Source organism: Psittacula echo (genome assembly GCF_963264785.1).
Source record: "Psittacula echo genome assembly, chromosome: 5".
NCBI classification, from domain to species: domain Eukaryota; kingdom Metazoa; phylum Chordata; class Aves; order Psittaciformes; family Psittacidae; genus Psittacula; species Psittacula echo.
This window is the reverse complement of record NC_137739.1, coordinates 72,217,259-72,289,347: the sequence shown is the minus strand read 5'-3', so window position 1 is coordinate 72,289,347 and position 72,089 is coordinate 72,217,259. Positions and strand designations below refer to the sequence as shown.

Sequence of the window (72,089 nt, the reverse complement as noted above, 5' to 3'; positions counted from 1 at the left end):
AGGTTTTCCCCAGCTTCAAAAAAGTGGCAAGATTGTGGTTGCGTAAATAACTGGTTCTCAAAATGAAATACTGATACTTGTATTTAAAGTGGTTTCAACATCCGCTTTCACCATCAAGCTGATATCACTGAGATGCAGTGAAAGTGCGCAGAAAAGCATCGTTTATGAATAAAATTAACGAAAAATAACACCAAACTTACATGAATTCTAAACAATCCCTGGAATTCTCAGTAATTAAAATGCTGCCTCCTCCAAAGCATGTGCACTGTTCTGCCATAGCCACATACTGAAAGATCTCGGGTTTACAGAAACACCTTGAGTTTCCCCTCAGTGGAAATCAAATCAGTGCTTTGTAGTAGGTGTGAACAGAGATTGATTTATTCCACCCAGCTTCGAAATTCAAGTGAAATTGCAAATCCTATAGTCACCACTGCTCTTTCAAATATACATTTCCTATGTAATTGGAATATATTGTAGCCTTTTCATTAAACTCCAGTGATTAAAAAGCCTCCTTTCGCAGTAGCTGAGATTAGAGTTGGCTGGGTTTCTATCATAAGATTCTTTTTATTTATGTTTTTGTAATTAAGTCTGTCTCTTTTTTGAAGCTGAAATCGATTTTGGAGTATCCTTGTGTGTAATGTTGGTACTAAAGCAAAGACAAGCAGTGCAGACAGGTTCCTATTAATAGCAGCTCATCCGCAGCATCCCGGTGAAGCTGGGGTAGCTTAATCTAAAGGGATTTCTAACGGGATTGTTGCAAGCTTCAAAACTCAACACAAGAGGGCTCCAGTTCCTTTTGTCAGGGAAAACATGCTAGCTGATGGAAAGAGCACAGCAAGGCTGGGAGGAGCAGCTCCCTCATGGTATGGTGTTGGAGCTCGGCGACAAAGAGCAGCACATAACTGTAACGAGCTGGCAGAAGATGACTTGTCTGTGCATGGCTCGCCATTCCCCAAAGGATGGAAAAGAAAACCTGGAATAATCGCATCATGATACATCTGTGAAAATTAATGAAAACGTGTGAATGAAAACGTTTCGTGCTCAAACACTGACAGCTTAGGAAAAGATCAAGATGAGTTCACCCTGATTGCTCCAGGTCTTGCAACCTGCAGCCGGACTCAGTCTTTACCTCCTCTTCAGACACCTTTGAAACAGGCAGGCCACAGCATGCACTGCCATTGGCCCTTGTCTGCAGCTTTGAGGGTCCCCAGCACCAAACTCTCAGTTCCAGAAGGCACAGCATCCCACCTGGTCTGAGGAAGGCTGTCTCCACAAGTTGTACATCAGTGTTTTCCTTAAACAATGCTGCAGCTGTGTACCTGCTGCCTCCTGTGTTTCACAAGCCAGCTTCTGCCTTGTAGGATGCGCTTCACAAGGCAAAGGAGAAGATCAGTCAGAAAAACTTAAATCAGGGGCATTCCAAATCTGAATATCAAGGTTGCTATGATACAGGCTTGACTTTCTATTAGCAAACAGTATAAAACTGGCTTTAGCACCCTCCCTAATTCTTGCTGGGGAGAAGGAGTAATGTGATCTAAGGGCTAGAGACATGGCTGGGGAACTCTTGTGTCTTTTCTTCTGTTCTGGGTTGTATGATGACTCCTAAATTACCAGGGGACTGATAATTTCTGCCTATGAAAAGAAGATAGCAGTGCTGCCATTTTAAGGTGCTTTGAGATCTGCTGGTGAGAAGAATGCTATAATTGAGCAGTGTTTTACTGTTGTTAGCACACATGGAAATTGCTGATGGAGCATCTTCTGGGAAGACCTGACCATGCTGGAGCCTGCTTTGCCCCAGCAGACTGTCTGAGGCTGTGCGTGCCTGATCCTTTTTCTCAGGCTGCTTTGGGAAGGATTTTTGGTGTAAAAGAGTTGTACAAAATCACTGCCATCTTTGTACATACAGAAAGTAGCGGCTCTCCAGGGTCTGTGCACTTGCCAGTAGTGATAAAGGAGGAAGGAACTGCATATTTGCTAGAAAATAAGTGGACTTCAAGGAAGCAAGTATGAAAGACATTGTCAATCAGCTCTGAAAATAGCCCACAAGGGAAGGAAGGAAATGGATATCAGTCATTTCTGCCACTCATCTCACATTTCCTCTTGGAAAATTTTATTTCAAAACCATTACAAGGCAAATCTGCTTTCTGGGGAACAGGTTTAGAGCTGCCACTGCTTTTCTGAGCTATAAAGCATTTGAACTACATTTTTTAATTGATACTAGTAATTAAATTATTTCCCTTGTGGTGGGTTTATAGACCATATGGCATCCCAAGGAAGTACTGCCTTCCAGACAGGCACCAGGTAGGGTGGGGAGGTGAGGGGAGGCACTTCTCTCTCTGGTCACTGGCAGCTGGCAGGTTTCAGCAAAAGGGCTGGCTGGGCTGAAAGCTTTAGTGAGCCAGAATGAAACCATGCAGCACTCTTTGTATTGACCGTGAGAGCATGACCAGGCAGGATGTGAATAATTAGGATAATAATAACAGTAATATCTAAGAGAACAATGTATTGATTATTAATTTGAAGCACTGCATTGAAGTATGGCCATGTACTTAAAAGGACTCAGCTGGACCCTGCCAAAGCTCACAGTGCATTCATAGCAACGCCGATTTAAATACTTTCTGAATGTTCTCTACACTGGACCAGTAGCACGAGGAGGAAAGCCCCATTTCCAATTGTACTTGAAGGAGCTCTCTAAGTTATCTTCATTGTCATGCAGCCCTGGTCAGTGATTTGCCTCATTAAGGTCTGTCTTCTGCACATCCCCGGCACCAGCTTCTGAAAGGTGAATGCTCTGCCACCTTCTGCTGTCTCTGCTGCAGAAATCACCTTTCTGCATTTAAAGGAGCTTTTCAGACCTCTTAAACTTCTTCCTGCTGCTCTGACCCTTTAGTACACTAACAAACAAGTGGTGGAGAGGGCTCTTGCTGAAGTACAGGTATCTCAACCAAGATGTATCCTCTCCTTATATGATTCGATGTATGAATGAATGAGTGTTGGCACAAAGCAGTGTGTATGCTCAGGATTTTAACATGCCTTTTACAAAGAGGCAACTCTTGCATCTCTGATGGGAGGGATTATATGCACTTAGCAAGTTGCTGGTATTACGACATGGACATGTGCACATGAAGCTTGCACTGCTGAGTGTGTTATGTCACAGGCCATATCTTCAACTGTGTAAGCAACTGCAGAGCCATTTCACTGTCAGACCCGTTAGCACTTCATTCCTTAAGAGCTGAATCTTGCAATCCTTCCTACTGCTAGTAGCTCTTACTCATGCGAGTAAGCAGATCTTCCACTCAGCCCTTGTAGCCCCTAAGCTGCTCCCCGTTCCTAGAAAATTCTCAGTGCCAATACCATCATTGGTGTTGTTGCTGTCGTGTTCTTTGCAACTGTAATATTTATTCACTGAAAGCTACCTCATTCTCTCTGACCCGTCTCTTGAATGAAGATGGTGGCAAACAACCTGCTGGCTTTGGTTCTGCATTGTCTAAGGACCTGCATCCTGTAAAGCGCTGAGCACTGTCATCGGGTCCAGTCAAAGGCTAAACCATTGACCAAAAGGTTAATCACACACACTGACTGCACTGCTGCTCTCCAAAAATCGCTCCTATGCTCAATTCCTGCACACAGCTTGGCACTGTCCAGGGTTTAGCTCTGGTAGTCAGTAATGTGCAGGGTTTCGTGGCACTAGTTATTAACCTTTGCAATTCTGTTCTGTGCAGCCTGGTCCCTTAAATATCACCCCTGTCTAAACTACCTGCTCTGGCCCTCAGAAAATCCAGATTCTTGAAGAAATTCAGCTTTAGGAAATGCAGGTGTTGCAAGACCTGCTTTTACTTGGACAGCATGTTAATGCAGTTGGCTTACCAAAGCTTTACTGTATGGGAAGAAATGCACATGAGAGCTCAAGGCATTGCTGTAAGCAACAAGTATCTTTTTTCTTTCTGACATTAGAATTAGGAGACAAAAAGTTTCATGGGTGGTCCCCAGTGGAGAGAAATCCTTTCCTTTCCTTTTCTTTTCCCTCTTCCACAAACAAGCAGTAAAGAATCCATTGCTTTCAGTAGGCAGAATGTCCCTATCACTTTTAATTGCACCTTTCAGTGAATTTACTAGCTGCTCCTTTGCCATTTATTAGCCAGGGGCCAGAGTGTGAAAGGTGGTTATCTGGAGTGTGCTCTGGGAGGCTGAACTTGCTGTGAGGTTGGCGATATCCAAACCTGAGGCTTGTTTGACTACGCTTGTGCCCAGTCGAAGAGGTATAATTTTGCTTTGCAATAAAAATAAAGCCAGGAAGTTATATGAGATTTAATTTTCTTGTTTCTTAGAGAAAGTGGCTGCCCACATTTGGTTGGATTTGAAGAGAATTGCATGTTTTGTATTGCCTGTATTGCATGGTAACACGTTTCACAGATCTTTATGTTTCCTTAATGCCTGCCCATGCGCATGCCGTACCTCCAGGCAGGTATCAGCAACATTATCCAAGTCACAACAGTTTACTTTCCAGTGCAGTCTCTTTAGCTGTCCCCTAAAGCTGGATCCCATTCAATCACACTGCTTTATAACCTGGTGACCGTGGGAAAAGACTTCTTTAGCGCTCTGGTGTTTCACAATGTTCCCATGAACAGTAAAAGTCTGTGCCCAAGCCCAGGCAGATTTTTGTTCTACGTGAGGAACAGAGCAGCTGGCCCAGTGGTCAACCAGCAAGGCTGTATGGTTGGCACAGATGTGGTTTGCGAACAGAGATGGAGTTTCAGGAAGCTGGCTCACTCCTTGGCTTTGCTACAGGCTCCCTTTGGGGTTTTGCCCATGGCACACAGATACCTCCACTGTCTCTGAGCGCCAGGTACTCTGGGCTTTCTCTGGGACGTTTTGTCTGACCAAGTCTTACAGAATTAGATGTTGGCAGATGGAAAAGGTTCCTGCTTCCCCTTCTTGACCTACTTCAATGTTCATCCCATCACAGCAGTCACAGAGTGGAACTGGCTTCATCTCACTATACACTACTGCACAAGCAGCTCCAAAGCCCACGGCTTGTCCTGGGTTGGGGAAGTATAACATTCTGGATTGCCATCATGCTTACCCTGCTCATAGCCTTCACAGGAAGAAACCTCTGCCATACTCACAGCTGGCCGTGCATACTATTTGACCCTGTAAATTCAGCCCCATGGAATTAGAATGTGCTCACCCAGGGCTGAAGTCTTTCTACACTTGAAGCAAATTACCATTAACTTCATAACAATTTTGAAGGGTAATTTCCTGTTTGCTATAGTATTTAATTAGCAACATACATAGCACCTGCACTCACAGTTTGAATATGACTTGGACAACACCTCAAAAGAGTTATATAAGAAAGCAGAAAAAGACTGACAGGTTAAACTGACTTCTACAGCCAGAACAGATGTTATTTGTATTGAAAATGTTTTCAGATGTGTATTTCTTCCTGATAGAGTGAAGCATGTACGAGTGTGACTTTAGCATAATTGATCAAAGACCCAAGATGGGTTTAGTGCCAGGCAATGGCTTCAAGGGGGCTACAAAGCCCATACCAATATTATAGCACTAGGACATTTCTGATAGACACCAGCCTGTGACACATGACAGGCAAAGCCAAGGGGTACTCTGGCAATCTGCAGTCTTTACAGAGCATCACTGCCCTTTACCTGAGAAAGAATGGAGAGAGCTGCTTAAAAATGTTTTCCTGTCTTCTTTTCACATTCTTCCAATGTTACAAAATACAGCTTCCCTGACAAGATTTCTGTATGTGCTGCAGTAATATTTAAAAAATTGAAACTTTATAGTATTTATAAAAATACAATTATATTTTATACATAGCTACTTTTCAGTATTTTAGTGCATTCTTTTTCAATTTCATCTGTCCTGGATGTGTGTTCAATTGTGCTTTTTCCTCATGAGGATTGTAATTTTTGCACTGTGAGGAAAGAAGCCTCAAAAGAATAAGGTTTTTCAGGCAAAATAGCCAGAGGACAATATCTGCTTTCATAAAACTCTGGACATGTTGTTTGCCATTTCCTAATCTTATTCCTGTTTTTTATGCTGCTAAAGACTAACTTCTGGTGGCAAAGTCCTTGTACAGAAAAAAGTGAATATTTTGACCAATAGCCTGAAATCACACATTCTTTCATTGAAAACAGTTAATTAGGAATTGAGCTCCGAAGTTAATTTCACCAAGGTCATTCACTGTTCTATTGGGTCCAGTGACCCTGTCTTAAGTAATCACGGCATTAACATACAAGGTTATAGCTTTCTTTTCAGTTGATGACATAATCTCTTTAATTGGTGTCAGGAGGCCTGCTTATGAAAGAGCCATGGAAAACACCTATAGACTATAATTTTACTTTCCCCATTCACAGAGCAAATGAAACAAGCCTTAAGAATGTACTAGAGGCTCATTACATCTCCTAGCCTGTCAACACAAAGCCCCTCCATTTCAGCCAAAGCATTAGGAATGATCAATTCTGTTTACTTCTAACTTCAGCCTGTGAACTATTAACCTTTTCAGCAAAACTGGTGAATAGTAAATGTCAGATAATCCTCTCTGAGAAAGTTAAGAGGGTAGATAATGTATTTTAATTGATTAAAACTTGAATGACCAAAAGTTGAAAATATCAACAGGAGCATCCCCCACAATTCCTTTTTTCGGTGGGACGTGATCCAACTATTCCACACTGACTCCAGTGTCCAATTTAACTTTATCTTTACTGAGATAAAACTTTTCTAAAATTGATACCTGAAAATTAAAATCCTTGGTAGATTTGGCTTGGCGGAAATTCTGCTTTTAGAAGACAAGGTCTCTTCACAGCTGGCTCAGCAGGAGAGGAGCTACACAGAGTTAAGCTAGGGCAGGATTTACACAGGTTGTTATAGTAGGTAGATTTAAACAAATATCCCTTTTGAGGATATTTACAAGGCTCCAGAAATGGGTGTAAATACTTTTATGTGTTCTTTTCATTCGATACTACTGGAAGTCACGTTTTTTGTTGGGTTTTTTTTTTTCTTTTTTTTTGGCAATTTGAACCCTTGCATATTTTATGATTGATCCAGCTCCTTCATGGGGAATTTTCTTAGTAACTCCTATGATAACTGTCGGCACTCTCTGAGTGACAGAGGGTCTTAAATTCTATAGTAAACAACACCACGCTGTTTCTGGAGATAGCAAGAGGTGCTTCACCAACACCACAGTTATTCACATCTGTTGCCTTGTCTTTTTTTCTATTGCATTCCCCTAAACCTTCTACTATTTCAGTTTTTTAGCATCTCTTTGGGGCATTCACATAACCCACTTTTTTACTGTTGCACATTACATTCCAAGAATCCCTAGCTTCATGAACCTCTCAGGTTCATATTTTTCAGCTGAAATGATCTTCACAAATTTTGTACAATTTTTATTTTATGATTGAAAATAATTTTTGGTTTTGTTTAAGAAGAAGAAAAAAAATTTTTAAAATCAGTTGACTATTTCCAAAGGGACAATTCCTTTTTTTAAGACAGAAACCTTTAACAATAAAAGTTTACGTTTTCTTGGTTGTGGGTGCACAATGTAATCATGGCAGCCCTTTCCAATCCTGTATTTTTTAACAGGCTGTGTTAGATCACATCGGAGTGAATACTGATTGCATTAACTCTCCTTATCTTCAGAGCCATGGTTATTAAAACAAAGGAAACAAAGAAGGCAACTTGTTATTTAATACACAAAGCAATGCAAAAGACTGGCAAAATCACAGATATGGGAGAGAAATTGTTAAACATTTCAAAAAGGCAGAGAATTAACTCTGCATTACCCAGCACTTATTAGCAAAGCATTATTCCGCTATTATCCTTATCCTGTGAGATGGTCCCAAAGGGAAGACCTCACCAATTGCCCGTGGCTCTGCCATGCTGAGCCCAGAATAAACAAGATCTGCGTGTAAGTTACCAGCTGAGATACGTCCATTGGCTATTCCCTCCCACCCCAATTTGCTATGGCTCAGAGCAGCCCTATAGGACAAGCTGGGCTCTAGGGATGAACTCAGCAGGGGAATGGATGGTTGAGTGAGCAGAGCAAAGTTGAGGACCAGGTGAGCTGTGGCCAAATCTCTCCCCTCTTGCAGGCAAGAGTGGTAGCAATACACTCACCGAGTGCCTGATGGTTCTCAGCCCCACAAAGGGAAGTGGGCATTTGAGCAGAAATGAGCAGCTGGGAGTTATAGGTACAAGCAGGGAATGTGTTTTATCACCTCTGGAAATACTCGCTGGGTAAGCAATGGCCCTTGCCTTTCATCTCTTCCCTCTCTAGGAGAGCAGACAGTGGAAACAACTGAGCTTGAGTGAAATCCAAATGTGTCTGGTTTGACGAGATGAAGTTTCGTATTTATCAGCCTTATCCTGGCCTGTTACAGCCTCCAAGTGACAGCATTTTGTGAGCATCAGATTATAAATTGTACTGTCACCTTTCCAACCTTCTCTTAGTTGGGAACCCAAGGTGGTTTTTCAGTTTTTTGAACAGCTTTTTGGGAGATAAATCTCATTGCTGCATTTCTTTGTGCATGGGCACATTACGGGTTTTTTTCTGTAATATACTGTAGAGGATGAAGAGAAGGCAGTTCTGATGTCCAGGGAGGAAAGTGCTGATCCACCCGCACCATCAGGGCTTTAGACAGAGAAGTGATGGATCTTCTGCCAATGCAGGCAGAAGCTGGATTTTCATGATGTTCCATACCTGTGCTGTGCTCTGTGACTCACTGGGACCAGTCCCCCTCCTTTACAATCTCAGTTTTGGATGTCACAATGTGCTCCACGCTGACGTGCCAGATTAGTTTTACTCCACAAAGAATTCCAGATAATTTTGGACTTTACCACTGCTTTATCTGGAGTTGCACAGTTGCAGAGTCACAGAGTTGATGTCAAGAGAAAACCTTGTCATGTGTTATTGCCATTATCTGCACTTGTGGAGCCATCAGGATTCTGATGCTCTACTGAATTGCCGTACGAACAGGAAAAATTCCATCCCAAAGATCTGAGCGTGTCAATTAGGCTTGAACCCCTCTTCAGAGCTTGCTGTGGGCATCCATGTGAGCTGGACAGACTATAGCTTCTCTCCCATTACCTTCTTCTCGTCTTCCACTAGCTTCTGGACCCAAGACAAGACCTACAAATAAGTCTTAGGAAACACCCCCCACTCCTGGTCCAGCACCCTCTGCTATCCTGGTGGTGGCAGCAGTAACACTGCTCTGTGAAGAGCGCTCACTCGAACTTCTGCCAGGGACCACATTAGAGTTCTCTGGGTCAACACTTGTCAACACTTGGGGCTTTTAGACTTACTTCCCTCTTTATTATTCATGATTAGATAATAATTATCTCAAAGCAGAGTTCTGACCTCAGTGCAGAAGTAGGGATGTGTGTGTCTGGGTGCACAGGTCATACATGGGTTTGCTTATAACTTATTGCATGGATTTAGTAACGAAATGACTGTTCCTGCCATACAGTGGTACTTCTTAGTTAGCCAAAACAATCATAAAATATATTCTGCCTTCCACACCCCAGCTTCCCTTCAGAAGGAAGGCAGCTCCTCCAGTGCATAAACACACCACAATTTTCTTATTTGTCTTCTCCTTTTTCAAACTTGTTTAAGGCTTTAGGTGCTGGTCTTGCCCATTTAGCCACAAAATGCATGCGTGTGTGTGTGTGCTTCCAGTGAAAAGAAAGGAAAAAACCCACAGGTTCGAGTTTGTACAATGTTTGCCCCTTTTCCCAGCAGGGATGGGTTTTGAGAGCCAGGAGACAAAAAGCATGGCCTCAACAAGCTGAATTTAAAAAAGAACATCATTTTCATTATGTAGTCAATCTCAATTACAAGCAAATGTTTTCTCTGTTGAGACTTTTCTCTTTTCAGAGCATTATGCAAGCCTCTTTTGTGGGTTGAGAGAAAGGATCAGTGGTCAATAGGGAGCAGAGTGTTGTGTACAGTGGATTTTTGTATCCTTTAGTCTACTACATAATGCGTTTTGTCAGGAGAACAGCCCAACATCCTGAGCAGATTTGCTGAATTAAAGAGCACAGCAGGGATAGGAAACTTGTTGCTAGGTGACTGACAACTGCTGCATGTCAGTATCTCTGTGCCGGAGGTTACTCTTCCCTTTTCTTCCACCACTAAGTCTTGCCTTTTAATCTGCATCTATAATTAACTCTCCTTATACCATGCAGCCATTTCTTTCCCTTTTGCTTCAGATGGCTGTCTTGTCATTATTTCATTTTGAACAGAGAGGAAAAAACTATTTAATTTTTGTGCTTCACTTGGCGGGGAGAAGTTGGAAGATTTGTGCAGCGCAATGTCTCATGTCTGCACTGGGATGAGATGGCTCTTAAAAGGCATTTCAGAAGATATATGTTCTTTGTTCATCTTAATGCTCAGTGAAACATTTCTGTGTTTACTGTTCTTTCTAAAGCCTGTTTGTTTCAATTCAACTGAATTAAAACACGATTGCTTTTAACTGTTTAGGTTTGGTGACCTTCCAAGCTCTTTCACTTGTGTATTTTGCAAAATAGATTTTCTTTATATGAGGCTCTTTCTTCAATGGCTGGAAATCCAGGGCCACATCTGGCCTGGATTTGTAGTGGCCGAAGTCAACTAAACAACAGTGTTTACCCTGCTTATTTTTACTCTTATTTTTCATGTGCAGATTTTCATTAGGCACATTTATGAAGCTCTCTTGTTCAGAGAGTGGATCTGCATTCAAGAATACATCCCTGGTTTACACCCATCAGTCACTCTGGAAATGTATTTATTTTCATTTTTGTTTTGATTCCAACAGATGATCCAAAATATATGGTATTTAGGGAATATCTTAATTGCAGGAATGCGATTAGTTGCTTAGTTTTTGTCAGAAAATGACAAGAAAATATATGTCAACCTTTTTTCTCAGTGCTCTTTAAAACAGCGTTTTTTTTCCTGCATTGCAAGTGCATGTGTTTTGGGGCAGCTGCATTCAGAAGTTCAAAGGAATTAAAACAACAATGAAAGCTCTTATTTTTCTTGCAGGTTTGTAATAAAGCTGCAGTCATGAAAAGCATGTACCTTAGACACTCTTTATCCTGACAATTAGAGAGCAATTTAAGAAGAATAACCAAGTAGATGTGAGAAGTGCTGCTGGGGAAAATAGATGGCAGTCACTGCTTCTGGGGGACTGTCCCCTCTTTGCTCAGCAGAGTGCTGAACTTGGGTAATTTAAAGACAAAAAAAATCTCAAAGGCTGTGAAGTAGCTGTTTCTAAGCAGGAGCTCTTTCCTCACCAGTGCAAAAGGCTTTACTGATACCAGCAGCTGTAAATTATATCAGCCTCTATCAGCTTCTGTGAAACAGGTCCACTGAGGGCAGATTCGGTCATGGAGAGCAGGGACCATAATGAGCGCTATCTTATTGATGTTCATGATCTTCAACTTCGAGTTTGTAGCTTGGGGATGTGAGTAGAGGGACTTTCACCCCTAACCATGATGGTGTTTCTCCCTTTCATTAGCCAAGGGCAAAATCATGCCTTGGGAAATCCAACTTTACCACAGAGGAGAGGAAAAATTCAGTGTAGAGAGGAGCAGCACGCGCAGTCATAGGGAGGCCAGGAGAGAAGACACCAGCATGGAACTGTGTCCAAGTCTTGAATACAGGGTATGAGAGAACCCACAAGGGCTGATCAAGAAGCACCAAGCACCCATAAATGATTAACCTATTCAGCTGTTTTCCAACCCGAACAAGGTACAAATCCAGCTGCACTCTTACTAGCTTCCTGGGAGATGGGAAAAGGAGATAAACACCTTATTACTCAAGGCAGAAATCTGGAACTGAGCTGCAGCAATTTCATCCTTTTTTATGCACAAGGAAGCTAGCACCAACATTGAATGCAGCAGTTTTGCCTTATGCTTTTCTGACTGCTCTGAAAGCCGAGTTTGCTCTTCAGTCTTCGTACAAGGTTCAAGTGTGCTGGGACAGGCATACAAATCTGGGGCAGGTTGGGGTGGGCCGCAAGGTCTGAAGAACAGGCTGTCATGTACAGTACATTGTGGTAACATGGTTTTGTTACAGTGGTGTTTGGCATGTCCTCATTTCTTCACAGTCGTATGTCCACACACATTTGTGCTGACACATTTTGCAGTGAATTTTGGCCAACTAGAGCAAACACTGATCCTTTTGTGTGATGTTGAGGATCAAGTCCTGCTTTCTTTACTCAGGTAAATAATGAAGGCATCTGGAGAAGGTGAGTTGATTTCATGCTGCAACTTGGCTAGGAATTCAGTAATGGTTGCAGTAGTTAGTCTGAATTGTAATCTTCATAATCATCGACTGAGATTGAAAACCTGATAATTAAATTATATGCTGTTAGTGACAGGGTCAAGTTCATGACAGTACCCCAGCCTTGGGCTCGTGCTCTAGGCACAGAAGCAAGTTCTTGCCTTTTCCTCCTTAACTCACAAGAGTGATGGACACACAAGTGTTATGGCAAAGTAGATGGAAGTGGGATCTTCCTGCTAAGTAACTAAAAGGCTGTAATTTTCCTGAGTGCAAGCTCTAACCCCAGAGAAAGCAACTGCAGCATCACACAACCCACCGATGTTTGCCTTTGCCACCTCCTGCAGAAGAGCATTACTGCAGGAAAACAGGCTCCCCAGCAAGAAAGGGTAGGACAGACCACCTCCATTCCCATCTGACACCTTTCCTCCCCCACATCCTTGGCTTCCAAGCTCCCTCTTAGCTTTTTTCAGTTTTTAATATACTCCTTGTTGTAGATGCGGCTGTTGCCAGAATCTGCCACTGCAAAGCTGAATGAGCCCTTTGCAGACACTGATCCCCAGGCATGAACAGGAGAAAAGAAAGGAGCTGGCGGGAGAGGAGGAGACAGCCTGGACAGCAGGAGAAGATGACAGACAGAGGTAGCTCTAAGCAAATGTCTTGGTCTGTCACCCAACATTGACCAGTTTCTGGACGCAAGGTCTACTTCACATGGGGCTGTTTTCTCAAGTGTTAACTTAAAACTATGATAAAATCTATGACCGTCCTGCTGTACCTGTTGCTCTTACAGAATAAATGCATTGTATAGAGCAGGAAGATCATGAAAAAAATGGGTGACGTGCCTCTCAAGGCCAGGTCTAGTACCTAGCACCTGGAAAAGCTTCAAGGCTTCTTCAGGAGAGAAGTTCTTGCCATGCCATGACATGCCTGTGAAGTATAAGAATATGAAGAAGGGCATTAAGACAGACTGTGTCATTAACTACTCTGAGGTGACAACTGCTTGCCTGCTCTCCTCCCCAGGGATGATGAGATTTAGACCCTTCCTCCACTGAAAGGAACCAATGCCTGATTCATATCTCACCTCTTTCTTTTCCTACCTTGCCATGAAATGGATTTCCTACTTAGCTGTATCCTCCCGCGGCACTGGAGACACATCACTTTTTCTTGATTTTCTGGATTTGTTTTGTTACCTGTAAAAAATGTGTGAAATACCCGGCCCCCATGCAAAGCCTGAGATAACAGATTTGGTACAGTGTGAGGAATACAGCTGAGCATCAGTTGTCACACCTGCTTTGTGAAAAGTATGCAGGAGCCAGCTAGGGCTTCAAATAAACTCTCAGGAACTCCTTTGCCGAGTAACACATAGGAAATGCTACTTATAAAAGAGCGTGTTACCCATTCACTGCTGAAAAAGCCAGGAATCCCAAGGGTGGAGGAAAAAGTGTAGAGTCACTGGGCTGGAACTAGAAGCCCCTTGGCATGGGGAAGTCCTGCTCAGGGCTGTCCCACACCAGTTGCTCTTCCTCAGTGCAGGCTTTTTCATAGTTAAGAGAATAAACCTAGACTTAGACACGTAAACTGGATACAGTCTGTGTTGCATATCCCAAAACTATCCTTGACCCACTAAAAGGAGAAAGAGCTCTGCATCTCAGGGATTTTTTCCTGACTCGTCTTGATCTCACTTATTAATAAATTTATAGACTCTTGAGATGACTTGGCCAGACTGTATTCTTGTCTAAACTTAGCAGTCAATTTGGTTTATTGCTTCAGGGCTGCACTGAAGAAGAATCAACAAAAAAGCATCCTTTTTTTTTATCACTGGAGTTGAAAGTGCATTTGTGTGAAAATGGATCTGAGCCTGGAAGTAACAGCAATTAATAATTTATTAAGCACACACTGGGGACAGGCTTTAAAAAAAAAATCACATCACACCTCTTTTCCTCAGAGTCACTTGTTTCTCCTTTGTCTGCTTGTTGTCCATGTTTTGCACTGGGTCTGCCAACACATTCCCTGGACCCAAATGATGCTACAAGAGACCATGGGGAGGGAGTGGATTTCTCCAAGCTGACACAAGGGAAAAAGGTTCTCTCAGTGGCAGACTGATGTTGTAGCTTCTTTGAGGCAGGTTTCTTCCATTTCAGAAGCCTATAAAGCATCTCCCACATATTAAACTGCTCTGCTGAGAAATAAAATTAAATCCCTGCAGTGAAATCAATAGGACCAAGTAAAACTTAACTGGACCCATCTGCTGCCTAGTCAGAACACAAAGGGAGGCAGTTTCCCAGATTACTCTTTCAATGGAAAATTAGTAGCAGGTTTTATAACAGAATTTTGTCTTGAGGGAAACCAATCAGAAATGCTTTTGTATCTGAAATTGGTCACTGGCTGCATCTCTCATGTCTTACTGAGGCTCCAGCTCTGGCAACTGTGAAAGTGTCTGCTGATTTATATTGTTGAAGTGGGAATTAGGTTAAGATCTCTCTTTGCCCCAGTTCTCAGTCATGTAAAGAGTTGTTGGTTCAGTGTTTTACTTTACTTTAACTCATTTTCAAGGCTCAAGTGTGTTGGAGGATGAAAACCCTACCCGGTCTTCACTGCAGTCTCTGGTTCCTCTTCTCTTCCACATATTTACAACCACACTCACAGGCTGGAGACTGGGCAGAGCATGGTCTTACTGCCTTCTGCACCCCTTCTCCTGATTGTGGCACATGGGTGCCAGGGCAGAGCAGCGTGCTGGGTCACGCAGAGCAGGAGCATCGATGACGGTGAGCCATGGAGTGAGCACCAGCCACACACACACACAAGGATGTCCGGTGCTTAAGTCAGGACAGCATTGTCTGATTTCAACTTAGCACCCAAGCGACTGCCCCAAGGCACAAGTGCACACAGAAATAGGTTCACAAAGAGCAGCTCAGGCTGCTTTGACCCATTTTCTAGGGCTTTCTTAATATTTAATAAAGGAAAAAGGGCAAAAATAATTAAATTCTTCTAAATGGTCCCCAGAGTTCCATTGGTTTTGCTGATGAGATGTTGGTGAATATTCTGTTGAACCCATGTTTTTCTTACTCTTTATTTCAAAACACTCAAGAGTGAGAGAAAAGTAGAAAATTACCAAAACTGGAATTTCCATTCATCTTTTTCCTCTTTGAAAATTAAGACCTTTAGAAATGTAACCAAATTTGTGTTTGTTTATGGAGGAGGGAGCTCTGATGCCATTAAATTAGTTGTGACATTTTAATGTAATTAGACAACATTAGTGTCAGATAAGATTCATTAATGGACCTTGATCTTTGGTGATTGTTCAAAATTGATTTTTGCACTGGAAATCTATGTTGGATGGAGGAAAAAAAATAATCATAAGTTCACCTTTCTGCTAAAATGCTCAGCTAATTGACATAAGTACATTAATGAGAGCAACACACTAATAGGATTATATCAATATTCCCCTCACATCAGTTAGAGATCCAGCAGCAGTGGTCAGTAATTACTGCTTTACAGTAATTCTTGGCAGCTTTTGCAGGAGCTGGATTGTCCTTCTTTGAGAAGATTTTCCTTGATTTGTTTTTTTTCCCTAGTTAGGGGCTTTGCTGTTGTTTGTACCACTGTAATTTCATTGGTCAAAACTTCAAGCATGGGGTGCCAAGTATCAGTCTCCTAAACCTATACTTCGATATCTCTCCAAAATACAGTTGGATTTTCTTCTCTCAGAACAACTGCAATTCCAAGGCAGCAGGAGAGACATATTTAAAATACAGGATGCTTTTGGAGTCAGATCATAACTATGCATTTGAAGGGAATTTGCAAAAGCAGGAAAGATAAGGGTTCAATTCTCATTAAAAGTCAGATTTTCTTAAAAATAAAAAAAGAAAATCCTATTTTTCCAAGTTTAAGCTGAAAATGTTTAAAGATTTCAGCAAAATTATTCTTAATTTATATTAACTACTTTTTATCCTTTGCATCAACTGCATTACACCAAAATAAAATGTTAAAACTACTGAGTTTTAGATACAGGCTGAAAGTGATAAAATACTTGTTTTTTTGGAAATTACTTGGGTTTGTAATGTTAAAAACCACAGTGATATTTAACCTTTAAGCAACCTGGGTTTAGTGATCCCTCTTTATCTTTTACACCAGTTTTTGCTTATCATCTAATTCTACTTGATTTTTACCCCAAACAATGTAAAATAAAGCAGCTCAGTATCTGTTAGCACACAGGGCTGCACACAGTTCAGCATTTTAGCTACATTTTTTCCACTGGGTTTTTCTGAACAGAGTGTATCTACTTTCATATAAAACAGCAGAGATGATACAAATAATCCCACCGCTATGCACAAGAAACTGTACATTTATTACCAATATCACACATCTGCTCAGGGAAAGGCAATCTAAAAATAGAGAAGATTACTCTATTTAGAAACTGGTTCATCACATTTCAGTTTAACACACAGTGTTGGAAACCTTAGGGAAGAAAATAATGCCATTAACTCCAGGTAGCTTTGGACCAGGCTCTGTCTGAAGGGAAATGTTTCCACTTGCATGTACAGCGCTACCAGCAATTTTTCTTTCAGAGTCTGAATCTGATGCACAACCAAACTGTTCACTGCTGCAGTCGAGGAGCTCACACAGAAGTCTGACTCTCAACAGTGATATGAGAGGGTTGTTTCTCTGTAAGTATTTTGAAGGCAAGTATTCTAAAATACCATCTTATGAGCTCAGAACACTGGTGTCAATGAACGTAAATCCCTATAGTGGGCACAAGACACCTTTTTGCCATCAAACACAAGCAAGTGACTATCCAGAGAGAAGACATCTATGTGGCAAAATACAGTGATAACCCTCTCCAAGGAGACAGGACAAATAGATACCTCTGCCCCAACCAAAAAGAGACAGAAAATTAACTGAAATGTTCACAATTTGAGACTTACGCAGTGGGTTGCTCATGTAAAAGCAGAAGCCAATTAAACAAAGATGATGTAATGCAGAGTAATGAAGTAATGCTGCAATGTGAAGCAGTGATGCTGCAGTTACAGTATGTGCTCTTAGCCCCCCAGATTTCTCCCCACTGCCATGCCCCAGTTGTCTCCCTCTTTCCAGCATGACAGCTTCACCTTGGCTTGGTCATGATGCTGCCTGGTCAAACACTCATGTCCAAACACTGGACAACAGCTAAATCCTGCCTGTACTTCCTTTGGTGGGGGAATAACCCACCTCTCTTTTGCTCCTTCTTGGCAAAACTGTGAGGAAACTGTCAAACATGACTGAAAATCACCAGTGAGTCCAGAGGCTGGGAGAAACGCAGTGTGATTCCTCAAAAAAATTCAAAGGAAATGGTGGGATATTTTCCTTTAAATGATGGCAAGAGATTGGACATGCCTGAACACTGGCTTCACTGCTCCGTCTTACTTACCCAGTACTTTTTTTAGATAAATCGCTCAGGTATTTGTGATGCTGACCCTTGAATGTGACTTTGAGAAAGATGATGATGATGGTACGAATTCACACCAGTAGCATGCAGATCTGCTAAAAAGGAAACCAAATTAATGGAGAGGAGGAGTGTAAGCAGACTTTGCTACATTTCCAGTCTGCAAAAGACTCAGTATGCAACGGGCTGCCTGGGTGGGTTGGTAGGTACACAGATAGACAGGGAAGCCTAAGGGCTTTGGACCAGAAGGATGCAAATCTAGGCAGATAGTAGTTTAGTTTCCCTCTGTTTTGGGTGATGATTCTAGTTAGAGCGTCGTCTGCACAACATATATAATGGCCAGTGTGATTTTTCATTGTCTTGTAACTTACACAGTATCTTGCATACGTGCAGATGAGCACAAGAAGCAGCTGCCTGGTTTTATAACCACTTCAAACTCCACATGCAGAAGAGATCACTGCTCTTCACTACCTCCAGAGTGCATCCTCGCTGCTGCAAGAGGCCCTCAGCTAGTACAAACCTCTGCTCAGGTAGCTTTAATAGCTTGTCTGATCAGAGGAAGCTAACAAGTGACTGGTAAACTTTCCCATCAGTGGACTGAAAATCTTCAGGGATTTGTGTGTGATGCTTCAGAGACCCATAGAGGGCAAATAAGAAAAGTTGGCCTTTAAAAGACATAATAATATCAGTGCTTAATCCTGCTGGAAAAACATATTTATCAATCAGCACAAACTGAGAATCTTTTTTGCAGAGACAGCATAGCTTAGGAGTGCCTATTCTGTATGACTTTATGAGCTACATCCCAAAATCCTTTTGTGGAAAGGAGTCAGCAGACCCTGTCCCATGGAGGTCTGTGGGCAGGTAGAGCTGATAAGACATCAAGGGCTTCCCACTGTGAGCAGGGGACCAAAACCTGCACCAAACTGACCCAAGATCCCAGCTACTTCTCTCCCTTTCCTACCCTTATACCTCCCCCACACCATACCCCTGCTACAGGAGCCACAGCTCACATCAGAGGCACCTTCCTGCAGTTACTTTGAAGGTACCCAAATCTACATGCCATTCCTCACAGCACAGCTGGGACCCTGTTCCTGTCCCACAGAATTCACAAAACGCTTCACAACAGCCACCAAGATGGATGGGCTGGGGAAGCACGGGCAAATGCACCAGCACTGATGCTACGTATTCAGTGAGGCTAATGCAAAAGAGAAGCAACAATTCCTGCTGTCATGTGGTAGGTGGAGGGAGCCACTGGGAGTTGTGTTTATTTAAGGTCATGAAAGCAGGTGAGGGGGGATGACTTTGTGAAGCACCTTGGGAAGGCTGTGAATAGTGGCAGGAGGGGAAAACGCCAAGAGGTTTGCCAATAAGCAGACGCAAAGGATGCTGAAGTTGATACATAGGGCATGGAGGGTGAGTGGAGGGCAGCATGCGAAGTGGGGAAGAGATGGAATTATGGAGGGCACAGAGACAAGGACAAGCAGCTTGAACAAGATGCAGCAGAGAAAGGGAGAGTTAGTGAGTGATTGAAAAAGGCTGGGCTGATCTTGGCAAAGACAGAAGGGGATTTCAACAGCTATGTTCTCCCTGGGTGGCAAGAAGGATGGAGAAAAGGAAGTTGCATTTAATAACTAATAAGCAAATACTTATCCTGGATTTTTAGCAGTGCAATTTAAAAGACAGAATTTAGCCCTTTGCTTTCTCCCCACACACAGACTTTGTTTGATTCCTACTATTGCTGGAAAGAGCTCTGGCGTTTTATTCAGCCTTGCTTTCATTTGTCTTGAATTTTTTACACCTACAGGTTGGGCAGAGAAGAGATTCAGAGCAGCCCTGTGGAGAAGGACTTGGGGGTGTTGGTCGATGAAAAAATGAACATGAGCCGGCTTCAGTGTGTGCTCACAGCCCAGAAAGCCAACCGTATCCTGGGCTGCATCAAGAGGAGCGTGACCAGCAGGTCAAAGGAGGTGATCCTGCCCCTCTACTCTGCTCTCGTGAGACCTCACTTGGAATATTGTGTGCAGTTCTGGTGTCCTCAACATAAAAAGGACATGGAACTGTTGGAACAAGTCCAGAGGAGGGCCACGAGGATGATCAGGGGACTGGAGCACCTCCCATATGGAGACAGGCTGAGAAAGTTGGGGCTGTTCAGCCTGGAGAAGAGAAGGCTGCGTGGAGACCTCATAGCAGTCTTCCAGTATCTGAAGTGGGGGGTATAGGGATGCTGGGGAAGGACTCTTCATTAAGGACTATAGCGATAGGACAAGGGGTAGTGGGTTAAAACTGAAACAGGGGAAGTTAAGGTTAGATACAGGGAAGAAATTTTTTCTTCCTCAGCCACACACACAGTAAATGCTTTCATTTCATCCTGGCTCCAGAAGTGCTCAGGAGCCTCTCTGATCTCTCTTACTCCAGCGCTGCATCACCACATATCCATCAGTAACATTATAGTTGCCCCAAATTTTCTACAGATGTAAATGCAAGAAGCGTTAAGCCTTGTATTTGGATCAGGAGGGCTGACTGCCTTTTAATAGAAGCATAATGAAACCATCAAGAGTTTTCATTCAATTAGATTTTTTTTCCCTCTGGCAAATGATTATAACACATTTATAGTTTAATAGGCAATTACTTTATACTCCTTGTCTGTTGACATCTTATTAAGTCTACATTTTCTGTCCCTAACAAAGAGATTAGATACAATTGTTAGGAACTACAAGGAATACATAAAAACTACCAGAATACGTTTAAGCAGAATGAATATGTATCTGTTAGTGAGATGCATGATGTGTGGTGACAGATTCTCCACTCCTTTCTTCTCTGGGGAAATCTCAATTACATATTCTTTTATTTCTTCATACATTAACTTTTCTTCTGGTGTCAAGATGATCTTTGTGCTGAGTGGGTGTGGATTATACAGCGAATTCTGTGCTTGTGAATATGAGACTGGGAGATGCAATGAAGGCTGCAGAGGAAAGTTTTGCCCCTGGGAACTCTGAAGATACATGCATCACTGGGGTTTTTAAACCTGTAGCTGGGAGGCAGGGCAGGGGCAAGAACTGATGGAGTCAGTTCAGCTGTGAAGCACAGCAGATAGTTCTAAGGATGCTGATGTTTTCTTTAGCTCAGAAACACTTCTTATCCATCCTCTGAAGAATATGAACCTTCCTGCAGGGTTCTACCACTTTAGGATGTCCTGGTGTCAGGAAACAGGCAGATGCATTCAGCATGAATAAGGATTGACAGGAGCTGTGCGTGCATATCCCAGGGAGCAGAATATAGCCTTTGGACTGGGCTACTTGGCAAAGCTCTTACACAAGGATTTTAACAGTAGTAATCTGGTAGAACATAATTTTTAAGCAGCAGTCTGCAGAATCCACTCTGGTCACACACAAGCTGCCGCTGATCTGGGACCCACCTGCCTCAGCAACAGTCTGGAGATCTCATACACATGACATTAATTTCTTTTTGAGTAACCCCGCTCACAATGCTGCAGTGCTCAAAAGGTTTAGGGACATTGTTCGGTGGTGGGCCAGGAAGCATCTCACAGCTGCACTATCCTTGGTTGCTGTCACCACTGATGAATTACTCTGCTTGAAGATGTATTATATCGGTAAGACATGAGGCCAGTGGCTGTGGCAAACAGCGTGAACTTGTGTGGGACATGTTCAGGCCTTTGCAAATGCTGTGAACTTGTGTGGGACATGCCTGGGCTCTTGTAAACTGTGGATCTTCACCTAACTGCTTCTCTCCCTGTCCTCATTGGTGTTCCAGCTCATTGCATTAAAGCTCCTAATAACAGCAGCGTGGCTGTCTCTTTACTGACAGATTAAAGGGTGACAATCATTACATACAAAGACCTTTTCAGCCTGCTTGGTTTTATGCTCTTTCATCATCCTGTGTGATTACATACCCGTGACTGACAGGATAAGCAATGCCACATCCTGACATAGTTGCCAGGGAATCCTGAGCACACGCCAGCAATTCCTACCTGGCTGCTGCAACAAAACCGGTTTACGGCTCAGGAATCATCTTACAAAGAGTAGCTTTAAGAAACAGTAACAGAGTAGTCACCCAGAAAGAGACGTTATTCACATGCTTTATCCGCAGTGTCAGAGCAATGGGACAGAGCTTGGTCTGTGGCAACTTCCACAGCAGTAGCGTTCATGACTATGGGACATCTGAAGGAGGAGATGTCATCAGCAAGTCAGATAAAAACGCTTCATCTGCAGGTCCAAAAGCCACCAACAAAGACTTTGAACCTGAACACTCTAATCCTCACTCTTCTTTGCCTGCCTTCTACACTTCCTTGGATCTTGAGATGAGTAGGGCCACACTTGTATGTAAGGTCTTCAACACTCTAGTTTCAGCACCCTCATCCAAACACCAAAGTGCTTCTCTGTTTTGCATGCTCTTTGAGGATAATTGTGACTATGTACAAGACCCTAAAAGGATTTTTTCTCACCCCTAATGCCCAGTTTGGGGGGTTGGGTTGCTTTTCTCCAGCCTCTTCTGAAACATCCACAAGCAGATGGATTTTCATGTAAGTTAAGCTGGTGCTTCTGCGGATCCCAAGAAACCTCTCAAGTACTGGGTGATTTATCACAAAGTCAGGGTTGGACTGATGACAGGCTTGAGGTCAAGAAGGAATTTATGCCATAAATCAGACAGACACGTGCCACTGGTTTAGGGCTACAGTTTTTTTGCTTTTACCCATAGAGTGGGGTAAAATCTTCTCCCTGGTGTCACCAAAGTTCTCACTGACACACAATAAAGGTTTTAAACACACTGAAAGTGTTAATTTAACACACTGGAGGTGTTAAAATCGCTATCAGTGTCAGAGAGGCACTCAGGGACTGGCGTGTGTGCTGTGCTGTGAGTCTCTCTGAGACTAACACCTATTCCCAAACTGCTCGTGATGTCAGGGGTGGACTTTGGAGAAATGTGGGTCCCTTTCCAAGCCTCTGTCCCTTATATCTGCATTCCACTATAGAACAAGAATGCAAATATTTGTGCCAGTGCCTACTTTTGGCTCTTGTTTCTTCCTGCCATAGATTCAAGCATTATTTTTTTTCCCACTCTACCTTAATTATCCATTCTGCACCCATTTGTCACATATTTCTAAGGCAATTATCTAGGTTTTCTTAAATCAAACACCTGTATGCATTCTGTTTTCAGAGTAAATATGAATTTCTTTATACTTTGATTATTGTTTAATAGCACTGGGGACATGACTTTTGGAGGCAGCCTGAATTTTGATTCTAAATGCCAGGTCTTTTTATGAATAGCTCCATCAAATAGAGACCTTCTCCATCAGTTCTTTCATAAAGTGAAAGGAGACAAATGGGAGGATAAGCTAACTAGGAAAGAAAGAAATATTCCTTCCCTTGACCTAGAAGCCTGGCAGGACTCTTTTTCAATGCAGAGTATTATGTAGTGGTTTTCACTATTATGCATATATTTAACAATTGCCACTCACCAATCTGCAAAGGGAATAGGGTGGTGAAAGATGGAATTCAAGGGAGGAAAGAAACAGGGGATGTTTTGTCTCTGGTTTTATATTGCAAAGATTGGAACATCCACAAGAATATATGTTCATTGTAACAGTGGGACTCTAGCTTTTAATACCTTAGGCATCTCTCCATTAATATACTTCCTGGTGACATTTCTGAACAATAAAAACACTTCAAACTGCTGTCAAGACCAATCAAAAAGCAGCTCTAATTACAAGCGAAGGTAAAACGATGTACCACAGCACAATGAGGAACACAGGGTCTACAGGAGAACATATACCAAAACAGTCCTCATCCTCCAGTGGGAGAATACGTATTGGGAAAGACTGCCCAGAAGCTGGATTTTGAGCATTTTTTAGGCAGCTTATTTCTGCTGGGTTCCTATTTTGTATGCAGTACATATACTGGCTTACAAATAACTTTCACCAATAAATTGTGGCATCCCAAGTGCTTGGTACCTGCTAGTGTTTAGATTCTCTCTTTTAAAGACCTGCTGAGGGACAGTACCTATAAATGTCAATGCGTTATTACGTACTCTGAGCATTCTTTGTTTCCTTGCCATTACCCCTTGGCAGATTATCCAGTTTGCAGATAAATCACTTCTGCATATGGGCACTGTGCAAGTAATATGGATAAAGAGGGTCTAGTGCAGAAAAACAAAAATGTCTCTCTACAATTTCTGAATCAGCTTGAGTGTCTTCACACCATCCAGTTCAGACCTGACTGTATATTGTAATGTAATTCACCATAAGTAGATTAATAGTGAGCAGATCTGGCCACACTCCTTGTAGGGACAGTGCTTGCACAGCTCCTACTTCATCCTGCTGGAGGTTCCTAGATGTGTCCACAACACACATTATAACAAGTAACACTCAAGCTGGGATTTGCCCAACAGTAAAGGGGATCTGGCTGCTCACCCATTAGTTTTAAAACATTATAGACAGACCATGAAGACAGAACTAAGTCCTAATGGAATAAACATCCTGCTTCAGTCATTGTCTCTCTAGGCCTCTATTAGGACAAAAGAAGATGAAGGAACTTTGATTTCAGAAGGTGAAATGAACCCCTGAATCTCAGCACCACAATCAGCAATGGGAGGAAATGCACATCTGAAAGGCATGGTAAAGCCATATTAGATAGGAGAAAAAAAGGTAAGAGATATGAAGGTAATTGGAAATCTTAAGCTTGTAACTCATGCAGGTTTATGAAATACATCAGTCCATCTGAATAAAGATACAAGCCCAGAGGGAAGCCAAGAGAAGAGATAATTTTCAGTATACAGTGTATTTAATCAAGACACGGTAAGTGTGGCATCTCACAGAATGTCTTACTTCTTTTATGGGTACTTGAGTTACTTTTTTTTTAAGTTTATTGCAGTGTTTTTATTTTAGCTCCATCTGATCAAAGGCAGCTCATTGTGAACACTGAGCATTTGGTATCAGAGAATTATTCACTGGATCAAACTGAACACAGTGACTGTTTAACCATCAGTCAGCATCCTTCACCATCAGTCCTGACATGCTGGAGTCCCTCTGCAATTGCAACATGAATTCTTATGCAAGAGAATTTAAAATAGAGTTTCTGGACACAGAGGAGCTGGTGCAAAAGACGTATGTGCAGCCTGACACCAACCACAGGAGTCAACCCTCAACCAAACAAGCTCAGAGAAGGGCTGAAGCAGAGCCATGTGAAGGGTCAGTATTTATGGTCTCTCTTCACTGTACTCAGAGTGCTTACCAAATGCCTACTAGGGACTCGTTCTCCTTTCTTACAATGCTCAGTCACAGACCAGAGCATGAAAGCCTCCAAGTGAACCACACACCTCCTGTGTTCAGTACTGACTGAACTGGCTTGTACTGACATTACTTCTTCAGGGCAATGAAAGCCCAACTCATTTACAAGGTGTTTAGTCACTCTTAAAGGCTTTTAGAAGCAAGATGTTTATGACTCAAGTTAATTCTGTCCTTAGTTCTGCAGTAATCCCAGCAATGAGAACCATTTCCTTGGTTATCTACCAGCCATTACAAGCTCTATTCTTGAGTGGATGCTGAAATGACTGAGAAGTCCATCACTTGGTAGATGAAGCCTTCAGAGCCCAAATGACTGAAAACCAACCTATCAACACAAAAATCCAGATTTATTTTTCTTTGACAAAGTGATTATTGATTGGCTTAAGGCAAATCCGGTGACTAACCATATGGGGATGTCTGTTATACGATTGGATTAGTGTTTGCATCTAACTGCATCTCTATCTTTAGGATCAATAGATTGTAATGAATGATTAGCTTTGCAGCTTCATTGTAGGCTATAATTCTTCAGCTATACAGAAAAAATCTGAGAAACTAATCAGGGGATTCAGAAAAATTACTATAATCCCTAAAAAATGCCCTTCCGTTGTTTCCTAAACCGAGGGAATATTTAGCAGTTTATCAGCAACACAAAAATATCAAATGCAGATTCTTACTTAATTCAACTTGTGTTCCAGGAGATGCCTCTACCGCCTAGAAGATGTAAAATCTTAAATGCTTTGGCTGTAACTTTGCCTGTAAAAATTGTCAGATAAATTATTTCTTTCTTAAAGGATGGAGATGCACAGATTTCACTCAAAATCACAAATTCATGAAGACATTATAAAGTTTTTTCTATATTCTTTGAAAAGTAAACTCCCTTCCCCTTATTCTGCTCTTAGAACATAGCACAGGGCTTTTCCGCTTTGAGATGAATGTGGAAAAATAGATTTTAGTACAAAAGAACCCCCTACCTTCTAATAATAGAGACGGCTTGAGTTACTAATCCCCCTTTCTAGGGGCAGATGCTGATTGTCCCATTAATCAAAGCAAATCATTAGGCATTAATTACACTTAGTAACAGAATAATTGCTTGGTTTACCTAAACTGTGGTAGGAATGGGGTTTTTTTCTTTCTGAGTAGGATAAGCTCATTTAAATTATGTCACGTGCACACACAAAACCTACTGAAAGCAGATCAAAATCTGATTTACTTTGCACATGTATGAGGTGAGCTGACCTTGGAAACAACATCACTGGATTGATGTACACAGTCCAAGAAAAGATCAGTCTCAGAAAGGTTCTGGCAGAAGGGAAGATTATTGTGATGGAGGAAGAAATAGTCAATAAATCTTATATCTTAAGTGGTGGAAATAATGGAACTGGGTTTTTTCCTAATGTAACTGAAACCATGCCCTCAGTACCCACAGCAGCTTCAAATGCATGGGAGAGGTAACAGCTCTGCTCAGGAAGGTTAGGACCCAGCATAAATATGCACCTTCGGTTAAACATCCAATGAATGGCACTGGCTTTTCCTGCCAATAGCATTACAAAGACCATTCTGGGAAAGAAAGACTGTCCCTGGTGATAAAAATGTACCCAAAAATTTTCTCAACCAAAGCCTAGAACTGCTTTCACTAGGTTTCCACCTGAAGTTCTTGGAGCTAAAAGCTCAGCACAGCTTTGCTGTATTTATTCTCAGTAAATATCCTGTGAATGTTTGTGACATTTCGGGTATGGAAAAACCTATCTCTTCAGTGCTGTAACAAGACAGTTACACATCCAACGCATAGCGACCCAATATTGGCAATAAGTATTTGTTGTCATAAATGAGTTAAAAGTGTCCCACACTGACAGGGATCCCCATTTCCCCAGCCAAGAATAGCTGTTCCTCTGATATCTCTGCAGCAAATACTCAGCCATGGTCAGAAGACACCATTCGTCTCCTGGAAAGCAAATGGAAGCAGCACCCAGAGCAGACAGCTCAGAGCAAGCTTTATGCTGACCTAAGGGTCCATATACTGCCAACAAATCTCAAATTTCTGGTAAGGAATTTTATTTTTCAAAGGCTTTGCAAGAAAAGCTGATTAGCAAGGAAAGAAGAGAGTCAAAATCAGCTGGAATATTTTGTTTTCCATCAGCACTGAAAGGTTTACCAGATCTGGCCAGAGTCACAGAACTTAGTTTTCAGGTTGACATTTCAGCTTCTATATTTTGTACACTGAAAAGAAAACTAGGATTTAAGTACTTGAAATAAAAATGTTTCAACAGACCCCAAACATTCATCAACCATTTTCCTCAAGGAAAACTTCTCCTCTCCTGCAACACAGAAGGAAGGTAATATTTCACAGTGTCAAAACCTGTCATAAAGCCTTCCATTTCCCACACAGCTTTAATCCCAGGCTTTGGTGGCAGCAGCAGAGTCAGTGCCCTGGGTGCTCCCCTCCAGTGCTACAGCCCCATATGTTCTCACCTTTGAGTCACTTCAAACAATCCTTGCAGACAGCACTGCTGCACGGCAGATATTAGTCATGGGTAGAGACAATGTTTTCAGATGAGAGCTTGAAAAGAAATATGCAGAGGCATTTACAAAATCTCTCCCTGATGCTAGACACAGAAATCAATTTCACAAATTACAGGTTCAGCCTTTATGAAGGAGTAGGAGAAGCTGCCAATGTATGGAAAGAGGGAACAGGTATAGAAAGAGGCAAGGTCAGTGAGACAAGTTGGACACATCACGAAGAAGCAGGGCAGTAAAATATGGGTCTGTCTTAACTGGGAAACCCTAGATGAGTTTTGCTTATCTTATCACTAAGATCACAGTTCAGCTTCATCAGAGTCATGACTGCATGTTCAGAGACTAAAACCTTTATGTAAGAGGCACTCAGCTCACTCCCACAAAGAGATTAATCACACCCTGTTCAATTTGCAATCTAAACAACCAAAAGGTGCACCATCAAACTGAAAGTACGTCAAATTAAGTTAGCTTTTCCTCCACTTGTTCAGTCTAATAAATGACATTATTTCTTCTTACAGACCTTGTAGCACATAAAAATAACAAAGATGATGGCAAAGCCATTATTAACATGTTCATTTTTACCTGTTGAGAACAGAGATACAGGAAGACTATTAACTCTTTCAGCAACAGAGACAGCTTTTCAGAGGCTGAATAAAACAAATAAATTTGGAACTTGGCCATTGACCTTAATAAAGTAAGACTGACCCCAGAAATATTGTCATGGCACTTATAGTTTTCCAATTAGCAATTTAATAGCACTAATACACAAGGATATTAGTGGGTTTACATTCATTCAGCAATTTATCTAGACTTCATACTAGTACCACACCTTTCTATATCCCTATGTGCTTAAGAAGTAAGAGGCTGATAATGGAAATGTGCATGCAAGAGGCACAGTGCTGCTGTTTGTCTGTGTGCATGTGCCTTTGCTTGCACATATTCAGTTTATGGAGATAATGTTCTTGCTGGTCACAAATACGTGAACAGCCACATCTGCCAGGCATAGAAGTGTGTGAGTAGTACTTAAACCATGCTATAAGCATTGGCAAAAGGAACAAAGCTGCAAAGCAGCACATGCTTTGTCCTCACTCTACTTTCCAAGGCTCTGAGAAAATATCAGATGCAACCAGATTCAGTTAATACTCAGCTTCTCAGTAAACAAACCCATCATATGAAACAAACTTATAATTTGATAAATATTGCCACTTTTGGATAACACTGTCAACAAATTCATTTGTTGAAATGAGCTGGTACCTCTAGCTGTCAGAAGGAGATGGAGAAGGAAATGAGCTCTGAGTTCAGGGGATTGGCTCCACCCATCAGAAAAGCCGTACCCTAGTGATGCAAGCATCCTCCATCTGTGATGCTTTGAGTGTCCTTGCATTACTGGCAGCATATCCAACAAGCTGGCCAGACATGAATCCCGTTCTAGCAGTACACAAGCAGCTCAGATGCAGAAATCAGTTTTAGCAGAGACCATCAGCTGGAGCAGTGCCTAGATTAAGCACAGCAAAATGAATGCTTTGACATGTTCAGGTCAACACTGCAGACCAAGGAGGCATGTTGTAAGCAAACCCCAATTGCAGAGATACTTTATGCCATGGTCAAACCAGGCCAGTGTGACAGCACTGACTGTGAGGGCTGGCACTTTTACAACAGGGGAGTTATGTAAGTGCAAACACAGAGAGACTTAGGAATTTCTGCACTGGGATTTCCAAATTTCCTTGTAACTGTCCATCTCAGCAATGGTTTTACTGGCTATGTCTTTACTTTAGCATCTTCTCAGGTTGCTGCTCATCTAAGTTGATGTAATCAGCCATTTAGGTCCTAACAATAATCTATTAAATTGGCAACAAAGAAGAGGTCCCTGCCTAGCAGCAGTTGGCCACATTCTCAGAGTAGGGCACAGCACTTGCTGGAGCCAATGCACAGCATGGAGGAGACACTGACGAGATAAAGCATTTGGATCAAAGAAAAGTGACTCGACTGGAATTAACAGGCCCATTTTGGGATCTGTTTTCCCATCCAGCGTCTCTTCTTCACACTTCATGATCCTGTTCTTTTTCTGATATCTTGCTTCTTGCTTCTTTTCTGTTTTCCTGCTTGTCCTTCCCTGCTTCAGCCTCTGCATGCCCTCCCTTTTACTTTGCTTGTTAGTATCTGTCATTCTGCTTCACATCCCATGACACATGCAGTAACTAACATTGCATCTGGCCAAGTGATACTCTCAGCATCGTGAGAGTTCACCAGCAGTGAGACTGGAGGCAGCACAAGTAAGGTTAGTGAATCACATCTATGTCCCCAACATTTATCTTCTCTCATAGGGGATGGAAAAAAAGAACCTGGTGGCCTGAAACAGGCCCATGCCTGCCTCTCTGCAGATCCACCCTAGTTTCAGGTGACAACAGCATGCAACAGTGTGTTTTTCACAACACACTGTGCACTTCTGTGACACTCTGTGTCTAATATAATACAAATAGAATTGCCAGGGATTACAGCTTTGTTTCTGCTCCTACTAATAAATGCCAAAAATCCCCATTGATTTCACTGAAATAAAATCATGCCTTAAATGACCTACCACTGACATTTGTGAGAATTGTCCCAAATACAAGACACCTTTGATACGATACATAGCGCCATACAGATTGCCTTCTTTCTGCCTCTCACAACAGCTGTCAGAAACTGTAAGGCTGACTGTAGTAATGACAATAAAAATAACCCCAACAGAGATGGCATTATAGGAAAAATAAGGCCAGCCTCCCAGGCCACTTACCTGGCATATTGCTGTCAGTTGCTATGACTGACTGACACCAGCCTGTGCATGGATAACTGCAGCTCTGCTGTGACATAATGAAACATGCTAAATGCTGGCCTACGTACACCTATACCGCAGATCTACCTTACTCTGCTTGAATCCAGCTCTGAAAGCATTGGAGCACACAGACATTGAATCATAGAATCATAGAATCATAGAATCATAGAATCATAGAATCATAGAATAGTTGGGGCTGGAAAGGACCTTGAGATCATCTAGTTCCAACCCCCCTGCCATGGGCAAGGACACCTCACACTAAACCATGTCACCCAAGGCCTCATCCAACCTGGCCTTGAACACCACCAGGGATGGAGCATTCACAACCTCCCTGGGCAACCCATTCCAGTGCCTCACCACCCTCTCAGTAAAGAATTTCTTCCTTATATCCAATCTAAACTTCCCCTGTTTAAGTTTGAACCCATTACCCCTTGTCCTATCACTACAGTCCTTAATGAAGAGTCCCTCCCCAGCATCCTTGTAGGGCCCCTTCAGATACTGGAAGGCTACTATGAGGTCTCCACGCAGCCTTCTCTTTTCCAGGCTGAACAGCCCCAACTTTCTCAGCCTGTCTTCATACGGGAGGTGCTCCAGTCCCCTGATCATCCTCGTGGCCCTCCTCTGGACTTGTTCCAACAGTTCCATGTCCTTTTTATGTTGAGGACACCAGAACTGCACACAATACTCCAAGTGAGGTCACGAGAGCAGAGTAGAGGGGCAGGATCACCTCCTTTGACCTGCTGGTCACGTTCCTCTTGATGCAGCCCAGGATACAGTTGGCTTTCTGGGCTGCGAGCGCACACTGAAGCCGGCTCATGTTCATTTTCTCATCAAGCAACACCCCCAAGTCCTTCTCTGCAGGGCTGCCCTGAATCTCTTCTCTGCCCAACCTGTAGCTGTGCCTGGGATTGCTGTGACCCAGGTGTAGGACCTTGCACTTGGCATGGTTAAACTTCATAAGGTTGGCATCAGCCCACCTCACAAGCGTGTCGAGGTCCCTCTGGATGGCATCCCTTCCCTCTAGCGTATCAACCGAACCACACAGCTTGGTGTCATTGGCAAACTTGCTGAGGGTGCACTCAATCCCACTGTCCATGTCACCGACAAAGATGTTGAACAAGACCGGTCCCAACACCGATCCCTGAGGGACACCACTCGTTACCGGTCTCCAGCCAGACATCGAGCCATTGACCACAACTCTTTGCGTGCGGCCATCCAGCCAGTTCTGTATCCACCGAGTGGTCCACCTATCAAATTGATGTCTCTCCAATTTAGAGACAAGGATGTCATGTGGGACAGTGTCAAAGGCTTTGCACAAGTCCAGGTAGATGACGTCAACTGCTCTGCCCCTGTCCATCAGTTTCGTAGCCCCATCATAGAAGGCCACCAAATTGGTCAGGCAGGATTCCCCCTTAGTGAAGCCATGCTGGCTGTCACCAACCACCTCCTTGTTTTTCCTGTGCCTTAGCATGTCTTCCAGGAGAATCTGCTCCAAGAGTTTGCCAGGCACAGAGGTGAGACTGACTGCTCTGTAATTCCCCGGGTCATCCATTTTACCCTTCTTGAAAATGTGGGTTATATTTCCCTTCTTCCAGTCATTGGGAACTTCACCTGACTGCCGTGATTTTTCAAATATGATGAACAGTGGCTTAGCAACTTCATTCGCCAGCTCCTTCAGGACCCGTGGATGGATTTCGTCAGGTCCCATGGACTTGTGTACATTTAGGTTTTTAAAACGGTCGCAAACCAAATCCTCTCCTACAGTGGGCATAGGGTCTTCATTCTCACAGTCCCTCTGTTCGCCTTCCAAGACTTGGGTGATGCGGCCAGAGCCTTTGCCAGTGAAGACCGAGGCAAAGAAGTCATTAAGAACCTCAGCCTTCTCCAAATCCTGGGTAGCCAGTTCTCCCAATAGCTTCCAGAGGGGGCCTACGTTGTCCCTAGTCTGTCTTTTACTCGCTACGTACCTGTAGAATCCCTTCCTATTATCCTTAACATCCCTAGCCAAGTTCAATTCTAACTGGGCCTTAGCCTTCCTCACCTGGTCTCTAGCTTCCTGGACAACATCCCTGTATTCTTCCCAGGCTGCCTGTCCCTGCTTCCACCTTCTATAAGCCTCTTTTTTCCTCTGAATTTTCCTGAGCAGCTCCTTATCCATCCAAGGAGGTCTCCTGGCCCTCTTGCTGCACTTCCTTCTAGTTGGGATGCAACAGTCCTGAGCTTGGAGCAGATGATCCTTGAATAACAACCAAGAGTCTTGGGCCCCCCTGCCCTCTAGGGCTGTATCCCATGGAACCTTACTAAGCAGGCTCCTGAAGAGGCCAAAGTCTGCTCTCTTGAAGTCCAGGGCAGTGAGCTTGCTGCACACTCTTCTCACTGTCCCGAGGATCTCGAATTCGACCATCTCGTGGTCACTGCAACCAAGGCTGCCCTGGAGCGTCACATTTCCAACCAGCCCTTCCCTGTTGGTGAGCACGAGGTCAAGCATGGCACCTCTCCTTGTCGGCTCCTCTATTACTTGCAGAGGGAAGTTGTCTTCCACACAATCGAGGAACCTCCTGGATTGCTTGTGCCTGGCCGTACCTTCACTCCAACAGATGTCAGGGTGGTTGAAGTCTCCCATGAGAACAAGGGCCTGTGAGCGTGAGGCTGTTCCTATCTGCCTATAGAGCACTTCATCCACAGATTCCTCTTGATCAGGCAGTCTGTAACAGATCCCCACAGTAATGTCCCCCATCGCTGCTCTCCCTTTAACCTTGACCCACAAACTCTCTATTGACTGCTCACCCGTCCCCAGACAGAGTTCCATGCTCTCCAGCCTATCCCTAACATAAATAGCAACTCCCCCTCCCCGCCTGCCAGGCCTGTCTTTTCTAAAGAGACTGTAACCTTCCATTCCAACACTCCAGTCGTAGGAGCCAGCCCACCATGTTTCTGTGATGCCTACTATATCATACTCCCGTAGTCGTGCACACATCTCTAATTCCTCTTGTTTGTTTCCCATGCTACGGGCGTTTGTATAGAGGCATCTGAGCCGAGCTCCAAATGAAGCCGGCTCATTGGCTGGAGCGGCTGGAATATCTCTGCATCGCTCCGAGCATTTATTGTAGGTGCTGGCAACTGACTGGGTGTGTTGGGATGGAACGATGCCACCCTCCCCCAACACATCTAGTTTCAAGAAACCTTGACCAGCCTGGCAAGCCTCCTACCAAAACCACTCTTCCTCTTCTTTGTCAGATCAGCTCTACCAGCCCCCAGTAGACCTGGCCTACTAACTTGGGTCCTGTATTCAAAACGCCCAAACCCTTGACTATGGCACCATCCTTTTAACCATTTATTAACTTGGCCAATCCTCCTAGCTTTTTTAAGGTCTCCCCCTGTATCCTGGAGAATTGATGAAAAGACAATCTGAGCTCCAGAGCCCCTAACCACCTCTCCCAGGGCTCTGTAGTCCTTCTTTATGTTCTCCAGCCTACTGCTATCAACATCACTAGCACCCACATGGATCACCAGAAGCGGGTAATAGTCCCTGGGTCTCACTAGAGCAGGCAGCCTCTCTGCAACATCCCTGATCCATGCCCCAGGTAGGCAACACATCTCCCTCGAGACCGGGTCAGGCCGACAGGTGAGTGCCTCTACCTATATTTTATATATATATATATAAAATAAATATATATAAAATATATATATTATTACAATCTGGGGCTAAAAAGGAATAAATGTGTTATATCTCTGGCACTAATTGTCAGTCTCTTAGTCTTTTTTTGCATGGCTTTTTGCTTCTTGCTTCCCTTTCCTTCATCAGATTTGCTCTTTCGTCATCTTTTTAGAATGACATGCACTGAAAAGGACATTCAACACTTTGAAAGCTGCTTTTTTTCAGATTTTATAAATTTCTCCCAGCTTAAGCTCTTGATGACAGCTCTGCTCAGAGCATGCCTTGTCAGTAACATTGATCTAGTGGAAATAGCCCAGTTTGAATTTGGTGCATGATGACTTACTGAAACATCTCAAAAAAAACCCGGCCGCAAGAGGAATTCTGTTTTATTTTCAACTATCACATTTTCCAAATGCTTAATGTTTATTTTAAGGCTTTTCCTCTCTGCAGATGCTATAAAATTAGTGGGAATTGTTTATTCTTTATTATTTTAGTTGATATTTTCTTTTTAATGAGTCTTACAGGCTTGATGTAGCAGACTGACTGGCCCTGAGAGGTACTAAGCAACCTTAACTCACTGGAAGCCAAATATGCTCAGCACTTGTGGGAAGTGCTTGGCATTTTATGATCCAGTCCATCATTGTCTGCCCAGTCTTTTTAAATTGTAAAACGTTTAAGGCTTGGACTCTCTCTTTGTGCATAACACAATGCAGCCTTAAGTGAAGCTGTCTGCTGTGCGCACTCCTGTAATATAAATGATAATTGCTACCTAGGTCTCCCAGCTCTAACTACAAAGTAATTCAGACACGTTTGCCTTCACTGATGAAGGGAGAATAGGCAGGATTGCTCTCAAATCAATCTTAGAGTCATTACAGCAGCAATGTTTTCCCAACTGGGATAATATTTACACAAATTTTATCCAGCTCTCACATACAGTGAATAAGTTCCTGAAACCTCAGCTGTATTTATCAAAATGATTTAGCAGTGACTACTGTTTTCTTTTGCCAGTACCATGGTCACACCAGTTATACTTTATGACTCCGCACAACTACATTACAATTACAGCACAATGCAGCTACATGTCTTGATATTTAATTATCATTTAGTCGTACGAGTGAAGAGTTAGTTTTGACTTCAGTATTTAAATTCTCCTGTTCCTTGCTCTATTTATTCTTTTTTAATATCCTCGTCCATTAATTAGTTAATATTACAACCCTCAGTGACAGAGGTTTCTAATCATAGGGACTAATGCTTCTTCTAGGAAAATTTAACTTATAGTCAAACATTACCTGTGACAATGATTATGTTATAAAACTACAACAGCATTCCAGTCACTGTACTGTACATGACTAAAATAGAAGCACACATTTGTCCTAATAACTTCCACTCAGGAACTTGCAGAGATCTCAATATTTACAAAGCAGTACAAGTTTTCAAGCAACATACTCAGAATAGCATTTTTATCTTCCCCGCCTTATTATAGAAAAAGAAACCCAAACAACTAGTTTCTGAAGTTGTTTTGCACAACTTAACCAGTACTAAGAATTTTACCATGACTGAATATAAGTACATGACAAATAAAACCATAGAATTAACCTTATAAAAGCAGAGAGATGCATTTGCTGCTCCTAACTTCATTTTGTAATCTACAAAGACAATATATAAGCACTGACCATCAACTGTCAGTCTTGATATGATGATAATAACAGATAACTTAACTATTTCTGAAGCTCTGGAGGAAATCCGTAACCCAGCAGCACTATCTTGTCAAAAGCTTCACCATAACTGCCACTGTAAGCCACAAAAGACAGAAAACAGAAATTCAAATCATTATTTTACTTTATGCCAATACTTGCAAATGATAAAAGTGCTCTGCCCAGCCTTTGACAACCTACTTCATTCCAGTAGTGTCAGCTCAGATAAAACTCAACATAGGGAACTGAAATACATACAGTATCCACTGAAGCATCTTTTCATGATGTAAAATGTTCTCTGTTAAAATATTGACACTGCAATATGTGAGCTACCTGGGATAAAGATGCAAAGTGGCTCTTGATGCTGCCAGCCGTATGCTGCTGTGAACCTCTAATTTATATACTGAAAAAGACTTATGCTTCAACCCTTTGCTTTTGCTGTGTATCACAGAGGTGCCCAAGGTAATGCTAAAGCAATTTTGGCAACACTGGAATTCTCTTTCAGATCGTCCCTGCCTTCCTCCTTCTCCAAAATCAGCACAGGGACATGAGCAGATGGTATGTGTGGATCTTCTATACATATTCTGGTTGTCGTAGTGACACAGGCAGTGGGTACACTTCAGGATGAACCCACAGACGCTTTACATACTAGGGGTGTTGATCCATATCTCACCACTCTGACGCAATATTTCTGATTCTTCAGAAAAGAAACTCTTGTCAGGCCATACCTGAAGCAGGGTTCACTTTTGGTCCCCCCTATACGAAAAAGATGTGGACAGACTGGAGAGGGTCCAAAGAAGATCCATCAGGATGATCAGAGAACTGCAAAGCTGTGTGAGGAAAGGCTAAGAGAACTGGGTTTGTTCAGCCTAGATAAAAGAAGGCTCAGGGGAGACCTTTTCACCATGTTTCAGTATTTCAAGAATGGCTACAAAGAAGGTGCAGACTCCCTTTTTAAGAAGAGTCCCATGGAAAAGATAAGGGGTAATGGGCACAAGTTACTCCCAGGGAGATTCTGGTTGGACACAAGAGTATTTTTCACAATCAGAACAATCAGCCATTGGAATCACCTCCCCAGGGAAGTGGTGGATTTCCCAACACTGTACATTTTAATATTCAGCTGGACAGAGTGCTGGGACATCTAGTCTAGGACATGCTTTGCCCAGAAAGGTTGGACCAGATGATTCTTGAGGTCCCCTCCAACCTGGTATACTATGATTCTATGATTCTTACAGTCCCTTGATGCTAGCGTAAAAATTTCTTGCCTACCATTAATATTTTTAGTTCATTTATGTGAATGTGTAGCCATTGGAAATATTACTATTGACAGCCTCTGAGAGATACATCTTTTTACATAGCCATAGATGGTCCAGCAGCTCAGGCAGTAGCATCAGTTTCAGAAGAGAAAATATTCTTGCTTGTGATCCTGCTTGTAGACCTGCGGGAAGCCTTCAAAAATCTAACGCCCCTCAACAATCTGACCCCAGTTCCTCATTACCTTAACCAGGAATTGTGAGACGCTGACTGTGACAGTGTGGCAATGTAATCATCTAAGGCTGATACATAGTTTCAACACAACATAAATAATCCAAGCGTCCTATTGATAAGTGCCAAGAATATCTTAGAACTATTTAAAAGAGTAATCTGGACAATTAATCTCTTCTATCCATCAAATTACTGACTTCTTTTAACAGTTCTTCAAAGAATTGTCACTACAATTAGTGATTTCAATACAATTCTGTCTACAAGTGATAATAACACTACCTTCTTATTATATGTGACACCTCACACTCAGGAGGTTATAATTTTAGTCACTACAATATTGTATTAATTTGTAATCAGCCAACACGGACTACAAGCTTAAGCAGCAACCCCTTCAAACCCCACATTGTAGAGCCACTCTCATAGCCCTCAGGTCTGTGAACTTAGCCTAAAGCAGAAAAATCTATTCACCAGTTATTGAACTTATTTTGTGATCAGAATGCTTCTCCTGTGTTAGCAAAAAAACTGTAAATTTTCTTGAAACCTGGTAAGAGCACAATCCAAGGTAAAGTGGAAGTTTACATGAAGTCATGACCTACTTGAAAGAGCCAGCTTCTTTTAACACCTCTGCATGGATGGGCAGCATGTGTTTAAAAGCACCTCTGAAGTTCAGTGTTGGTTTCCACATAATCTGTGATTTACATCTCTTTTATCAGAACGCCGCTACTCTTTGGCCTCTGATGAGGAGACAGTCACAAGTATTAGTTCAAGATGGGGAAAAAAAGTCTAAGCGGCCATGTTCTGCATCAATCTTCTACAACCGAACAACAGCAGCAGAAGCAATGGGTCTCAATGAGCACAGGTTGTGAGGACCTTAGTTTAACACCTCAATCCTAAGACTGCATTGATAGTAACTGGCATACTTCTGAGAGCCTCCTCCAACTACGAGGGAGAAAAGAAATAGGTAGGTACGTATAATAACTCCTTCAATATATGTAGCAGTGAGAAACATGACTGGTCAAGTGTTGGGGCAAGATTCCCAAGGCAAAAAATCACCTTGAAGTATGTATTGTATCTGGTGACATTTGTTAACCCAGGTATGAATTGAAACTGTGGTGCATACCAGCCTTGCCTGTGTAACAGCTAGAGTGCTTCGAAGGCTTCTTAACTCCCTGAAAAGCAATGGAAACATTGCTACAAAGGATTTTGTGGATAATTGTTAAGAAACATTTTTAACCACTTGTGGTACCCATAGCTTCTGGACATGAACCCTCTGCAGCTGTGGCAGTGAGCAACATCACTGATCACAGCATCATGCATTTTGTGGAAATCGCAAAACCAGCCAAACACGTGCCTCAAGAAAATGCAAAAAGCAGCAAGAGACCACGCTTAGCTCAAGGCAGTCCTGCTCCAGCAGAAGGGAGCAGATAAGAGCTGCAAGCTCCAAACGGAGTTTCAGTATGGACTGTCAACTACCAAGCTTCATGGACTGTCAGCTACCAAGCTTCCCACCAGCCATAACAAGTGGTTCCCCACTAGCAAGAACGTCTTTTTTTTTTACTTAGCCCTGTACTTCTTTCCCTGATTTTATCCAACCCAAGTCCCAAAGTATTATGAAGTAAGTCCTGTGGTGTGGGAAATAATTTTGTGATTGCTTTCTGGATTGGGATACAATAAATTAATAATAAAATTAAGTTCATAGTAACATTTGACATTTTTCTCCTGGGGAATCATAACAATCACAGTATTTGCTTTTTGCATATGTTTAAACATCCTAGTAACATGGAAATGTCCATTTTTTGATATTCTCTTTTATACTCTTTTGGCAGCATCTTTTGATTTGAATGAAACCAAACACAAGTTACCTATTACTGCTGAATTCAAGGGATTATTAAAAAGAAGAAAACCTGGAATTTAGCAAGTGAGGGCGGAATTTTACCTTTCCAAAGGTAACGTGTTGCAAGTGCTAAAAAGAGCATCATCTTCACATCAAATCAAGCAAGGTACAAGATTCAAGAAACAACGTGCCAAGAGGCAATTTCTCAGCAAGATGTTAGCATCAGAACAGAAAGTGATGTGTCTGGAAGCAGAACTGCTGAGCTGCAAACAACCTGGGTGTGAGTCAGAGAATATTAGGACAGTGCCTGTCCACCAGGAACATAGACTTGATTGCATGTGACTTGTGTCAACTCTGGAGACATCAAGAGCAGAACATAAAAGCAAGGCAACAGAGAGATTTCTAAATGAGCCATTCAGCCTCTAAGGCAACAAATCTGGCAACAACTCAAGTTCCAAGAGAAAAAGTCAACATTCCAGGTTTGTGTTCCATGGTTATATCCTTTTTTTTTTTTTTTTTTTTTTCAGGAAAAGGGTCCTGTTTTACATCATTAAAACCACCATCATCTCCTTTCAAACTAGCCTGTAACTTTGAAACCAGAATCCAATTGCCTGTTCAGGCTCATTAGTGTCTTTGGATCCTAATGACCCACTCAGTTGCAGTAAATGAAAAACTAATCCTTGCTTTATGCCATTGGCTAAAAAGGATTAGCCAACTCTTGCTATCCATGCAATCAGTCTTCCACTGTGCAGATTACTACCATCTAATACTGTAAGTCTACACATTCCAATCTGTTACAATACGTAGCACTTAAAGCTTATTTCCTTGAAATGCTTAAGCATATTAATGCTATAGTGTAAGACTGTTTTCTTATGATGCAATGATTCTTCTACCACTGCTCCCAAAGCTTGCATTTAGCTGCATACATGCAGCAATGCCCCTTACCTCCCAGCATTTTGTTTTAATTATGTTCACAGGCTTGAAATTAAAAATTAAGTAATTGTTCGTTACTTTTTGTTGGTTTGCTGTTTTTTATTTTTTAATAGGGCTCAGACTGGGCAGGGGTATTAGGTTTGCGTGGCAAGGTTCAGGGGGGGAAGGAAAAGAAGGTTTATAGGGGCAGCTTCTGTGCAAAGCTGCCAGAAGCTTTCTCTTCACCTGATGGAGTCAATGTCAACCAGCTCCAAGACACACCCACTGCTGGCCAAAGCTGAGCCCATCAGTGACAATGGTAGCGCCTCTGGCATAATTTAAGAAGGAGGAAATGTTACTGCACAGGAGCAACAACAGCCTGGAGAGTGAAGGAAGAATATGTGAGAGAAAGAGCCCTGCAGACACCCAGGTCAGTGCAGAAGGAGGGGTAAGAGGTGCTCTAGGTACCAGAGCAGAGATTCTCCTGCAGCCCATGGAGATCATGGTGAGGTAGGACATCTCCCTGCAGTCCATGGAGGTCCACAGATACCCACCTGCAGCCTGGGGAGGACCCCTCACAGGATGTGAGGGCAGGAGGATGCCCAAAGGAGGCTGTGACCCCATGGGAAGCCCATGGGGCTCCCGCTCCAAGCTGGAGCAGGCTCCCAGCAGGACTTGTGGTCCTGTAGAGAGAGGACCCTATGCTGAGGCACTGGCACAGGTTGCCCAGAGAAGCTGTGGATGCCCCGTCCCTGAAAGGGTTCAAGGCCAAGTTGGACAGGCCCCCATGGCAGAGGGGGATAGGGGATCTATAAGGTCCCTTCCAAACAAGCCACTCTGTGATTCTATGGTTTCTCCCACTTCAGCCAGAAGCCTTGACTATTGGACTGTAATGTCAGAGACATGGATGACGGAATTCATCATGAGACAGGAAAGGAAGCTTCAGTTATGGAGTAACTGGGCAAACAAACTTATCCTTTTCAGCTTTCTAAATGCTGCCAGAGTATTTGCCAGTGTACCACAAATAACGTAGATAGGCTCTCAAACTTGCCTCTAGCTAATGTTTTTCAGATTGTGAGGTGTGCAGATTAGAAAAGCTGTTTAAAATAGATTAACATGGAAATTCACATTTGGAGAGCATGAAGTCCACCAAATCTATGCATCCCACTTTTTATTAGCTGGATCTCAGCAGCACTTCACGGAAACTCACAGCATCCCTTTCCAGTAAAAAAAAAACTTTCACACGTCTCAGCAGACAGTTGGGCTGCACAAAAATAGTCCCACGGCATCTAGGAGTTTGGTAAAAACTACCTTTTGTTTTGTTTTGAAAGATACTAGATAGAGAGGAAGGAACTTGCTCTCAGTGTTCCAAGTTAGGAGGAGTTGAAATGGTGTTATAACTGCAACATTATTTCAGTTCAGATAAAAAGAACCACCAAGAACACTTTCACAAAATTAACAGAAATGTTTATTTCAAAAATTTTAAAAATCTTCTGTAACAGCTAATTTGAGAACATTGTCTTTAACTCAAATTCAGATTTTACCACAATAAACAGTTACTCTAACACAAGTTAATTTATATCAGAGGCTGAAAGTACTCATCTAGAAGTTTAGATGCTCTCTCCGATATTGAATTAACACACCACTGTAAAATGATATTTCTGCTACCTGTAAGTGCCAATTTAACAGAAGTGTATCATAACATTTTATGAAAGCAACATATTTATGAAATAAGAAAAATAAAAGCTGCATCTGAAAGCATGTGTGCTTAATGAATGTACACGGTTTTGCAGCAATTGGAATAACGTAGTCTTGCATGAAATGAAAGGGGAAGATTAAGTGCTTTGTACTTTAACTTAAGAAACTGAAAACATTTGTCAAGGCTAAGTAGGAAAAGAATTTAAAAGGAAGTCAAAGGTATTCAGAAGAATGTAAATGGCTTCGTATTTTGTAAGGAAGAATGAAAACCTTTCATAGGAGGAGACTGTGATGATCTCTGATCCTGTCCAAATGCAAATGGAAAACTGAAGTCATCTTTTCCATCTCCAAATGCATGAGAAGTTGATTCTGAGGGGAAGGGGAAGGCAAATGTCTCCTCACTTTCTGATTTCCTAAACAAGCTTCCTACAGGAATACATGTTATATTTATTAGCAGATTAAATCTTACTGAAAGAATATTGCATTCAGCATAGTATGTTCCTTTAACAATATCGTACTCCGAACATCTCACTGAGTATCAGCCTGCAGTTGTGTGTTTATTTCTGCACTAGAAATGATACTTCCTGGAGAGCATTATTAGAATCCACATAGAATTATCTGTGAAGTACTTGAATGATTTAGAACAACAAAACACTCCTAGATGATAAACTGGGTGAAATATTTTGAATACTAAGCAAGAAAGGTCTTTGTAAACAAATACACTTTTGCAGATTCTTTCTTCTCTAGAGAACAATGCCATCAACCTCTGAAATACTTGGAGAAACAAAGCAACTGACTGAAACCCACCTAACTTCTATATTTAGCAACACAAGATATCCTTTTCTCTACAAGAATTATGTATGCATAAAACCTTATAATCACCCACTTCAAAAAAAAAAAGTAGCTTTGAACTTGCAGCACCTCAAAAAATCAGATTACAGTTCCCTTCAGAAAAGAAGTCTTATCAAAAGTAAGGTTTGATCCTACTGATAACACAAAAAAAAAATTGGCTTTTCATTTCGGTAAAGCCAGGATTTCACCCAGGATGTGTAAATGTGTGGGACTCCTTTAGTATGAGTGGAAGGTACTGTTCATTAAGTCTGAGCCTCCTCTCTCTTAATTTCTGCTATTTTTACACTGTGTACTTCCAACAGTCAAAACTGATGCAAGTCAGTTTATTATCAAAATTTCTCTAATTGAATGGAAATTATTATATTTGAGGGAAGAAAAAAAACAACATATTAACTCCTTACAACACCAAGCTGTTCACCTTAAGTAAAAAAATTGTATTTACCAAGTACACTAGCTTTTTACATTAAAAAAAGAGTTCTTCTAATCAGCGAAAAAGCTTTGACATTTAAATATATCTTCTCCATTGCAGGTCTTCTCAGTTTGCTTCAAACACACTTAACACTATCCCTATTTCTTTCTTTCTCATACCTCTTTTGTTCATGACATCTCATACATTTGAAGCCAAACAGGCAGGGAAAGATTTAAGCTAGTCAAAACACAAATGAACCTAGTAAACCACTGAACTATAGTATCACAACTGAACAGCCTTTTAGACAACTAAAGGTGCCCTATTAAGCAGGATCACAAGCTTGTCAGTCACATAAGCAGAAGACAGCTTCACATCTGAGTTGCAGACTTACCAATATCTTTTTGTGGGGACAGAGGGTTCAAGTTTCCCACAGAATAACCTTCTTCTGTCTGAAATACAAACAGCCATTGTATTTAACAAATGAGAAAGAAAAAAGGTAAGCTCTAATACATATATAGCAAGTTCATTTGACTTCCATGAGACACTGTCCCAGTGAATGTCAGCCGCCTTCACAAAATCTGCATTTAAAGGTATATATCCTACCCTAAAGTTTGAAGAGATAGTTTTCATGATGTTTGCTTACATCTGCAAACACACTCCCTCTGTTCTTCTGGAAATCATCAGATTAAGAGCAGACCAGTATCTGATCTGGCTTACTGCTGTTTTTTTAAACCAAAAAGATTAAAAATTATTTAATTCTGTAACATTTTAGAAACTTTCTAAGCAACAACCTAATTAATGCCTAGTGAGTAGAACCTGATATTGCCAGAAAGAGTAGCAAAATAACCACTCATCCCTCTTGAGAAGAGTTCTGAAACTAAATCCATAATAGATACTTAATTCCTTCAAAACTCTCACCTAACTTCTAAGAATCCCACATAACTGCTACAGGCTGGTAAATTCTTGGTTGCTGTCACTGAGCAGAAACATAGGTTCTTACAGCACGAGGTGACTTAATACCTAACCTCATCCCTAAACAATTCACAAGCTGTTCACCACTGTTTTCTCTCCTACATAGAGCTGATGCTAGAAGACATCAACAACACATATCTTGCCAAACACAAAATAAAACAGTACTTTCATTCCTTCCTTCCTCCAGCTTTTATCTAGTAACCTCAAGACTGAGCACACCCACTGAAATAGGAGATACTTGGGTTCAAATGCCTTATTTGCATAATGAGGTTTGAATCTACATTGCCAGCAGTGCTACTTAACAACCACACTATGCACAGACATGTATCTACCCTGAACACCAAATAATCTATTAGCCCAGGATGGTAAAAATTACTCTAGAGCACAGTAGTTAGGGAACCTGCAAAGAAAAAGACTTGGATTCCACTGCCTGTTCCAATTCACTGTCTACTTATCTCCTCCATTTAAGTATAGCTAATCCATATTTGCTCTTCAGTATCCCTAATAGATTGTGCTTTCTTCTTTTTCTCAGTATCCTACATTTCGTGAAAAATAGGGGGAGAGGAGGAAATAAAATTGTAAATGCCTGATTCTGCATTTCAGCAAGACAAAACCACACAGGATAGGCATGTGGGTTGTGATTTCTGCTGGGGTACCTGAAGTTTTGCACTGCAACACTGAACCAGAAGCATTTTGTGAATCTAGTCACAAGTATAGCTGCATAAGATCCAATCTCGCCCATATGGGAAAGATTTACATTTGATCAGAAGTCATCATAGGGGGATGCCCAGGAAAGTAGATAAGCATTTTCAAATTATATCAAATGTAAAAATCAAGTAAGCTAGTAAAAAAATTATTTGCTATAAAGATAACCAGTATGAAAAACTTCATTCACTACCAATATTCTTTACTTAGCAGATTTTGCTTTGTGAAAATTTAATATTCTCAAGTACTCATTTTTACCTCATCAGATGAATTTTCTGCCCCAAACACAGGAGAATCAAACAAATTAAAGCCAGATGACTTCTGAGTAAAGCTCATGAGAGAAAAAAAGGCAGGAGATTTAGATGTTCCTTCTTCAGAACCTAAATTGTGAATGCTGTGAAGAGAGAAAGGAAGAAACTACACTAATAGTTTATAAAAGTAGCATAGATGGCTTTTTTAGTTTATTTTTTATTTTTCTGTTTTGTCACTTTTTTAGATTCCTATAGCTTCCATTGAAAATTGATTCTTGAAACACAGAATGGTTAATGTAACTCTTTAAAGCAAAGTGAGGTGATGTTCTTACCAGTTCCCTACCCTTTTACCAAAAAACCCTGTTTAAAGATAGAAATTGGTGTAACAACTATTACTGCAGGAAAAGACAATTTTAACAAAGGAGCTACAAAAAAACCTGTGTCTCTGTATTTCTAAGCAGAGTCTCACTCTTTCAAAACAGCTTCAAGTGGAAATGGTATTGTCAGAAGAAAAAGTAATAAATTACCTACCATAACTCAAGGGGGAAAAAAAAAAGAGTATTTTCAGAAGAGCTTTCTAGAAAAGTCTTTCTATAGAAACTTTCAAAAGCAGAAATGCTTATACAATACATATCACTTGCTCAAAATCAAAATAAAAGCTGAATTCATACAAGTCAAATGAAGGTAGCTTAGAGAACTGCGTTTTCTTCCCCTTTGAGTCAGGTGTTCCAACAAACTCAGGTGTTTCAGGTGCTCTTAAAAAATGTTGTGAACTTTCTTCTGCTGTGTCAGGATTATCTTCATTTGACTTCAAATTTGTGTTTATGTCCTATTAAAAAGAAATATACAATAATGTTTACAGCATATGAAATTTCCCAAAATATCATCAGTTCATTTACCTATAAATACATCCATTATGTATTTTAGGGTTAGTTATTTTTATTCTCAGGAAAAATAAAAGGATGTTAATAAAATGCTCACAATTACATATTCATCATACTTTAAACTGTAACCTGAATTTATCTAATTTAAAATTGACTTCTTGTGAATGAAACTATATATGAAAATTTTCATTCAAAAAAATAAACTTGTGAACTGACTAAAAACACTGATTTTGAACAAAAGAACTATTTAACTCTAAAGTATGTCTTAGCATATTGTTTAGAAGTCATAGTGGAACCCTCTTAAGACTCCCTAGAGAAACAAAGGATTATCACCATCAAAATATATTTCAGTTGACTGAGGTATTTCCTCTTCCTCAGAAACTGTTAAAAGAAAATATGCACTTGAATTCTGTGGAGCAATTTCCACCAGACTCAATATTGCTTTAAAGGCACTATTCTCCATCAGCTGTCTGCAGGCATCAGCCCTTAGTGAGTCAACCAGAAGATAGGGAATACCTGAAACTTGGTCGTGTGTACAGGTTTTGGCGCAGAGTTCATAGTTTGTATGATGCTGCATTGGATTTGTGGTGAAACCAGCATGGATAATACAGAGAAGTTTTAGTTATTGCTGAACAGTGCTCACACAATGTCAAGGCCTTTTCTGCTTCTCATGCTGCCCCACCAGTGATTAGGCTGATGGTGCTGAAGAAGTTGGGAGGGGACACAACTGGGACAGCTGACCCCAAGTGACCAAAGGGGTATTGCACACCATATGATGTTGTGTTCAGCAATAAAAGCTGCAGGGAAGGAGGAAATGGGGGATGCTTGGAGTTATAGCATCTCTTTTCCCATGTACCCATTACGTCTGATGAAGCCCTATGTTCCTGGAAATGACTAAATAACCCCCTGTAGATGGGAGGTAGTGGATGAATTCCTTACTTTTTTTTGCTAGCATGTACAGCTTTTGCTATACCTATTAGACTCTATTTATCTCAACAGACAACATTTTGCACTTTTACACTTCTGATTCTCTTCCCCATCTCACTGGGGAGGGAGTGAGCAAGTGGCTGGGTGGTGCTTAGCTGCTGGCACGTGTTAAACCACATCTTCATATCACCTACATGTGCAAGCTGTACAGACAACTGGCTTTAATAATATGGTATGGTGAGCTTGATCTCACATTCAGGCACAGCTTGTAAAAGCAGTGCCAATGGTGCCATACAGGTTCTGTAGCCAGCACAGAGCCTTTTTAGTATAGTTTCGTGGGAGAAATGAGTTTCAAATGCGAACTTTTTTTTTTTAAATCTTTCATCAGCTCACACTGAGAAAAAAAAAAAATGTACACCAATTTATACAAAAATTACAATGTGCATAGGATAGTCATCCTAAATAGTCTGTTGTTAAGGTAGCATAAAACTCCACGGAACACCAACATGATCAAGAGCGATGATTGCTATATTAGTAATCAGAAGGCACTCACCTGCTGGGTGTTTTATAATGAGTCACCTTGCAATTTCTGAGACTTATCTCTTGCTGATAGATTCAAATATTTCAAGATACTTTGACTGTTCTACATAAAATAATTACTTATGACATAAGAAATGCTTTGCTTACTTGAGGTCTATAAGAATAATCCTTTGGTTCATCTTCTGCTTCTTCATTACCTTTGGCCTCTTGGCTTGCTATACAAAAATCAGCACTGCTTGTAATAATAGCATTTTAAATGGATAAATAAAAATTATGTTCTGGGAAAGAATCCTTGAGAAAGGTTCTCTAACTTGGCATTGCTACTGGTAAGGAAGTGTTATAACTGTAGTTTTCATAATAACCCACCTTACAGCTATGTCCTTAACAGTTACCTCTTGTTCTGCCTCTTACTCGCTAATCACTAAAGCATGCTTAGCTGCTTCATATGGTTTCGTATGTTCTTCAAACCTAGCTATTGTTGCCTGAGAGTATTATGTTTGTCTAATCCAGCTATTGCCCTCTGTGAGTGTTAAAACCAGACAAAGGAAACCAGGTGGAAACAATATAAAAAGCACATTCACATGATACTGATGAAATGTATCTTAAAGAACTGGGCAAAACCAGGATAAGAAAAGAATGTTATCAGACTTTCTGCTCTAAGCTTCAGACTGCAACATTTCAGGCACTGTGGGTTAAGATCCTGTGTTTCAGGACATACAATTAGGACCCTATTACTAAAATAAATTAAAAAAAAAGACTGATTTTTGACATACATCTAAATTGGCATTATAATCAGAAAAAAAAAAATATATTTAAAATGAAGCTCAGTGCCTTGTGATTTCAGAAACTATAGGTGTATTTGTAACTACCCTGGTTCCCTGCTTTGTTCCTGTAAGCATCCTGTATGTATTTCTCAAGTTAATTTTAATCTTTAATAATCCTAATATGATGAAAGCATTCCTACATTACTGAGTTTATTATATCCCTTTTCTTTGCAATTTCTCATGCCTTATGGGCAGATTTTCAGACTGGATTTCATTTTACGCAAGTAATTTGAGACTAGAGCATGGATTTACAAGAGATGCTGGAAAGTTCCTTTCATTAGGAAGGGTCAATGAAGAATGAATCCCACATTACTGAGCAGTTAGGTCTCTATTTTTAGGACACTGCCTATCTCCTATACTTCAAGTTTGAACTAAATAAGCAAGGTGGAAGAGGAATAGAAATGTTGGCTCACTTAATACCAGAATAAAAATTTGGCCCCTAGATTTTTCTCTTTTATAATTATGTGATCCAGCATACAATAACAGAACAACCTATCAAAAAAATGATAATTTACCTATTACTGCATTTTCACTCTCAAACTGTTGATTGGAAGTCATCTGCTTTGTGGGAATTGCCAGTCTAAAACACAAAAATTAATGTTTGACTAAATATGGATCATTTCCATAAACTGAAGAATGAAAACTACTTTGTTAAAGAAAAGTTACCTGAATTGCATTTGGTTTTGTGAGCTTGCTATCGCTGAAACTTGGGCAATTTGTGGGTTATTAGTGCCTGCAGTGTCAGTAACCATCTAAAACATAGTAAAAAATTCAAATGAGGCAGCATATGAAATTGTTGCTTCAGAAACATCACTCTGATTTCTCTTTAAACTATGGAAATCCCTTCTTTTAACCACAGTTTAGGGGTCAGTCAATATAAAAACTTTTTGCCTATCTTTGCTTTACCTTCATTTTAACAGCATGATACCCAAACCCACTTCTCTAATTTTTATAAAGTCTCATTCACAGCACTGATAACTAGATGTGAATAATTAACTGTTCTGTCACACAAATAACATTACATAATTCACACACTTTATCCAGGTTTTGTACTACTGCAGCTAGTTTGCTCCTGCTTGACAACACAGAAAGGGCTGAAGCAAGGCCTGGCTCCACCTCTGAAGGCCAAAGTGAGTGTGCACATCAGTGAACGTGTCTCCTATGTGGACTGAAAAACTGCAAAAAACAAGGAAATACTCCTGCCTCACAGATTTTCATCAGATCAGAAGCCCTAACTCTTATGCGAGGCATGCATTTGTGCCTGGAGGACAGAGTGGCACTAGGAATCTATGCCTCAGCATCAGATAACACATTATTTCACAGGGAGCTGCTAGTTCTGGTTTATTTTAATTTGCAAAGTGTATCAAATTTAATTCAATACAGGGTGGAGGACAAAAGGGCTGGTTATGAAGAATCTGTCTGCTACTCAACTCCTGTAGTTTACAGCACACCTTTCCTGAAGCATTACAATCCTCCTCCTTCTAATCTTTTTATTTTTCCTGACTCCATCTTCTTTTCCTTGGTGCCATCACCCTTTCTTGAAGTTCCCTTAACCTTGACTTACCGCTTCCCACTATTCCCTAAGTACAATTCTAGTTCCCAGATTCCCATCCTCATCTCTGGATTACCCTGGTAACAGCCCTTCCATCATCCTCATCATGTCCAATTCCCTCAGCCAGTCACAAATCAGAACTGCTTGAAATTTCTTCTGTCTTGTTCCACTCAGTCTAGCCACTGTCCTTCATGTTGTTTTAGCTTAAGACGGCTGCTTCTTCTACCACAGGCTCCACTCTAAACTATTTAGTGATTTATTCACTTCATCTTTCAGTTATCCTGAAAATCTTAAGAAAATCACAACTGGCTCTGTTTATTTTTTACTTGATTATTTTTGTTGTTCATTAAAATTTGGTTTTAAATCAATCCAGTGAGATGTGCCTTAAAAAGAAAGGTTTTGGTGTAGAAAATTCCCCAAGCTTCTGCACAGCAAACACAGTTGCAAACTACTTCTTTTATCTTCTATGGCCTTACCTTACCTGAGTAGTCTTTTATATTATAACAATCCTATGAACATTCTTGCACTTCAGTGGATCTTATGAGTGGTTTTCACAACTATGGAAGTTGTTCCTCCCAACTTGTTTGCAGACTGCTTTACTGTGTTTGTATATTTAAGATATTAAGCTGCAATACACTGCACCTGTTCAAAAAAGTACTATAGGAACTATTTGTTTATGGGTGAGAGATGGAAAATGTAGTTGTAGACTCCTCAAGTATATAAAGCAATGCTGCTTGTGGTTTCATTTCTCTTGGTCCAGACTTTTGTTTCTGCTTAAATCTCAGAACTGAGTTGTTAACTCAGTTAGTTCTGTAACATTCCTGCATATAGCATCCTGCACATTTAATCCTTTATGAAATCTTCATTATAGAGTAGATGGCTGATGATTAATCATTAATAACAGATTCTGTTCCTCCTTTAGAATTCCAAAAATTTGCTACATACAACGAAGTGAATCTACAAAGGCTATTTAAACTTTAAAAACTATCATACAAAATTAATTGGATAGAGGGGTCACCTCAAGGTTGACATTAGAATGCTTACTATGACTACCAGTTGCACTTTGCAAGAACATATGTATTTTCAGAATTAAAAAAAAACACAAAAGAAATACTTTTATTACAAAACGAGGTAATAGCAGATTGCCAAGATTATCATTGTGGTTGCAGTGTTAATAAATTTAATGTAAGATATAACAGCGCTATAACAGACTATACAATCTCATGTTATTATCAGTGTGAAAGCAGCATACCTGTGACGAATTTTCTGCAAGGCTGGAGGAACCACTAGTAGCCACTGGAAGTTCCATAGGTTTTTCTTTTTCTTCTCTCCCTAAATTAACAACTATTACTTAAAATTGTCAATACGATTAAGTTTCCAAAGCATAACATTGTTAAACTGAACTTGGGAACAAAGCTTACACATTTTCCTGTTAATAGAGAGCCAAAAGAAAATTATCACAAAATATGAAAGTATCAATTTACTGCAAATAATTCTTAGTTAATATTTACTGTATCTATGCAAACAATGCTAAAGGCATGTTTCAGATTTTTCTGACACTATGCATCAGGTATGTAATGTTATTTTACTCTTTGCACAGGAAGAGAGGAATCAAACACGGGATTTTCAGAACAGAAAGGCTGGTAAACACCCAACTTCCATTGAAAGTCTGGCTTCAGCTGTCACAGTAAGAGCCATTCACCAAGTTTCCATTCATTTATACAAAAATAATACCAAATCATTCATAGAAAGATCATTAAACACAAAGCACCTCTTTCTGTTCGCTGCATTGAGAATCTAATGCTCTGTACAGACTGCACTAGCTTCCGAGGAATGCATGGGACATGTAATGGTTTATACAGTTGATGTTTCTCATTTTGCAAAGATGGATGTTCCCTGTCTTCAAATATCCTAAATTAATTAAAAAAAAAAGTTACTAGTTGCAAAAAAAAGGAAATCATAAAATACAACTGCTTCAAATAAGTGGAGTTTTCAAGGGAGATACATGCTGTCAGGGAGGTTATACTTCTTGCAGCTCCAACAGCTGATAAAAAGATGAAGTTTTCTTTAAATACTATCAGACAGAGAATATCACTGAAAGAAGAAGAAAAGTAGTAATAAACCAATTGTAAAAACATTGCTGACTTAGATTTTGTCAGTATCAAAGAAAAGTATTAGTAGTTTGGGATTTTACACTTTCATCAAGTACTTCTTTATTGTAGTTCTAAAATCACATTTTTGCATTTTAAACCAATTTTACTCTCACTGAGACTGTCTGGAATACTCACACTACACAAAAAAAAATGCAGCAAGTGTTTTTACTTGTGGGGTAATTATCTGTGTGGGGTAAATAGCCTTTTGCAATGTAGAAAAACAAAGGTTAGCAGAATAATGAGGGGTAAAGTGGCTATTTGGCACAGGAACATTTGCCATTTCTAAAAATAGTGAGTTCTACTTTTATTTTCTCTCTGGCTTTCCTGCTTGGCACCTCTATGCTTCTAGCTACAACATCTGGTTTATAGCTGACTAAACAATGCTATTTAGAACAGATGAAGAATTGAGTCATGTCTTTTTGTTCTTATTGAGATTTTCCATAAATAAGATAAAACGTATGATGCACTTTATAAGGTAGTGTGGAGCCAAATTAGCAACAGTACTATAAAAATACCAAAACTAGAAACACTGGTTAATATGTATGGACATAAAACCTATTAAACTAATATACATGCACAACTGTGAGCACATAAAACCATGAATACATCTCAGTCAAATAACTCTGAAAAGGACCATCTTCATCTGTAAAGTTATATATACACCTAATGCTGGACTGAGACCTAACAAACTATAAACCATGTACCACTAACCCAGAAATAATAAAAGTGGTTTTTTTAAGTCTGTAGTTTCTTCAGTTACAGTAATTATAGACACTACCTGTGTCAAGAATGAGTACTAGAGGAAATAAGATGTATATATGGCTGATGTATCTTTAAATTCAGATGCAGAGAGCACAAAAACAGAAATGAAAACAGAGCTAAACACAGAACCCCACTAAAACAGCTTTATTGTTTTCAAAACAGCCTGTCTGGCCAATTTACCACAATCTTTATTCATTAATGAATTGAATAAGGCTGCTGCTGCAGAGTTAAGATTGCCATAAACTAATTTTTTTACTCAACTCAGGATGCCAAATAAGGTTTATGAAAGTGCCCAGAGTCAGTTTCCATGTGCTTCTGTAGATTCTATCAGGCAAGTCTCCCTGAAACAAATCTTTCCTTTGCAATGCACATCTATCCAGAAGAATATAACGATGGCAGAGTTACAAACAGAACTTAGAAGCTTTTAAGACATGTATTTTTTAAGTAACAAAACCTTCCAAAAAAGCCTGCAGTCAAACTTTATGCATATCCAATATACCTGCTCCCTTTCTTCCCCAAAAACACTATCAAGAAAACCCCATATGTGTCTTCTCTGACACTGAAAGAAAAATCAAACTGCATACTGAAGCTCAAAATAGTCCAAATTGCAGTAACAAGACAGATAATTCGTCTTCTTTTGTTACTTCATTGTTAGTAGACATCTGAGTAGATAAGAAATCTTTATCTTGAAACCTACTGCAAAATAGATAACATCTTTTTTACTAAAGTGCAAAGAAAAAAGCCCCATATATTCCTAAATCAAAATAAAATCACATTTTCTTAGCAGCAGTTTCTTCTTCATAGCATAACAAAGCCCAAAGGTTTACATTTTCATATTCACTATAGAAATCAAGTGTATTTAATTATACATCTGAAGAATCACAGTTGTTCCTGTGGTATTTACCAGGACTCCCTACTGAAGCCATGTTCAGTATTCTCATCAGGCACATGGCAGCAAGTCCTCTGGGAAGCAGGACTTATTTTAATAAGTAGCTGCCATAACTAGTAACTAATAATTGCCTTTGAGGCTGTGGTCAGCACAGGGCTCACTCTTCACATAAGTTTACATGTAGAGGTCAAGAAAGATCTTTGTAATATTTTTCTAAGACTATATTGCAAAGTTTTTTCTTTGATCAGTAGAAGCTAATCACTTGTAATGCAAAGATCCTGAAAGAAGTGCAATAATCTGACATGGAATACCCTTACAAGTTTTAGCGAAAATCTCTCACTTGGAATACAAGATATTTTAGGTATTTAGAATCAGAATTAACACACAATCATACAGGGCAGGGGTGTGTGTGTGTGTGCGGGAAAGAGGGGAAGAAAAAAGCCTAACAGAATTGCGGAATAATGGCATTAAAGGTCTCTCAAGCATTTTACAAAAGCAGAGAAAATAAGCACGCTACAGGCCAAAGCACAGCTCAAGATGTCAGCTCAATCTCTAATTGAGAAATCAAGACCCAGGCTTCATAAAAGTTGACTCCTATATGTTGATTGATGAGAACTCTCAATTTGGAGATTTTAATAATGATACTTAACTGGTGAATTATGAAAGCCCACTAATCAGAGGAAACAATTGGCATGAGAAGAGGAATCTGTGTTTTGTAGTCAGCCCAATCAATGACTAGCTGGACAGCAATGATTCAAACTGAAACGTTCCAAGCCTTTTAAAAGATCAGTTACCACTGCCATCCTCATGTCCAAAGGAGAACATCTATACTAGCAGTTGTTAATTAATTTGCAAGTTGGTTTCTTGTCTTGCAGCCCTCTAAAGCATTTCATGGGTATTCATTTGTACATTGTTCTGCTCAGTGCTTCCATTGCTCTGCTTTGTTCTTTCCCTTGATACTGCTGGTTTCTCTTCACACTGGTTTGCATCAGCTCATGAAGATTCAGAGTACAACTCTTTTTTTCTTCTTCTTTTGTGTCAGAAGATGAAGATATCTCTTTTTTCTTTAGAAAGCTCTCTTTGCTCAGGAGTAACCTTGTGGTTACTGCAGAACAGCCCACAAGAGACTACTGCCTTTGGTACCCATATTCTGCTGTTATAATTTTATACATTGCTTTGAGTCTGCAAATGTTTTAGTTCATATGACTCATTATCTTATAATTTTCTGTTTGTGTTTTTTTCAGTGTTTATAATCACAGATTCATAGTACACCTATTTTTAACACCAGCTACTTAATCAGACACTTCTGTGCTTTCTAGTGAAGACTTCTTTTAGAATATACTAATGCCAAATAGTGATTTTAATGTAATTTTCTACAAGCCTTGATGTTGTGGATATATTTGACATAAATAAGCTTTAAAATCTACTCTAGGAAAAAACATTAATTAATAATCATTTCTGTTCCAAGACCATATGCTATATCACATAAATGCATACATGGAGGTTAAAAGGTAATGTGAGTCAGAATAGTGTAAAATGTTTACAACATCTTATAACCATGATTCAAGCCATGGAATTATTGCTTCAGTAAGAGCACCAGAAAGATCTACTTGTATGCAATCAAGGCACAACTTCAGGTGAAGGTACAAGCATGTGAAGACTCTGTCACATGGAGTTAAACATACAATGGCAGGTCTAGCAATGGACCCTATGAATTCCTTTGCATGAGGAGCCTGACTGTTTCTTACACTTCCATGTGAAGAACATAGATCTCTGCCTTTTATAATAGGTCTTTAATTGGTATTTTGGTTTTGGCAGACTAAATATAAGTGAGTTTCTTTGAAAATTCAGAGTGATTCCCATCTCTTCTTTCACCTAGTCTTTAAGTAGATTTCTTGGTTCCCTGTATTTCTGAGGTCTTGCCCATTATAAAAAGCATATATAAGAAGAGAGAAGAAGTGTAAAGTTTTAAACAAAACAAACAAAAAAACCTGAATAATTCATAGGTCTATAAGAAGATATTACAGCCCTAAAATGCCTCTGTGGAAAGAATCTCAGGAATTATTAAAATTACACATTTCTTTGGCTATATACCACTAAATCTCTTTTTAAAGCCCTAAAAAGTTTCTTTTTCAAGCACACCAAAAAGCAAAATCACTTGGACAAAATCTTTTGGATATGTTTTCAGTTTAAAATGGATTTTGATCTAAAAGCATCATTTCTAACCATGATGTTTCAACATTCACAAGAACCACAGATAAATGCAAGATAGTTCTGATGGTGATTTTCAGTCATTGTAACGGAGCTCAAATTAAAGTGAGTCCCAGCTGTAAATGACCACTGACTAATTTACTACACCATTAATCCTGTCTATGAAACTTTCACTCATGCCTGGTTTTTTAAACAAAAAACAAGTTATTTCTTTTAAGAACTAAGAGTTACATTTCTTAAGACATAGTTCAGAGCTGAAGATATGTGCAAGCCTGACTTTTTTCTCCAAATATGCTTTTATTAATGTGTTTTATCTCTGACTGCACAGTCACTGCAGTTGTATTCAAAACCTGTAAAACTATCCACATAGATCTATCAGCAGTAGCTTTGAGGAGCAAAGGTTTCTATAAAATACTTTTGAATGTTTCCAGATATGTTTAGCTTCCAAGACTTCAAATTCACCACCACCTTAACCCCAAAAAACAGAAAACTGGTAAAATTACATAATCAAATCACATGACCAGGGTTAGAGAAGCTTGCCAGTCATTATTTAGCAACAATTTGTGTTGTGTGGCACTCTTTGTGTAAATGCTGAGATAGTACTCTGCATGAAAACAAGAGAAAAAAATAATTTGTAAATGTACCTTTCTTTAAGCTTCTCTAGCTTCTCTAGACTTTTCTGATTTTTTCCTTCAATCATTTTGGAATTATTTTCATCTTCTGTAGTCTTTACAAATGTCTTAAAAGATAAAGAACAAATAAAAATAATCTTGAAAAGTTACAGCAACATGCTGCAAATGTTTTCTAAACTTGATGAATCAGTGCACAGAAGTAGAGATTTTGTAGCCAAGATGGTCTGAGGAAATAAGCAGATTGAGGTTACAGAGAGGCAATTTATTTTGTTGGAACAACTCAAATAAACAGAAGTTTTTGAGCACAGACTCTATGTATCTATTCGGAACAAGCAGCTCATTACATGGTCTCCTTCTTAGTTATAAACAAATTAACCACATCCCTTCTTATTGTATGCTTATACAGCACACACCACAGTAGGAACTTTAGTCTGTAACTATGCGTGTCAAAAAGTATCACAAAATAGAAACAGAAAGCAACACCTGTGCATGATCTGCTTCTATCACCACAAGACTGGCTGAAATGGACACAGCTGAGACAGCAGTAAATGAAGTCCTTGATCATCTTGTCCAGAGAGGTGAAAGTGTCCATATACAATACTGTAAAACTTACCAAACTCTTCACAAGATTGGCCTACTGGACTACTCAGGCTTTGGAGAGACCTTTCACCTCCTAGCAGAGGAGTGGGTCAAAATGCTGTTCTGACAAAGTCCTTTTTTTAGAACACCATCCCTTTTGGAATCAGTGCTTTTCCTAGCCAGTGGAACTAAAATCAGCCAGGTTTACCTTGGGGTATTTTTTACCCACACTTTTATTTGGGGGAAAAGTGGAAGAAATTTATACGATCCTTACTGTAAAGCATATTTAGTTAAACACATTCATATTAAAAAAACTTAAAAACCAGTAGGAACTGTGAACGCTTGAGTGCTGGGGCTCACTAGGGATTGGCACTGCTGTATTTTGAAGTGTATTCCCTGGCTCTTGAGCTAGCACAAAAGTCAGTATGACACAGTGCCTTGACGGAAATTATGATGTAAACTGAGGTCAACAGAAAACAAGCTTGAAGAGCCATTACTTTCATGAACCCCTCTTGTTTAAGAAAACATGTGTTAAGAAAACCCTACAGAAACATAATAACTAAGACTGGAATCATCATGTTGGTATGTGTGCTTAAAAATACACTACTTTTTTATGTTTCAGAAAATATAACTGTGCAATATACAACCACATGTATAACACGTGTTTATATAAAATAAAACTAAAATACAGTTACCTTTTTTAAATAATTGATTTTCCTTTCTAATTCCTCAGCTTCTTTTTGTAGTTCAATGGATTCTTGTGTAGCAACTGCAGCAAGCTTTAACATTTCCTGTGTCTTTCGCCTTGAAGAAGCACTTCCATGTTACGGAATATAAACTGCCACAATACTTTTTTAAGCAAGCAGTACTATCAGATCCCTGACCCCTTGATGCCTTAAGCGTGAATGCTGGAGATGCAGAAAGCTCTGAAAAATCTACAAATCTAATGTCAATTAGGCTTCTCCTCCTTAATGAAGCATTTTGACAGGTATATCATTAAATGAAATCTTTTTTTCTTTCCTCAGAATGATCCCATAAACTTCCACTGAAGAGTACTATTACACCTTCCATTTTCTCACAGAGAAATGCTAATGCTGCCACTCTAAACATAAATACATAATTACTTCCTAATATGAAACTGTGAAATGTAAATACAAACTTTTTTCCCTGTAAACTGCATAAACACTACAAATCAAGGATACATCTGTAAAGCCCAGTCATTTATGGATTTAAAAGGAACAGGTTCTGCAGAAATAAAATTTCATTTCAGATCATTAATATACTGACTTAATTTTCTTTACAGATAAATTAATAGGTCAGGAGCACTTAATATACATAACAGAAATAGCAGTATACAGAGAGCAAGGCCACTAAAAACACCACTAAAAAAATAAAACCATAAAAAATAAAATTAAAATTTTGAGAGGCGAGGTCTAAAATAATTTTAGGACTTGTTTACCCCAAGAAGCTCAACGGCAAACCTCTCCCCATTACATTCAGGGTTGGAGGAAGGAATATTAGTATGTATATTCTAAATTCTTGTTCAAAGTCTGTTCGTTACAGATTTTTTTTTTTTTTCCTAAAAATGGCATAACAAAAGGAAAGTCTTTTTATTAACTGTGGAAAATTAATCAGAAGATTTCTGTACAGCACTTTCAATATGCAGTGCACTACCAACAGGCTCTACTGTAAAAGAATTGATAATAGCAGTACCCAGAATATCCAAGCAAGTGTCTTCTTTCAATTTATATTTCGCAGACTGTTTCAATACTCGGTTTTGGATTTTTTCAAGTTCTTTCTTTTTTTGATAATATTTCTGTGCAAGAGCAGTTTCTGCATACTTTTCACGCTGTTGCTTTAACATCTCTTTATACTGGGTTATGTAATCCTCATACATTTTCCTATAAAAATACATGTCATTTAATTATTTAATATTCTATGATTCTATGATTCTATTTTTTTTATATGAAGATATTCTTTGTAAGAAAAAAAAATTATTAATGGCATCAGCTCAACTAGGCTTGCTCCTGTCCCGGAAAAAAAATTGTATTATGTTTAGTATACCACTATCTGGCTCTATTTTTTCTCTCCCAGTTTTTTTCCAAGGAAGACTGTACTGTATGTAACAAAGTATACACTCATGATGTAAAAAACAGTCAAACCTCATTGTTCTGAAAGGAATGTAGACCATACCATATTCAAAGGCAGCCTAGCAGACGAAAATGTTTTTTCCCTCTGTAATTATCATGAAACTCGTTGCAAGCCAAGGTCTCTGTGTATACTGGCACAATTCCACTGGTTCTGGTGGAGCTACATCAAACTTACAGTAAAAGAGAATTTGGCCTAGCATTCATATTTAGAGCAGTCTGAAGCATCACTGAACTAAGAGCTGCCTCCAAGGAGATGCTGAGTAATCTGTGTGTGACCAGGGAAGCCTTAAACACACACACTAGTCACACTAGAACAACAGGACAATTCATGCTTAAGGTTAGGCAACCACTTCGATGTACAACTGGCAAAGAGCCAGAATACTCAGCTTCCTGTAGGACTGCCCTCTAAATTACTGTTACACTAATATAATTTCTCTGACATCATGTGAGTACATAGCTACAAATTATAGAAGTAGGTAGCACCAATTGATGTTCATGACATTTCTTAAAACTTTAAACGGGCTTTTGAAATAATTGTACTGCAAAAACAAATACTATAACAAGTAATAGGATATAACTCATCAAGATGAAAACTGATCAATATTATGTTTGGAAAGAAAAGTGCTACTTCATAGAACAGCCACATTCTTGTGTTAAATCAATTAAAGTGACTATATTGAAATAGACTTCCCTCCCAGGTTTTCTCACTCAGGCAAGGAATTTACAGGATAGATTTGCTAACAGCAGATCAAATATTCAGCTGTCGCACTGGGATAAGTTTCTTATTACATCAATAATGCTGTTAAGTGTAATTTTCATTACAGGTAATTTTGAGTAAAAGAAGTATCTTTTGGGAAAGTTGAATAATTAACAATACAATCAAGGAACTGGTTCTGGTTCTTAATGTCACACACAGGTAATCTAAGTATAGACCTGCAGGAAGTCTGTATTTCCCAAGAGTTAACTATTAACAGTTTTAAAATTATGAACAATAACAATCAATGCCCAGTAGCAATATTCCTCTTTAAAATTGAATAACTGCTTAAAAATAAATTAAAAGATGACAAGTTTTAGAATGCTGGTATTCTATGCTCCTTATTCTTGAAAAAAAGATAAATTTCGGCATACGCAAAATATATAACAGGAGTTTGATGGTGAGCATTTATGCAGATGGCACATATTTATAAGGCAATATCACAGATACAGAAATCCAGCATGCATCATTCACACAGACTAGTCATTTAACTGAGAAAGAAATATCACACAAAGTTGTCTGATATTAGCATATACCAATATAAAATCATGGAAGTGAAAAAAATGTCATCCTCTAGAAAAAAAAGTTATGCGAATAATAGAGAGGCAAATTTTAAAATATGAAGTTATTAGTATACCTGTAGGTTAGCCAGAACTTCCTTTATGAAAAGCAACTAAAGTCAGAGACCCACCTCTTTAACTGTACCATGAATAAAGCCTACATTAAGGAACAGTTATCACTGCTTGTGAAGCATATGGTATTCCTCTCTAAAGAACCCATTTTACCTCAAACTGCTACTGATCATTTAAATGCAGCATGACTAAAAGGCAGACACTCCTGGCTGCCTCCTGGCAACAGAAGACAAAAGAATTTGTGTCCACATTCAATTGTAGAAGCTTCTACTCTTATAAAGGGAAAACAGAAGTCACAGGAAAAAATAGTAAGATCTTAATTTTCAAATAAAACTACACTCCAGGCACCAGTTGCCGTTAAACTGACTGAGTTCTATACACTTCCCTGGGGAAAGAAGTTGTAGATCAACACTGTGAAACCAAGGAATTGACACTTCCCAAACTTTATGCAGAAAATTAACTTAATCTATTTGGTTTTCTATACAGATGGTCTTGGGAATCTGAGTTTATTGATTTACTGAATATTTGTGTATAGTGTACAAAATTTCCCAGGTATGAAAGATGGAAACATTCATGTCTATTTAATTCAGTAGATTCTACAAATAATAACTAAGCAACAAATAAATTTGCTGATACACAATTAAGAATGTGTTACAAATAAAATTTTAAAATAAAAGTAAGCAAAATAATTTGTTCTAGCAGGTACACTTCAAGCTTCTGAAAATAATCCTCAGACTTCACAGCATTTTCCACATATTGATATTTATGGCCATACATAGTACAGTAGAGTACAGTACAGTATAGCATAGCATAGCAGTCTTGAGAAACTGTCACTATTTTTAATATTTTTCCTAGCTAATTCACATCCTCCAGTTCTCACAGTTAACCAAAGTCTATTCAGAATTCAGCCCTGTTCACATTAAAGTGATTAGAAATAGTCTTAATCTAATGACAATTGGAAAAGGTAAGCACCCACAAAAACCCTGAACATTATGTGGATAGCGATTCATTCCTTTTTCCTTTCTCATATCACTTATTTTCAGGATGAATTTCCAGTCCACATAAGCATTCTTATGTGTTCTTGAAACCAATAATAACGAAACAAAAAAAAGTGCCTAATTAAATGCAAGCTGATCTGCTCATCTTTTTAAAACATCTTCCCATCTAAAGCAGTATGTCCTCAGTACCTCATAAAAAGCATATTCAGTGCATAAAGTTCTAAATGTACTTATTTTTCTTCCTAATTTAAATAATATTCAGAATTTGCATGATTTGAATATATTATTGACTGCTTCAGTACAGAGCAACTATACTTGAGAGACCACTTCTGCAAACTATGTGAATTAAATTTACTTTATGATTTATAGTCATGAAGTCTTATAATTAAGCTCAGGAAAACACTTTCATGATGGAGTTGAAATTAATAATCTAAAGAAGCAATTTAAAAGTAATGCTTCTTTGGCTTGTCAGCTCAAATTAGTGAAAGCCAAAATAGTTTATTCCTATACTCATAGAAAGCCAATTTAGCCTTCTTTTTCACCAAATACAGAGCTCTGAACAGGAAGATGACAGATAAATTAGTTAATTAAAGGCTATCAGGCATGCTATTCCTGCTGTATTGGACAACTGACAAAAAGAACACTTCTAGAAGAACCAAAGCCGACTTTTTAAATGACCTAGAGTTACACCTCTCTCTTGGTATTTAGATATCTAGGTGGGTCTGCCATGATTTTTTCACCATAGGGCTAGCCAACCTCTTCCCCTTCACAAGCGTATCAGTGAAGGTGAGCAACCTCCGTACAATGAAAATGAATTTTACCTGAGTGTTAAATAGAACTTCAGTGGGTTAACTTGGCACAACACATTTTGAACACTGCAGGGAAAATCTTTAGGGATTGTTCTTTAATCCATTGAATGTAGGCAGCTACACTGCACAAATAATCAGTTCTTTCAGATGCAGAATCTAATTAATGCAGACAAAACACCTGAAATATCACTTACTGAACAGGATTGAATTTGCAATTAATACTGACTAGAATCTCACCCACTACTGGTCTTTAAATGGTTTTAGACCTGGTGGCTTTCCCAAGCCACTCACCTAGTTTTTAGAACCTATTACTGAATTTGCATGCTTTGTGGTTATTTTGAAGAATATACACCAAAATACAAATATACAAGTAAAGTACATTTTAACAATCATATGCAATTCATACTCACAAAGAAAATCATAAAATCATCTGAATGCTTCTAATTGTTATCTTACTTAGTCTATATATGATTTAAAGGCTTAGGTTCAATTAAATGATGCTTCTGAAAAAAACATAAACTCTGTGTATTTTGAAAAAAGTCTTCCCAAACCTGAATATCTGAAACTACTGAAATCACAGTATACATGAAGATAAGTCATAATAATGGCCAAAAAAAATCATTCATAGATAAAATTTATGTATGCTTTTGTAAATATGCTCTATTTCATATTTCTGGCAAAGCTGAAACATTGTCTTTATTTCTTGGGCTTTTCTTGAGATTGTGAGCAACTGAACAACATTCTGAAAAAATACTATACGCATTTGGGAAGCAATTGAATTTGAAGAACCCATATTTTGAACCCATAATTTTATCCTATTCCATTGGTAACTACAATATATCACATGACCTTATAATAATGTAAACCAAAAATTCCTTTAATTACTTAGTCATTTCCATTATCCTGAAAAGTTTACAACAACTGTTTGATGCAGACTGCACTATCTTCTCTGATCAGTTTGGACTTGTTAGTAAGTACTATAGATAGAAACCTCATCTCACGCGATCACAGATACCTCTCATTTTCTGTAGCTTCCTGTAAAGCTTCAAGTTCATTTTTCAAATATTCTTCATGCTGGCTAAGAATTGCATAGGTAGGCTTCCAGCTGTGAAAAAAGTAAGACAGCAAGTATGTAAATGGTCCTTCCTAACAAAAAGCCATTCAGAAATGAAGACATCAAGTTACCTTATCTAGCTTACTAGAATAAACAATTTACTTAATGTTTTGAAAGTCAAACTTAAACAGGTTTAGTTAGAAAGTTTTTACGTTCACACATTTATTTTCTTCAGATTTTCAAGCTGCAAATTCAAGAATATATACATACAGAATGAACAAAGATTATAAAGCACTTTTTAAGGAACAAATAAGAGTGAGCTTCACAAATTTCTGGAACCTAATGCTAAGCAACTAGGCATCTAAATCCACACATCAGGTATGCTGAACAGCACCATCAGTAAATCCTTTAGATATGTTGATCTTGTTGGAGACGCACACAGCTTCGTTCTCATCGATACCACCAGCACCTATCTCGTACCTAAATGCAAACAGCAGTCACAAACTCAGAATTTTCTCCATTTACTAGTCCTACTCAGAAACCAGCCAGAAAGAGATGCCATCCTTCAGTACAATAGCTCAGACACTGGGAGCACTAGTGTGTCATTTTGGAGTCACAGGTGCACATACCGCATCTTATTGACTAGATCTGAACTCAAATTCTGCCCCTACAGGAAAACACTCCATCTGATAGTTAACAATAAAGTAATGTCAGATGAGAACTGAACTTCAGTTGCTGCCAGGTAACATTCTTTTCCACCTCCAAATCACCATCCACATATATTTTCATATTTGATACGGTTGGCACCTGTTTATATAGTATGTCTACACTGTTAAATGCACACATTTCAGAAACCTGCCTCCAGACAAAAGGCGCTGAGTGGCTTTCACCCAGCTCATAATTAGATTCTGCTAGAGCAAACTGATGGGTCCACATTTGGTAATGCTTAGCCTGGATCTCCTCTCATGTGGCTCCCCTACAACCCTGAAACACAATTAATCCATTTTTTGTTCTTCCTCTAACTTCAGTAGCCTTCTATAAGAGCTACAATCCAGCCCACCAAAGTGCTTTTCCTACAGCAGGATGCTGTAGACTGTACTGAAAGCATGGCAACTTCAGGGAATACATGAAGGATTTAGGACTAGTAAACTAACAGTACATTCTCGACATCCAGGTAGCAAATATGCCTCTTCCTTGGATGTGGGAACTCTAGAAAAACAGGCAGATAAATTCCTGATTCAAGTGAAATTCAGATCGGCTCTTTAGGGGAAGCATATAATTAATGGGTCTTTTAAAAGAAAGCATCCTTCCTGAAAAAAAGATGGTGTGAGAAGCATGAGCCATCCAGGCCTGGATGTCTCCTACACTCCTACCTGAGGTAACAGCTATCAGAAATGACATTTTCACAGAAAGCTGTAACTGAACAAATGGCCAAGATGTTGCTCAGTTAAAGACGGTAAGAAGCAAATTCAGAAACCTCTGAATTTGTGTGCATGAAGTTTCTAAACATAAAGTAATACCTTAATAAGACTTAACAGACACAAAGCTGTTGCGAGATGATGAGGGAAAGAACAGAAAAATGACTGAAGTCTATTGAGCTAAATAGGCTTAGGTGTTACTAACAAACACTCTGCTTGTTCAGATAGAAAAACCTCTGTAATGACAGCTTGTCAACAGGCAAATTCTGAGATGCTGGGAACTGAGATTCAGATGATGGCCAAATCATCAGAGCAGTCTGGGCTCCTGTAGGACAGATATCCTATTTCTCACGAGAGAAAAAAAAATCACATGCTCCCTCCAAGAGGGAGCTCCTTCCATCTTTTTCTGTAGAAAAAAAATAACACATCCTCTCTCTAGTCAGGGCTTAAAGTGATCAGTATATTCAACTTTTGTACAGAGTACAAGTGTACAAGCTACTCTAAGGCAACACACACACCTACAACGAAGTTTGTCTGACTGGCACTATCTGTCCTAGGAAAACTACAGACAAAACTCAACTTTAGTAACACATACATAGATACTATCAAAGCTAAACACTGAAGAAGTAGAAGGAAAAATCCATCAGGACTGAAGAGACTAAGTGAATATGGGACAGCAATTACAGTTACATTTAAAGAGTCACCTTGACAAGGAGAAGGAGAGAAATGGCAATACAGAACAAGGCTGCAACTGAACAAACCAAGTAATTCATTACTGGACACTTGAGAGCATTTGGACAATCACTTGAAGGGTGGAATAAAATAGAGGCTAACTTAACACAATTTCCATAAATTAAAAAAAGAACAAAGACCTGGCAATTGATTTGTTGAACTGAAGTCAAATAACTTCAAAGTTTAAATGGTGGGATAACACAACATATAATCACTGTTTGTAACAACAGTAAAGTCTGTCAACAAAAAAAGCTGAACAGGACATTGCAGCATCCATTCAGGAAATTTAGCACTATTGGCACAAATTGCTTGACACCAATGTTAATTAAAAATATTACAAAATGCTATTTCACCCTATCTACTGAAATTTCAGGAGAAAGCTGAATTTTAAAAGGCACATATTTTTTAAAAAGTAGAAGCCAACATACTTATATAAAAATGTACTGGCACACAAACATTATAGTGATATTTTACTCAGAAAACTCCATGCCTTTCTTCAGAGGAAAAAAAATAAAGCAATGGAAAAGTCATAGAACTTTTATTAATCAAAGTACAAACCATGTTGTGTGTTACATTTTGTATTCACATCAATTCTGAAGACATGCTAAAAACACGTAAAACAAGAACACTGTTTTGTAAACACAAGGTGTACAGGATTGAAGTAGCTCATCTACTAGCTAGCTAAATGAATCACTGTTTCACAGAGGTTCTTGGTAGCTATCACATTTATTTGCCCTTCCTAGCTAGGGTATAAAAAAGTCTTTATCCACATTAATTTGAAAGCAATAAAAATATCCTGTAGCTTAGCTAGTGGAACAAGACAACAATTTCTTTTATAAATTAGCAACATTCTGAGCTCATCTGGCTTTTTTTCTTCCTTTTCCTTTTCTTACCATCGTTGAACCCAAATTTAAAAAATAGAAGATAAACAGTAAAATTAGAATGCCATCAGCAGTATTTCACCACTTCTTATTGTTCTGGGATCAAGAGGTCTAGTTTGAATCATTCAAGAAATCAATTAGAAAAATGTCATTACTTGCCAAAAAATATGTATTTCAGTTTGGTCATTTTGGGCCTTCAGTTCTTTCCTACACAGACCGATATCAATTTCGTTAGAGAACACACCAGTATCCCAATACTCTTGTCTCAAGTATCATATTTCCTGCAGACCAACTGAATATAAAAATCACGTCTTTTGCTCAAAGACTGCAAACATGCTTCAATATACTTACGATGTCTAGTAATCCCAACAAAAAGTTGGTCCTTTGAGAGCTCTATTGACCATTACTGGCAATTAGTCAACTATGAAGGTAATCATGACTCCAAAACAATATTTGAATTTACAAAATCAACAGTAGAATCACATCCAATACGTAAGGAGTATCAACTAGAATAAATTTTAGAAGCTTAAGATGATTCTACTACGTAAGTGCTCTATCTGATTTTATAGTGAGGGCTTGTTTATCACAGTTTTCAGTATGTCGTTAGATGACATTTTCAGTAATTTCTGACAGAGTCTCTACTCTTCTGCAATCACTGTCCTTCTATGAATACATGTATTCATTAATGAGTCAGGTCTCATTTTCAGTTCCTTTACACTAATCCATAAATTATTCTTTGTAGGACCTGAGCCAAACCCCACTGAATTCAGTGATTAAAATTTAGATCAAATCCTTAGTTCTACCCTTATTTTTTATTTCTTTATTTGCATCACTCAACACTTTATGATTCACCAACAGATCTGCAACTTCAAAAGGTATCTAAGGATATAGTGTGGATGGTTTCAGAAACCTACAAAATGTTCACTTTATACTGCACTGGAGGAAAAAATTTAACATAAAGGAAAAATGGAATTTTCTTGTCAAGGTCAATTTTTTTCCTAACTTTTTATGATAAAGCTATAAAATCAGTATGTTACGGCAATTGATTCAAACAGCTACTCACAGTATTCTTAATAATGTTCAGATCTGACAGAAGTCAGGTGCATCCAAATACAGAAAAATTAGTTTTCTACCTTACTACTTAAATACTTTAGCACGCTGCAAAGACAGTACTTGTGTGATCTCTGAAAACTGTTGAGTCTGATTATAAAAAACTAAACCAAACTTAACTGTAGTCTGGTTTTCTATAATTTACTTTTTCAGGGGATGGGCAATACTGCAATTCTTGTACCTAATGATATGCAGCTTGAAAAACAGTAAGAGAATACTAAAGTTTACCTTAGCATCATTCCTGTCAGAACACACACATACATATTTTTACGCTACTTCCTCACTGACTTTCTCAATACAATCCATAACCCAAACTTTAAGCTGTTATACTTACGCTTTACAGCTCTCCTTAATACGCTCATTTTGCTGGTGCAAATCAGCAATTGCATCATTGCTGTTGTTTATATCTTCCTGCAGCCTTGCGATTTCATTCTTTTTTTCTGTGATTTTTGCAGTATACACTGAAATTAAAAAAACATTTTAAGCATATGTATTTTCAATATATCCATGAAATAAAAAGTCTACGTTCAGAATGATTAAAAACTTCTTCAAAAATACTTGATCTCAATATCACCAGATGAGTGGACAGCCTGCAATTAAGAAAAGCAACAACAGAGTGAGTCAAAAATTTATGGAGTTTTCAGCTGTGTGGTGAGTACCTTAATTATCATTTAATACTATGAGACTGACTTTGTGCTGTTTCCACATCCCAGTCTGTAATTTTTTCGAATCCACAGTGTTTGCAGATACTAGAAGTAGCATACAGGGAAAACAGAATGTAAGCCACTTTGCTCTCAGCAATGCTTGCAACTGGGGAGAATGACTGGTGTAAAATAGTTGCTGTGAGATAAAGGTCTCTTTCAAACACTGGTTTTCTTGAAGTCCAGAAGCACAAATGTTTTGAATGGAAAAGCTGACCACAAAAAGGGAAAAATAAAATCATCACTAAAGGAGTATAAGAAAATCATTAGATTATTATAAACAGAGAAACTGAAATAAAAGGAGAATTTATTCAAGGTGGGAATGTGTAATGTATAAGAAATTAATATAGGAGACAGGTTAATTAATGAAAAAATCCATTATAACAACAAATCTTCAAGCACTAGGGTATTTGTGTTGATTCTTAACACAGATTCTTAATCCTGTCTTTTCTAAAAGCAGGCAGTTAATATTTTCTGAATGAGTGGTCAGCAGAGACTCCATATTGTGCAACATGATCAGCGTTCTCTTTCACAAGTAAATGCTGAGAGCTATCATACATGCTCACGTTGCAATGCAATAAGTGCAACTGGGTGCACTTTTATTTTTTTTCTCTGCACTGTTTATTATTTTTTCATACAAGGTTTCAGATTTATTAGTACCAAAACATCCTTTGCCATCATTGCTGCCCTGAAGTACTGTATACCAAAGCTGGTGGCCCTAAACTGAGGTCAATCACAGACATTCTGCCCTTTTCATCTACTTAACCAGGAAGGGCATCTTAGTTATGCGAGATGTACCTTGAGTTGTCTGACCTACCGCTCTAGACCTTCAGGTCATCCTGAAGTTTGGGTCTCGTTTTGCACTACTTGCTATATATTTACTTTCAATGCCAGCTGCATTTATACTGAAAAAAAAGATAAAATAAAACAAACCCACTTCTCAGAGAAACATCAGTCAATGAAATGCAAAAGATTTATATTTTGAGATATCCTGAAGATCTTCGATATCTTAATATTTTCAATATCTGAAGTCAGTAACTTGCTGTTACTTAGCATAAAGCACAACTTTTGGACAACTGACATAAACTTCATTCCTGTTAAAAAAAACAGGCGTATTTGGAAGTAGCCTGCAGATGACATTTTGAGATTTACCAAGATATAACTGTTTTAACAAAATATCTATTACATAAGTAAAGCCATGCACTTAACACTTCATTTAGCATTTTCTATTGATGAGCACTTTTATGACCAGTATGAGTTGTTCTACTTGCCCTTTGCTTTTGCAAAGACCTTGTGGATGAGATCCATCTCACCCAACTTCACAATGCAGGCACCTACTTCAAAACTAGACACCCACAGCTATCAGTACACTCAGCAGAGTCAAGTGGACATTTTTTTAAAGCTTACTTTCACTAACCTACTTTAAACGCACTCTTCTGGATAAGACAAATCACACCCTGAAAGTGCCCATTTCCCTCCACTGGTCATAAAGGGACTCTAGCCAAAAAGCCTGCCAAATCTCACACTAAAAGCCTGAGGCTGAATGCTACAGCTGTTCCTCTGCCAAGTAATACACAGAGATGAAATTAAATCAGTGGAACTATTTCTGGGTAGACTTTTGAAAGATTTAACCCAAACTTTAAGAAGTCTGAGTGCTGGTTGTGAGTTCATACATATTTAGATATCTTGAACATTCAAATAGCTGTGCCATGTTGTTACACATCCTTTCGATTTTTCCTAGAAGCATGCTCATCTACCATAAGATTGCATAAATGTTAAGAAAAAAAATAACTCTAAGGTTCAATTATGTGACTGGAAAGTTAAAAAACAATTCTAGGTGTTCCAGATTTAGTGTTACAGATGTTTTAATGTTTAAGATGCTTCAATCTAATATTGATAATCTTCTTAAACAGTTAAGTACTTGCTTGCACATACCAGTCAAGATTATTAGAGATGTTGCCATCAAGAGGAACATCGATTAGACCAAAATTCTCTGGTTTTTTTCCTGAAGGTTATGAGCTTCAATATCTACCTATGAAGTACCAGTGATGAACACAGATATTCCTCAGACTGCATAAAGAATAGCTTCTCTACCCCAATAACACTCGTGATTCCACACAGTTGCATGGGAAAAAAAAAAAAAATCAGTCCAGAAATAAGTCGATTATATTAAGTTGTCTGTAAGTCCTGGGGGAAAAAATCTGATGTGGAGCAAGACTTTCTCACTGGGTTTACTATTTTGAATTTCAAATAAAATTACTAGCTGCTTGATGGCAAAAAATAAGAACCAGGCTTGAGTAGGTAGTAGCAACTGAGAGAACTTACACTATTTTAAGAGAACAGAGAGAAGAAGCAGTGAGGCAGAGGTCCAAATCTGGAAAGAACAAAAACTATGAAGAAAGAAAGGAAGGCAAGCGGCAGATGTATTGAGTAAGCACAGCTGAATCAAAGAACTGCCAGTGACTGTGAGGAGCTACAGAGTAAGAGCAGGAAATGGTGCAGCACGAAACTGGCTGTCCATGAGACAGCTGAACAGCATCAGCTAAAAGTCACAAGCAAAAGCAAAGTCTGATAGGGAGAATGAGCAAGCATTGATGGCAAAAGATGAGGTAGGGTAAGAGCAGGACACGGGACAGCTTTCATTACTAGGCTTACTTCCGTCCCTGAAACACAGTATATGTATACCAGGACTAATGAAACAAAAGCAGTGTGTTCAGTGTCTAAGAAAATGATAATTTATCACTACTCACAATTTATCTGTTGATTCACATGCTCCTTAGCATAAGAAGTTTGTTCTAGCTGGAAAACTAAGAAAAAAATAAATGTTTTTTTGGAGTTTAGCTGCAAAACAAATTTATGTTGTACAGAATTAATTGCACGAACACTGATTAGCAAAGATTTGAACAAAATACCTAAATAGCAATTTTAGTATTAAATAGCAGTTAGTACCTCTCTCCATGACCTCACAATTAAGAGAACATTCCATAGGCAAATATCAAGACCTTAATACGGTAAAAGTATCTGAACTTAGTATTACTGTTTAAAGTAGCAAACATCATGATTTGCACTTCATTCATAATTATTAATTTAAAAATATAAGACAAAATGACCTACCAAACTCGAGCAGAAGTTTGTCTAAGTTGCTCAAAAGCCTGTCACTCATTGTGCAAGCTACAAAAGAAAAATGCAATTCGAGTATTTAAACAGTCAGAAGCTTTACTGATACAATAAAAAAGGCAAAATTGCAAGGCAATACCATACATTTTAAGATGAAAGGGAGGAAACAAGTTTTAACTGCATTTGAATTACTATCTAAACCATTCTAGTGGAACCAAATTTCTCACTAACAGTGGCAATGAACTCACTGAAAGTTTAAAGCACAGTTAGGGCAAAAAGGAGGTATATCATAAAAAAAAAAAAAAAAGTCATTTAGGTAAACCTTTTATCCTGCAGCAGTTCTATCTTTGAGAGGCTTAATGTTCTTAGAAAACATCAAGAACGCAAGAAAAGATGCTTGCGTACAAAACGTGTACCCTCTGCGCCATCTGTTTTCCTAAGCCTACGGACAGCAATGCTGGTAACGGAAAAGCTACTCATCCATTTTGTATATTTCTCCCATAGCAGTTCCAAAGTACATTTAAATCAGAAGGTATATGCATAAGTGATTAAAGGCAGAACTCATATACAATGGAAAGCAGATTATTACAAATTCATTCTTCTCTTTGTAGAGCATTGCCATGTGAAAAAACTCAGTTACGGGGTTTTTAAGAGTTTGAGAGTCATGTAGTCTTCTAAAAAGGATGCAATCAACGTTTTATCAGAATGTGCTGAATACAGCTTGCTAGCTCAGGTATACTCAATATCAAGCAAAGTTACCTGGTACTTAACTGTGCCACAATGGCTTCTCCATACCCTGTGTATGAAGTAAAGCCACAACAAATTGGTGATAAGGATGAGATCCTAATCTGGGATAAAGTGAAATAGAAAACAACTGCAGAATTTAACTAAAGTGGCATTAAGGCTACATACTGTAACACTGAGACTGTGGAAACAGAAGCGGCTGGGGGAGCATTCAAAATGCTGGATGTTTGGCAGAAATTAA

General features: G+C 39.4%; 1 protein-coding gene across 1 annotated transcript; it reads right to left on the bottom strand.

Moving 5' to 3' along the window:
• Positions 1–41,829: 41,829 nt before the first annotated feature.
• LOC308221247 (protein SIX6OS1) lies at positions 41,830–71,645 on the bottom strand (the record flags this gene model as incomplete). Its single annotated transcript, XM_080618233.1, has 17 exons — positions 71,102–71,645; positions 70,738–70,794; positions 67,621–67,747; positions 63,107–63,196; positions 58,462–58,649; positions 57,951–57,993; positions 57,444–57,564; positions 56,182–56,276; positions 51,294–51,433; positions 50,775–50,854; positions 48,637–48,722; positions 48,486–48,550; positions 47,294–47,361; positions 45,467–45,624; positions 44,803–44,938; positions 43,259–43,316; positions 41,830–42,032 (listed from the first exon to the last, which is right to left on the bottom strand). Exons 1-17 carry the CDS (start codon positions 71,148–71,150, stop codon positions 41,830–41,832), a joined length of 1,764 nt encoding a protein of 587 aa, XP_080474359.1. The 5' UTR covers positions 71,151–71,645.
• Between the last annotated feature and the right edge of the window lie 444 nt (positions 71,646–72,089).